Source organism: Strix aluco, chromosome 1 (assembly GCF_031877795.1).
Source record: "Strix aluco isolate bStrAlu1 chromosome 1, bStrAlu1.hap1, whole genome shotgun sequence".
Lineage (NCBI taxonomy): Eukaryota > Metazoa > Chordata > Aves > Strigiformes > Strigidae > Strix > Strix aluco.
The window spans coordinates 41,101,567-41,173,655 of NC_133931.1; the positions used below are offsets into that span (position 1 = coordinate 41,101,567).

The following is a 72,089-nucleotide window of genomic DNA, read 5'->3' on the forward strand; positions in this document are numbered from 1 at the left end:
GAAGGAATCAGGAGCCACAAGCATGTATTTGAAGTGTACCCTTGGCTAATGGTTTGGGATCATTCCTGAACTCAGCATCCTGTAAATATTCAACACTTCTGAAAGTCTGTATTCATCATTTTAGGCAGCCAACATATAGATTCTTGTCCTCGGTTTAAGGATGTGTGTTTTGTTCAAGGTCACATCAGCAGTTGGTTGTAGAAAGTAGCAGAAGTCAAAAAAACAGTGAACTTGACTTTATAGATTTTAATATGGGCTGTATAGATTTTTTATTTTTTTGTGTTCTCTCTCTGAAGATGCTTGTATAAATCTCCACAGAGGTTTATGCAGATTAAATATTCTCTGTGTATAATATTTTTGATGGATCCACTCCTCCACCTAGTTCAGTTTGACTTTAGTTATAACTCTTCTCTATTGTGTGGTTCACCTGATTTGAAAACCAATTAATTTTTAAAAAATGAATATCAAACCTCACTAGAAGAGAATGTCACTCCCCCCAAAAATTGGTCTCCACTACTGACAAAAGTCTTTGGAAAATAAGATGTTCTGAGTCCTCTTAGTTTGACAATAATCATATAGTAACCACCTTCAACCAAAGCTTAAAGAATAAATAGAAAGGTCAATCATTCCAAACCTTTCTTTTTGATCTCGTTTTAAATGATTATAGTGATAGGACAAGGGGCAATGGTTATAAAGTACAACAGGGTAGATTCAGACTAGATATAAGGAAGAAATTTTTTACAATGAAGTTAGTGAAACCCTGGAACAGATTGCCCGGAGAGGTGGTAGATGCCCCCATCCCTGGAAACATTTAAGGTCAGGTTGGACAGGGCTCTGAGCAACCTGATCTAGCTGAAGATGTCCCTCCTCGTTGCAGGGGGTGGTTGGACTAGATGACCTTTAAAGGCCCCTTCCAACCCAAAGTATTCTATGATCCTATTATTTTTACTCATGAAGAATTTAACCTGTAGTTTAAATGCACTGTGAAATAACTAAGCCACCCATAGTCCATGACACACATATTGCTTGTGAGCTTTCTTGGTAATGCTTTATACTTTCTGAGAAATATGTAAATAAAAATTTGGGCTGTTGCAAACAACTGAGAACATAAAATTATTGCAGAAAACAATCTCTCTTAGCTGCAATTAAATGCCATGCTGCCAACACCCAACACCTCAGATTTTTAACTGCAAGACAATGCTTTGTAATGGTCAAAATATTAGGCTAAGAAGCAGGAATCATTGACTTTTCTGGATAGATTTGAAGCTGTCTCTTTCCTTTAGGAAAGCACTTAGCCCCTTGATAACATTTTCCTCATATCTGATACTGATTTCACATTGATTTCCCAGCAGTATAATTCCATTCACTTCAGTGGAAGACTTCATGATTTACACTAACATAAATGAAAATACAATCAGGTTCTTCATTTTAAAGATGGAAATCATAGTTATCATTCTCCCTTTAGGTAATGTAAGGATTAATTAGTACTAGTCTATGCTCATGAAGTGTTTTAAAAACGTATAGTGCCAACTATGATAACTATTATTCCTTTTGTGCTGAAAGATCATGCTGACTTGCAAAAATGTTTCTAAGTTAGGTCAATGTAGCAGTAATTTGAGAAGGTGAAGGTCTTGATAATGGAGATTTACAACCTTGTGAGATTTTCCAACCTTGAAATAATATTAATTATAATAATTCATTCTTTACATCATACACTTTCATTTTTCCTCTTTAAGGAGTTAATAATAAATCTATTTTAAACATTTGAAATACATCTGACTAAGAAATAACCATATACTTTAAGGTAACCTCCTCTTCCTGAATTCAAAGGCAGTTTTTATTCCATTCTGGCAAAGTAGAGAGGCCTAAAATTATGAATTATTAATGCCTGCATCCATTTGAAAGTCTCTTTAGAAAAGATATAAAAGAGGCCTTGTTGTAAATGACAATTAGACCTACCATCTACGTAAGATCATAACATTATCAATTCGCAGTAATCTTATAGAGAAAAAGAAAATAATTAACAATTTTGAAAATAAATAGTTAAAATAGACACAGATGTTATCAATGAATTTGCTAAGTTCTTTTACAGAAAAAATTGTCTGTGAGCATAAATTTGAAACTGAGGTTAGTTGAGAACATGAAAACCTATCGGGATGGCACATAAATACTGAAAGTAAGGGCTTTTACTGTGAGGGGTCTTTGTAAAGGTTTTAAACCTGACTATCTCAAATTAACACAAATCTTCCATACTGCAAGTAAATATTAGAAGTCATGAAGGCCAAGACACAACGCACTTGGTGGTCACACAAGATTGTAAACAAGTCATAAACACCTGCAGGATTACCTGCTCAGAATAAAACTCAGCCCAGTACACGTCATTCATCTGCCCACTTTAATTTTTTCCTAAGTTAAGCCAATCAAGGAAGCAATATGCAACTGTGCATGAAGAACATGCTAGAAACAATGAATATTTTAGTGTGAAGCCTTGTAGAAGTCAGATAAACAGAAATGACAGTTTTGTGTAAAGACTTTGGAAACTATAGAACGTGCTTGTAAAAAATCCTGTTCTGATATGCTCCTGCTTGTCATTTTGTGCCCTGTTATGTCCCATATGTTTCTGAAAGCCACCCCTTTCTTGCATAACCAAAATACACATCTGAAAGAAATAAACTAAACTTTGATATTGTTTGGACCAATACAGGAAGTTTGTATTCAGTTGTCTGGCTTTTGTTCAGCAAAGTGTCAACTGATGATCCGATAGGTGCTATTTTTTCAAGTCTGCCTTTATGAAATGGGAACCTCACATACCACCATGGCTTTATATTAGTAAGGATTTTGCATATGTCTCATGAAGCTTTGCACAAATGGATCTCAAGCCAGGAGCTGTGCTCTGAGCTACACCCTACAAAGTTCCCAAGTTATGAGCCATTCATTGCATGTCAGTGAAGAGCTATAAAGGCAAATGCTGAATCCTTTTCTACTTTTTGTGTTGCTGAAAGAAGCGGGAGCACACCTGTATAGTCTCGCTTATTTCTCAGCTGAATGAAGCTAGAGACCCGGACCTGGACTTTACAGCATTTAAACTGATTTACGTATCAATCATCTCACTCATGTTAATATTTTGCAACATTTTTTAGCTTAAAAGGCCCTGCAAATTTTTTATATGCTTCATTTTCTAAGGTATGTTTTAGACAAACTTATTTTAAATTTTGCAGATGTGCCTACAAAAATGTAATATTGATGCATAAACACACTTCATATATAAATGAAATTGGTTGTCTCAAACAATACGTATACGTCTATCACAAGTGGGATTAAAGTTGGATTGGGATAGATTTCTTTCATGTACACTGATAAGCTTGGCACTAATGCAGTCTGAACATTTAATAGAGTACACAGAAAATGAAAAGATGTGCAAAACCAGTTACTGTGTGATGTTTGAACCTTGATCCAGTTCACCCAAGAAACTCCTCCTCTGTTTGCATTCTGCCAATAAGAAACAAATAAATAACTCCACTAATATGGTACAGCATCATGAGGAAATCAAACATCATTCCCCACACTGTGGGAACAGATGTATAGAAGACAGACTCATGAAAGAAAGAATAAAAATTCTACCAACACTTAGAAAAGTGAATGCGGTTGATGACCCCACTGAGGATAGGCACAGGCTTTCCATGTTTTATTCTAATTTCATGGAATATTTCTGTTACACAACTGATTTTTTCCCCTCCAAATTTAAAAACAAATATATATGACAAAAATAAAACACTGATATGTCTACATTTTGTTATCTACACTTTTTTTCCCAGGAAATGTTTAGCTAAAAAAATATTTTAATTACAAAATATTATCATAGAGGTTCATGGGGAAGGTAATTCACAAGTTGAACACTTTCATTTTCTTCCATGGCCAAGTTCATCAGCTGGACTATATCTCCTGCAAGCCACTTTTTAAGGTTGTGAATAGAATAGTGTAGGCATCAGAACTTGTAACCTGCAGCCACTAAAATCAAACACCTGAGATGGTCGGTAGAGAGAAATCTTAAATCCTAGTGTCTCAGACATACAACTGTATGTCAGCAAGGAGTTTTTACTGTTAGAATCTAGGTCTGTATACCTGTAATAACGAACTTTTGTTTTGTACTCTACTGTTGCCAGGGCTCTGCTTGTTGCTGGGAAGGCACCTCTGTGATTAGGTAACTGCACATTCTTCTTTCAGGGTTGTCACATACAGATTTCATCATATAAGAGAGCAAATTGACCACCAACTATGGCTGATAAGACAGGTAAGACAGAAGACAAGCGAGAGAGAATGGCATATCTATGAAATAAGAAAACTTTATAGAATATTATGTTAAATCATAAAAAAAGATATATGTATCTTTAAGAACTGGCCATAAACCTCTTCTGAGTTGCTAAATACAATTATTCATTATTGTTGTTATTATTACCATCACTTACCCTGTTCTTAAGATGATAAAATTTTATCAAATGGTAGTTCAATCTTTATTAATAGATATTTAATTAAGTGAATAGATTTATTGCACACATTTTTATTAATTGACCTGTGTCAGGTAGCTATAAGGAAAAGGCAGATCTAACATACAACTCTTTGGTTTTTAAATGTCAGAAATAGAATGATACAGTATTACAACACTTAACAATTTTCTTATTAACTTCTATACTGAACTCTACCCTACCCCATAAATAAAATAGGATTTACCCCTAATACGTAAGACAGTTGAGTCAAACAGTATTATCAAAATGAGTAAGGATAAAAGCTAAGAATAAGGAAAGAAAAAGAAGAAAAAGCAAACAAATTAAAATAACATGATACACTGATTTATATGACATGTTAATCATCTATTATTTATCCTAAGTGCTTTTTGAGTTCTCATCTAATTTCACTATAACATCACAGATAGACTGTAGTCACCTTTTCCTGAATGTTAATAATTGATAAGCAATATTTAGTTTGCAAATAGGAAGCTGATGTATATTCTTTGGAAAGTCATGCATTGCAATGGCTTCTCCCCTTGGGTGAAATCTGCTCCATCTGTGTAAAATCATTCTGTAAAGCACTGAGGGCTTTGGGAAACAGAATCCACCCCTTCCAACCAATAGCTACAGTCCTCACAGCTGATCCCTACATTTTGTTCCTGGCTTACCTTATTCGCAGCTTTTGACACCCACTTACAGAAGAAGTCTTTTTTCTGTGCGTATTGCTGTTTTGGCTCATCCTTTTTGCTTCCAAGGCCCTAGACAGACATTGAGCACCACAAAGGAGAGTGTGCTGGATGTTTACACTAGGATAAATTTCACTACAAGTGCCTGTAAAAAAGGATGCCCATAGCTCTGCCTATTATTCTGGGAGTCACACTGGAAATTTCTGATGAGGATTCTGGAGTATCTAATGAGGCGATCTTGGAGTCAGCAAAGAGCTTTGCAGATTCACATCAGCTGAGAGTGCACCTGGGGAGATTAGGCAATGCACACTGTGTAGATGTGAGCACTATATTTTGTGCTTGCATTTGCCTTTACAAACTCACAGTTCCTTGATTGAACAACAAGGATGCAGTACATTATAACTTCTATGTTTCTCATGAGACAAATTTTCACACTTTTGACAAACTGGGTTTCATTAATTTTCACCTTTCCACTCAGAGGTGTTTTTGTTTTCTTTGCTATCATATTCTGGGTATCAAGGAGAGTATACTTGCAAAAGTCTTTATAATAATTTATCATGGTTACCTGCTGCTAAAGTTCTAGATAATTATATGACTTGTTCTGTCCTGGCTATATTTTAACAACTATATGGACAAAAATCACCACCAGGAATAAAATTTGTAACACACTAAAACTTTCTGACTTCCCAGCTGAGCTATAACGATTTATGCTACAGAATCCCATTTGTGGTACATATATACTAGTAAATTTTTTTTCTTGAATTCCATTTGCCATATATGACAATGACAACTTAGCTTTATATTTTTTCTCTCTTCTTCTAAGTCTTTTAATTCATCTGACTTGTTGGCAAAAATGTATACAGATTTTGTTTATATCTCTCAGTGAAGAACAAACTCTTGATTATAAATCTTTTTTTTTAATCTGTGTGTGGATTTGCTTTTAGAGTTTCCATGTTGCCTGAGTTTTACTTGAATCATAAATTTGTTGACATTTACTGACATACTGGCAATACATAGATTAACTGGCAAACATATTAAGACTGTATATTTTTTGCAAAGAGGGGAAATGGCTCCCTAGTTCTAAAGCAGTTGCCTCAATTTGGCAAGCTTATTTTGATATTTTACTGACACCATTAGAATGCCTATCAATTAGTCTTTCATCACAGTTGTTCTTACTAAATAGTCAGTTAGCATATTTAGTAATCATGTGTCCAAACCATTTGATTCAAAATGTTCATTGTTGCCTCCAAATATGAAAATAATGTAATTTCCCAACACTTGAACTACTATCATAATGGACCAAAACCAGCTTAATTTAGTTGTATAAGTATTCCCATTCAAATAATTTTATCAGTAACAGCTGCAAATGAACCATGAAATTTAACTGTTTTCTAGTCAAGTATAATCTAGTGAAATATCTCAAGTAGCTTTAGATCTTGAAATAGAATTTTCTGATCCAGTTTGTTAAGCTGATTCAGAATGTACATTCTAACATGACAAAAGGATCTGGAATTGATTCCTAATAATACAGATTAAAATTAGGACAGGAAATGTCACCCAGCTCTGTGGAGACTGTGAATGGTTGCCAGAGGACTTAAATGCTTTCTTTTTTTCCATACAGACTCTTAGAAAGTTTATTTGAGGTTTATAAAATAATTAATTTAGAAAATTGAAAGGCAATGGTGAGAAATAGTATTTTAGGCCACGTAAAAATTCTAATGACTATTTCTGAGCAAACAGTTAGTAAATGTGGTTCGTTCTTCCTTAAAATTTTGGGGAGTTCAGTAAGGATGTGATTCATTGATCTGTATTTTTGATCTCATTTATATATCAAAATACAGTATCTGCTGTTTGCAAGTTTATATATGTCAGCAATTACTACACCTAATAACAACCAAAATGCCATAATATGTACAATTTGATTATACAAATTTGATGAATTCTCATAAACTGATGGATAGTAGAGCAGGGGAAGCTAGAATTAGTCACTGTTAAAATGATAATACAGCCTGAATCAATTTCTTCAAGAGGTACTAATTTCAATTGCAATATTAAAAGAAGTTATTTTAACATTATTTTTATGGTCTACCATGGGATACTTTTTTATTAGTGTCATTATGGATTATTAATAGACCAACTCTGCATATGGAAAACCAGCCCTCTTCTTGCCATTTATACATTTCTGATATTTTACACAAAACCTATGTCAAAACAATTTTACCAAGGTTTTAAGTCATGCCTCTTTACATTAGGAAATGCCACAATCACAGTGGCCTGGGCAGCCTTAGTTCAGTTCCCGCATTATTAGTTGTCTTCAGTAACACATTCCATATATTGTTCCATACCAACCACTGTATGATCTTTCCATGAGATCCTTGCCTCCTTCTGTACATAGGCTGGACAGTGCTCATTTAATGAGTAGGCATTCAATATTTGTTTATTTATCTGTTTGTTTCTCACTTTTCACTGTATGGCCCTAGGCTATGTATATACTGAAAAAAACAAGCACTAAGAAATAATTATCCATTCCCTTGGGAGCATTACTATAGTGATCCTTCCTGTACAGTGAAATAGCTCACAAATATGAATCCATTTATTTGCACAAAAGACCTGTTCAGAAGAGAGGGGTCGTGCAACAAGCAGTTTACAGATGGGAATTTGAGGCACACAAGGTTAAAGTCAACAGTTTGACTTAAATTTGGACTAATTCTTAAATGACCTGTTTTTCATAACGCATAACAACATGTAGAATGTTACACAGCTGGTCACAGCTTCTGTTGACTTCATTCATGAGTGTGAGTATAACATAGATCTTGAAGCAAATATTTGCATTGCAGAGGTCAGATTTCTAGCATCCACATGCAGCTCCTGAGAAAGACAGGTCTGAAAAGGAGGTTCATACAGGAGGCAGATGATTCTTGCTTCTTGGGAGGGTGGCTGAGCAAAAGAAAGAGGCATAACTCTAGTGGAAGGTCTCCAAATGTCAGGGAGAGCTCAGCTCACCAAGAGAGTGATCAATATGAAAATTGCTATGACAGGGTGAAGAACAGGGTAACAGCAATGAAACCCAGAAATGGAACAGAGGCAAACTGACAACAAATGGCTCAGCACACATATCCCTAAAAACCAGACAAAAAGCATGAGATGTGTGAGAAACAGAATCACAGTTCCAATGTTGTAGCTATTCAAGATGAAAAAGGAATAAAGGTGCGTGTGTGTGTGTATGAGGGCTTTCCAGCAAGGAGGAGAGAGGATACCATGTGACTTGAGGTGATCCAGACTCTCAAGACAGAAGTTTCAGAAGAGTGTCAGGCAATTATGTTATTTAAATTTAATTTAAGCATTTTATATTGCAACAGATGGGTAGAGCTGTCTCATCTATCTATTTATATTATATTGTGTTTAAAAGGTCATGCAGGAGATCAGGAAAGTGTTATGTTTACCTTGTCTTAGCTACTACACTTTCTGAAATATTCTTTTCTCCTGGAAAGCAGGAGAAAGAGGAAGATTACTCCCACAGTATCCCAAATAAGCATGATTGGTCATCCCAAATAAGCATGATTGGTTCTGGAAAACTTTCTGGAGTGTAGATTGGAGCAGGCAGTGGCAGAGAAAAAATGGGAGACTCCAAAAAAGTGTCCTGTCCAATAAAGGAAGTGGTCCCAAATTAGGTCTTAGGTGTGTCAGGTAAAAGACTTTACTGAAAAGTCATAAGAAAAGGCTGTAGTGAGAGACTGGAGTTTTCCTTGAACTAAAAAGATGCTGAAGGTTAGACTTGCAACACAGTATGGAAAAAAGGTATAACACTGCAAAGACACAGTGTTTAGAAAGTTGATTTGTTTCCAAACATCTTGTTTAATCTGTCTCACGCAGTGCTTCTGAGACTTTCCCTATTTGGTGAGTTATCTTACTGTAGTTTTGTTGGTTTTGTTGTTCTTTAAATTAGCTTTAGAGATTGGATGTCATTACTGTTTTTTGGCATGCTCACATCAAAAATGAGAAGAGGGAAATGGGTTTCACTTGGCCAAAGATGGTTTCCTGGAGCCAGCTGCAATGTGATCTTCCCCAGCCTAATATGAGCAACAGCAGGCTAGAAAACTCCGCTGAAGTGCACAATGGAGCTGTGGCAAATGCACCTTTCAAACAGAAAAGCCACAAGATAAGATATAGTTCAGTTTACCCTTCATGGTAACTGACACCCCGGAGGTCTGGTCATGGCTGCAGAGCAGTGCATATTGGGAATATATTTTTTGTTGAATGTCATTTTCTAGTGGAGTATTCTAACAGAGTTTAATATCATATAAGGAGATAGGCTAAGGAAAGTAAAAGAGTTTATCTTTTAGTTATACAAAACAGTCATTAAACCAACTACAACACCAATATGACACAAAGAAGTGTTGATATAATTTCAGAGCCCAATGCCAGGTTTCTAGAAAGCAAGTTTTCTTCAAGCAGTGGCTCTATTTCGAGAACTGTGTGAGAAAATATTCTTATTTTCTTCCAAAAGCCCTTCTCAGAAATTACCTCAAACCATTTCAAACCAACCCTCAAAGCCCTGAACAATGCAGCATTTCCTCAAAGACAATATGCCATTCACAGACACAATAAAGAGTTAGGTGACTATGTATAATGATGCTGTCCAGTAATGCTTGCTTTAAAAACATATTTCCAGCAGAGACACAACTCCTTAAAGAAGAGACAATTTAATCACATATCTCAGACTGAATATACAATTTTTTTCTTACACACTGTTTTTTATTTCAAGCTTTATTTTGAAGGTAGCAAATTGATCTAATCTGAAAGAGATTAATTAATATCTTGCAGAATTTCACAAATCTTGAGAATTGGAAGAGGTTCTCTGGTGTTTTAATAGATTATTACCTCACTGAAAACTCCAGTCTCCTTACCAACAAACCTCTGAAAGAGTTCCATTCTTTCTGTGTTTCTAGGATTTTAGTACCTGGGTTTGGATATGGAACACTTGATTATCTGGATTGCCAGGCTCTTGTTATTCCTGCCCCATGTCAGCATTACCTGATTTGACTAACATAATCTTTATCTTGGAATCTCAACACTATTGTCAGGTCTCAGAAGAGCTCAGATTTGGTCCTTTGGACTATGTGATGAGGCTTTTTTATTACGCTCAGAAATCTAATTGAACAAGTTTTGAACAAAGAGCATCACATTGTCCAATTCTACACCTTCTATTGTAGCAAGAGTACAATGGCTTCTGTTTTCTAATTTTCCTGCTTTGTTCAACATAAAAAATCAACATTCTGTCTCAGTTCATAGATCTCTCTGTTTCAGCTTCCCTTTCTTCGGTGTTGCTTATTCCTTCCTCTGTTGCATGCACACGTTTGGTTAATTTATCCAATTTAGTAACCATTGCATCTCCCTTTCATTTAAGACTCTCCCATGCTGTGAAGAATGACTGTCCAGGTCCATTTTATTTCTCTAAATATTGCTGCAATATCTACAGGAGCTTCTTTTTCCCTAAAGGGCACTAAGACAGATGCTGTGTTTTCCATAATGTCTGTGAATTCTCTTGAACGGCCTTCATTGAGCTTCTGTAGACTACATGACAGTCCTAAACGGTTGTTACTCTTAAGGATCTGTTGTTCTACAGTGATCTTTTGCTCATCTTTCTCCAATGCTGGCAAAAAATTAAGACCCAGAAAGAAAGGACTAAAAATTTGAATATTTGACCAGTTTGGAATTGGCCTAAAGCAATGGGGGACAGGCTTATGAAAGTATTTTGGTATCTACCTCCAATGCAACTCACAACCAAGCCTACAGGGGTAGCATACTGAGTTTGGTGAGTACCTGGCCCTTGAGAGGGCATTAAAAATGGGACACAGTTTTCAGAGGCAAGGTGAATCAGCTATTTTTTTGTTAAGTCTTATTGAGCAGAAAGCATCATCCTGCTCATTCCTTTTGCCAGACAGTCAAGCACTGTATGCCGTATATACAGCTGACAGGATGAGAGGGCAAGGGGATTGTTCCTGAATTCATTTGGAGAGGCAGGCTAAGACAGTGGCAAAGTCCAGATCAAGTTTGCATGTCTGGTTTGAAATCTGCCATTTTAGTAGCCTACCTTTAAAGCACACTTAGTGTGTCCCTGTACCTAATATAGATACTGACAGAACAGATAACAATAGGTTCTTTTATTTTACTTTAGGTTGTTAAAGCCCAAATGAGAAAGAGTTGAGAAATTTCATGATCAGGAATTTTTTCAATCAGCAGCTTAAATTAAAAATACTTTAAAAATATTTATCCCAGGCAATGGTAGTGGTTGAATATTTTTGTCACTTTGAGAAGTTTCTGCTCCAATTCCCAGTGGGTCGGTTTTTACTTCAAATGTGATGCCTTTCCTGTAATTGCAGAAGAAAGTCAGAAGATGGTTAAATATGCAGAGCTGCAGATAGTAATGGTCAAGGTTGGGTCTGCAAAAGAGAGGACAATGTGAAATAGCAATACATGTTCTCAATCTGGTTTTATTACTGATAATTTTGGATTTTAGGGCATTTATCTACCACCTTTCAAGTACCACATTGTCTTCAGGAAACATATTTCATTTACTTTCTGTACTAATTATTCTTAAGATATTCCATTGTTTATTTCTTGGACTTCAGCCTTGACCTTGAACTGAGACTTCAGCAAATAACTAAGTTATTATCTGGATTAAAAACCAAGTGCTACACTATGCTGACCATACACATTTCAGGATGCCCACTCTAAGAGTTCTGAAAGGGGCTTTGATTATACTAAATATTTATCCTGTGAAATGAGGTTAATTTTTAGTGTTTTTCAAAAATCGAGACATGCAAAATCATTGGACAATGCTATAAATTCAGGCCATATCTGCATGTGTGTATTTATCTACATCTATGAGTATGTTTACTGTAAAAGATTTCATTTTCTGTAACTTCCCTAAATAATTGGCTGGAAAGTCTTCCCTTGTAACATATAGAAAAATATACTTACCCAGTAATTAAATGTTGGGTGACATATTTAGTTATACAAAATATTGTATATCCACTGAGTTTCAATCAATGTTACTATATGCCTAGGTATCTAATTAAATAGGTGATAAATTTCATTAGATTCTTGAAACAATTTGTTTTTTCTAAAACCTGGTCACTTTTAACACTTTTAAATTAAATCCTTATTTCAGTGACTATATTTAAAGTGTGACTTGAATTCCCTGTAGTTCACCTCTGAGGTTTTTATTTTTACTCCTGGCTAATAAACTAAGAGGCATACCAGTCATACCAGTAAAACCCCAAGCAAGCTGCCCTGTATCATACTTCACACTTCATCAAGATTCTTCCCTGTGTAGTAATACTATTCATAGGGTTTTATATTTGTTTGTTTTGTTTCTATGGTTATTTTTCCACTTACCTTAGGAAGTGTGATTGGTTTTTCTCAGCTTCCAATCTCCACTAGAACATTTTGAGTCGTCCAGAAAATCACTTAAAGCTCTTACTGGTCAAATAGAGCTGAGTGAACAGACACGTGATTTATCTACATCTGCCTGAATGAGGTGAAAACAGTCTTTCAGACACAGGGAGAAAAATACAGAAATGTTTCACCTCCTAAAACTTTTTTTTTTTTTTTAATGGCTTGGTTATTTCCTTTATAAATAGCATACATCTAGCATTGTAGGCAGCACAACTGTCCTTAAAAATACATTATCTTGCATCATTTTCTAGAAAATAACTACATAGAAAATCTCAGATATAAGAAGTAACTTATTCTTTCTCACCCATCTCATGGCCCAATTCAAGCTATACTTTGTTAGGAAAAACCTACAAAGCCAGAGGGGTCTCACAGCACTGTAGGTCTCTGACAAATAAGCAGCAAATTGAGTTCCAAAAGCATGAACTCTGCACGATAGTTGAGAAAATGTCTTTACAGCTGTGTCCCTTTCATAGCTTCACAGAGAGACTGGAAACTTGAATTATTCCAATCACCATAGCATAATCTCTGTCACACAAGGATCATGACAATTACTCAAGTAACAAGGATGCATTAAGGATGTGAAGGACAAAACAACTGGATCTTGCCTCTTAGAATTTAAAGAGGAATTCATGTGCCTCGCAGACAAGCTGAGAGTTTCCTCTTCAGTGTACCACTAAATAAGCCCTATATCCATAGGTAAAGCATGATGAAGGCTGTTCAGTCACAGTGAAGCAGTGGACGCTGTTTCAACCACCATCTCAGTTTTCCCAAGTGTTTAATCATTAGCATACATCCTGGCATGCTTTTGGACTGTGCCAACTCCTACCAACTCCTACCAACCCTTGCCAAGAGGGTGTTTTGTGCAATGCCACAGGTCTGTGCTCTGCCTTGGTGGCTGTGCAGTCTCTTTGGATGATGCTGCCCTGTTTGGGAAGGAAGACAACTAAGCGTGAGGAAGCATGCGGTGCCACACCACATGGCTGCAGAGCAAGGGAGCAGTCATTGCCTATACTACTGAGCAACATCTATGAAGTCATGTGTACCAAGGTTTTCCCTTGTTTTTTCCAAGAGTCACTTTTCTCAGTGGGTTATTTTGTCCACTCTTGAACTGTTAGGGAATCAAATCCTTGTTAAAAAATTAATTAAAATCTTCCTGCCAAGTAGAGATGAAATATACTTTGAGACTGCCACCAGATGGACAATCAGAAAGATACAGAGAAGTTAACAAGCTCCTCAGAAAGTAAAGAGGATACAGGTAGACAAGTTTCTTCAAATCATGGGAGATAGATGTCCTCTGATTTAACTCCCTAACAGCTCATCAAGTCCATTTTAGGCATGAGTAAAATATGTTTCTGATAGCTCACCTAAATCCAAGTCCTTCACCCTTTTCACTCAGGGTGAAAATAAATCTAGCTGTAGCCCCCAGAAGATCTGAGGAAATGGTGATAGAGGTGGTTACATTCAACACCATGGATCCTAGAGTTGGAGTCATCTCTCTGTCTCCTCTAGTGGCCTCCTCTATATCCTGAACATGTAAACAACAGCTGCAGGATGTTAAGAGTCACTAAAAGCTCAGTACTGTGTTAAAGGCATTAAATTACTCAAGCCCATGGAGACTTATTTTTATTCTGATTTTAGACATGTTCACTAAGTAAATCTCATGTTGACAAGAATGAGACCAAATTGAAAGCTAATTTGTTGCTGCCTGATGTCAGGAACAATATAACTTGCCGACTGATGCCACACAAAGAACATTATTCCTAAATAAAGCACTTCAGTAAAAAGACATCTTCCTCACATAATTAGGAAATACAAAGGGCAAAGCGAGAATTTGAGTTTTAATAGTGAAATATAATAAATCCTGTTTACAACCCTTCTGACAAAAAGCTTACTATAACACAAAAGAGATGGAGAATTCAGTTGCAGAAGTATTCTGAAAGCATGTCATCTCAGAGCCATAAATAATTGTTTCTCTATGTTAAGGAAGTAAAAAAATGACAACATAGTTTGGCAATTTCAAACAATGTACAAGACTTTATCCTTCACTAAAAATACATAATTAATAATACCACAAAACATGATCTACTACCAGAACATTCAAGACTGGTGTCTTTAAAGAAAAGAATTTTATTTCTTGGGTTAAAATCTATTAACAGGTGATAGGCTGTCCTTGGCCTCAGCACAGGAAAGCACTTATACTTTTATCCATCTGTAAGTGTGAAAGTCACCCTTTTTGTGTAGAGCTGGATAACAGTTGGCACTGTGGCCTATATGCAATATCTTAAAGGGATATTAGAACAGGTATGAGATCAGGTATTAATTGTGGAAAATTTCAATTACCCAAATATTGATTGGATCAATGTCTCATTAGGATGAGATGTAGAGAAAACATTTTTGAATGTAGTAAGTGGCTACTCCCAAGAAATGTAAGTCTTAGAATACAAGAAAAGATACTGTTCTGAATTTGGTCATCAGTAGTGCACACAACATAGCTCAACAAGTACTAATGGGATAGCTTTTCTGCAATACCAACCACAATACAATTAGTGTTAGTATTGTAGAGTAGAGAGTAGGCTAAACAAATCCAGCATGTGACTATGCAATTTCAAGAACGAAGATTATGTAAAAAAAAGAGAAAAAGAATAAAAAAAAGAGAGAAAGAATAAAAAAAGAAAAACACACCAAACAAAAAAAACTCATTCCAAAGAGCAAGATGCTTAAAACAGCCTGAAATCTGTAAAAAAGAATATAGTGGAAAAAAGATAAAATGCATGCCACCACTCAAAAAGAAAGAAAAGTAACCCAAAAATCTGCCTTGGGATCAATGGGGAAGCTTAGAAGGCTATCACAGGGAAAAGCTTAGCATTTAGAAAATGGAAAGCTTGCCAAAATGAGGGGAACACCATAAAAAAAAAATGATAGGTTGTACATAAGCAGGAAATTGAGAGGTCTAAAAATAATTTGAGGTACATAGAATCATAGAATCATTCAGGTTGGAAAAGACCCTTGGGATCATCGAGTCCAACCATCAGCCCTACTCTACAAAGTTCTCCCCTACACCATATCCCCCAGCATCTCATCTAAACGACCCTTAAACACATCCAGGAATGGTGACTCCACCATCTCCCTGGGGAGCCTATTCCACTGTCTAACCACTCTTTCTGTGAAAAATTTTTTCCTAATGTCCAGTCTAAACCTTCCCTGTTGCAGTTTAAAGCCATTGCCTCTTGTTCTATCACTAATTACCTGTGAGAAGAGACCAGCACCAACCTCTCTACAATGTCCTTTCAGGTAGCTGTGGAGAGTGATGAGGTCTCCCCTCAGCCTTCTCTTCCTCAAACTGAACAGTCCCAGCTCCCTCAATCTCTCCTCATGGGATTTATTCTCCAGGCCCTTTACCAGCTTCGTTGCCCTCCTCTGCACTCGCTCCAGCACCTCAATATCCCTCTCGTATTGAGGTGCCCAAAACTGGACACAATACCGAAGGTGTGGCCTCACCAGTGCAGAGTACAGGGGGACTATCACCTCCCTACTTCTGCTGGTCACACTATTTCTGATACAAGCCAGGATGCCATTGGCTTCCTTGGCCACCTGGGCACACTGCCGGCTCATGTTCAGTTGCTTGTCAATTAGAACCCCCAGATCCTTCTCTTCCAGACAGCTCTCCAGCCACACCTCCCCAAGCCTGTAGCGATGCACGGGGTTGTTGTGGCCCAAGTGCAGGACCTGGCACTTGGCCTTGTTGAAGCTCATCCCGTTAACGTTGGCCCACCGTTTCTATCTATCCAAGTCCCTCTGTAGTGCCTCCCTATCTTCATGCAGATTGACATTCCCGCTAAACTTGGTGTTATCTGTGAATTTACTGATAATGCACTCTATGTCCTTATCAAGATCATCAATAAAGATGTCGAACAGAAATGGTCCCAACACCGAGCGCTGAGGAACACCACTTGTGACCGGCCACCAGCTGGATTTATCTTCATTGACCACCACTCTCTGGGACCGTCCATACAGCCAGTGCTTGACCCAGCAGACCGTTTGGGGCAGCCAGTTTTTCTATGAGAATCCTATGGGGAACAGTGTGAAATGCTTTTCGAAAATCCAGGGAGATAATATCGACAGCTTTTCCCTTGTCCAATAGTCGGGTCATCTTGTCATAGAAGGAGATCAGGTTTGTCAGGCAGGACCTCCTTTCACAAACCCATGCTGACTAGGCCTGATCCCCTGGTTGTCCATTATATGACTTTTAATGGCACTCAAGATGACCTGCTCCATGACCTTCCCTGGCACCGAGGTCAGACTGACAGGTCTATAGTTTCCTGGATCGTCCTTTCTGCCTTTCTTGTAGATGGGTGTCACATTTGCCACCCTCCAGTCCAATGGGACCTCTCCAGTTAGCCATGATTTCAGGTAAATCATGGAAAGTGGTTTGGTGAGCACATCTGCCAACTCTTTCAGCACCCTTGGGTGTAACCCATCCGGTCCCACAGACTTGTGTGCATCCAAGTGGTGTAGCAGGTCTCTGACCATCTCCTCTTCAACTGTGCTGACCTCAATCTGCTTCCCCTCCCCATCTCCCAGCTCATGAGGCTGAGTGTCCAGGGAACAGCCAGTTCCACTGCTAAAGACTGAGGCAAAGTAGGCATTGAGCACCTCAGCCTTTTCCTCATCCTTAGTTACCATGTTTCCCTCTGCATCTAGTAAAGGAGGGAGATTTTCCCTAATCCTCCTTTTGCTGTTAATGAATTTATAGAAACATCTTTTATGATCCTTAACAGCTGTAGCCAAGTTGAGCTCTAGCTGTGCTTTGGCTCTCCTAATGTTCTCCCTGCATAACTTCACTACATCTTCAGAGTCTTCATGAGAGACCTGGCCCCTCTTCCAAAGGCAATAGATTCTCCTTTTGTTCTTGAGATCCAGCCAAAGGCCCCTGTTTAGCCAGGCCAGTCTCCTTCCCCACCTGCTTGTTTTTCGGCACACGGAAACAGCCTTCTCCTGTGCCTTTAAGACTTCTCTCTTGAAGTATGTCCAGCCTTCCTGGACTACCATATCCTTCAAGGCAGCCTCCCAAGGGATTTTGTTAATCAGTCTTTTGAACAGGTCAAATTTATCTCGCAAAAGTTTTATATCTTGCAAAGGCTTTTCAAATTGGTAACAAAAAGTTCTTTAAATACTTCAGACACTGTGGGTGTCATGGGAATATTGATGACAAGTGTGCAAAAGCAGCACTCAAGGCTGACAAAGACCACAGCAGAGAAGCTCAGTGAATTTCTTGATGAAGGCAACTCCACATTGGAAATACTCTTTGCAGTAGATAAGTCAGAGAAGGTAGATCCACTTGAAATAGATATAACTCAAGTACAAGACCAAATGGATAATCTGAAAGTCAGTAAGTCACCCAGTCCAGGTAGCATTCATTCAAGGTTGACCTCCACGTGAAACTGAAGAAGTACCATCCCAGGCATGTGACCACAGGATTACAAATAGCCCCCGTGCCAGGTCGATTGCCAGCATAAATTCCTTGTAGAATGAAGGCCCAAGAGGGGATCTTGGAAACTACAGACTGCAGTGGTATACACAGTAGGGAAGATGGTGATGTATATATTAAAGAATGGGATTGATGGAGTCTATATTACAGAACAGAATCACTGAGCAGGCCAGACATGGTCAGCTGGGCAAGAATCAGTGTGGCTTCTGTGAAGTGAAATCCTGTCTGCCTGACGTGCTGAAGATCCTTAAAGATGTCAGCAAATACATGGATAAAGGATACCCAGAGGAAGTAACGTGCCTGGAGTTTCAAAAACCATTAAAAATAGTCTCGAAAGGTAATTTAAGAAACAGCATTGCAAGAGACAACAAAAAAACTTGAGACTGAAGGACAGGAAGCAAAAGGTAGGATTTACCGTCACTTTCCAGGATATAGAAGGGGCAAGTGGGGTCCCTTAAGGATATGTGCCACCACAGTTTTTATCTTTCATCATTTTCCCCAAGGCACCTAAATGACAGGGTGTGTGAATAAGAAATCTCTAAGTTTCCAGATGAGCTTAAGCTCTTCTGGGAAGTCAGGTGTTGTGACAATGCCAAGAAATTCCAGAAGGACTTCATAAAACCAAGTGAATGAGCAAAACCATGGCAGATGAACTTCAATATAGATAAAAAATCCTAAGGAAGGCAATCCAAACCATTCCTTCCACAATACAGTACTCACAACTCTAAATTGGGAAAGAGGTCTCATAGTCATCACTGCCAGGTCCCTGAAATCATTGGCTTAATGGGCAGGAGTGGCCAAAAGAGACAACCAAGTGTTTAGCATCACCCAGAAGGATCTTGAGAAGAGAGAATGTAATTTTGCTACTGTATAAAAATTTGATGAGTTCATATCTTGAGTTCAATTTGCATTTCTGGTTCTTGCTTCTCAGGAAGGAAGGAAGCAGACTTTAAGAATCACAGAATCACAGAATCACAGAATCACAGATTCTGTGATTCTGTAAACTAGCAGAAGATCTATTTAAAGCAATTTATAAAAGAGCTTCCTTACACAGGAGGTGTGGAATTTACTACTAGAGAATGTTGTGGAAACAGAAAATGTCAGCAGGACCAAAAGGGGATTAGGAAAAGTAATAGACTACAGCTTCAGGACTTGGAGTATGCTGTGGCATGAGGACAGGGAGGAGGACGCAACACTGTGCACATATATTTCATTTCAATATGAAATCAAAATACTGTCAAGGTCCACAATAACGTGCATATACGCATACCTGGGAACAAGAAAATGCTCCCAGCTTCCCTTCTCTACAGGGAGCTTAAGTAACTTTCTCTTAGATGTTAAAGAGCCTTTCAGCAGATTTAATAAAAAAATCTCCGGTATGTGAACATATGAAGGCTTGCTTAAATCAGTTATCCACCACGGACTTTTAAGCTTGGGCCATGCCTACATTTTCTCTGTCTTGAGAAAGGAATAAAGTTCATTCTGAAAGAAACTCTTTACCACAGTCGTTTCTATACAAATGACAGGCAGTATAATATTAAGTATAAATATTATTGCATAGAGTACATTTCCATTACTCTTGAGCAGTACTTTTACTGATCATTATTCATTCATTGACTAATAGCATTTCCAACATGCCAGCCATTGCATCAAGAGGACATTTTTAATAAACTTTCCATTCTTTCCCTATAAACAAATTTTAAAAGTTGTAATAAACCAAGAATTATGGCTACTTTGGTGTTTATAATGTGAAGCTCAGAATTTCCATAGATCTTTGATGGTGCCCAAAATAAAACCAAATTATAATGCCCACAGGGGAGTCAGAGATCAAACAGTCTGTGACTCTGACAACTCTATGCCATGTACCTATTTTATGTATCAAATTCCTTTCAAGTTCCTCTAACACTAGACTTTTATGAAACCATCCCTAACTGCCTTATTGCTAGCTTCATACAAAATGGGAAAGAAATTGCCTCTACGCCCAGTACTGTTTTCAAGACTTTTTCAGCCAAAAAGCAGGTGTTTTGCTAGAGGTAAAATAAAATAGAAAATAAAGCACCACAGAGAGGACCTGTGAGGCTGATGTTCACTTTGAGCTTGCAGTCATGTTTGTTCTCCCATCAGATGCTACCCACACAATTAGCACTGTTGACTCTTTCCAGCAGAAGACTTTGGAATGAAGGGACAGAGCATGAACTTTGGAGAAAGATATTTATATATTCAAACTCATCAAAAGCCTCCTTGTTGCACAGTTGTTGGGCTGGGGTTTTTTTTGCTTGGAGCGTTTATGCTCTTAGTTAGAATGATGACTTTCATACACTCTTTATGGTGATCGATGATAATGATGATGATTATTGTCTAACAAACCTAGAGAGGACTGAGGGCTCCAGTGTGCTCAGTGATGTGCAAACAAACACTGTATAGTCCATGACTTAAAGAATTACGTCATGTAGAACATGGATAAAATAATTTATGCTACACAAAATTACTAGAACAAAAAAAGAAAATGGATAAGAACATGCTGTAATATTCAGTGTTTCTTACATATAATTACAGAACAGAACTGGTTAGTAGAGGCTCCAGAATTTCCTTGATAGCAAGTTCACATTCATTGGTTTGTCAGCAGACATTCATGGGTATGCCAGAGAAGCTCACCTTGAAGTTCCTGTATTGGAGAACTATGATAGAAGAAGTTACATCAAAGTAAGGCAATCTGCAATTGTCCTCTGCTTGCTGCTTACCCCAGGCTGCTACAGGTCTGTTGTAAATCATTCCAATTTCAACAGAGCATCTGTTAGTGTTATGATAATGCAAAGTAGCAAAGCAAGCCAGCTCCACTATGTCTCACCTTCCAGACAGCAGCATATTTGGTGGTGGGCATTTTCCATTTTGTTTGACTGATCTGGACTGAACAATGGCACATGTGTAAAGCAAGTTAAATGCTGAGAAAGACTATGAAGCAAAACCAAACTTTTTGCTATTCAGAGAGTGAATTTATGACAAGAAACTATGAAAAACACAGCAGAAGACCCTAGTACATCTACTTTTGCTTCATTCAGAGTGCAAAACTCAGAAAAGATTTTTAATGATTTTTTTGTTAAGCATAGCAACAAATTTAATGCCTACTCACAGGGCATTAACAGTGGGCAATGCTGAGAGTTAAGCTAGAGTGAAGCATTGTCATACCATAAGCATACTTCAGCAGGGATATCACACTGGCTGTAGACATGTAAGGTTTGTTAAGTTATGCCTCCCTGTCAACTTCCTTACATGTGTTTTAGTGAGACAGGGATAACCACAGCAAAATGTCTAGCCCCCAAAATTGCACTGCTGCTTCTTCATCTACGTGTTCACAAATGTATGCTGCTTGGGAGAAACCTCACTCTTTAAGGACTTCAAGGACTACCTTGAAGCAACATCTGTCAATAGACTGTAGTTGATGACACTGTTGTACTCTGTTGTTATATGTCTCCATTATAACTTCACTTTCTCTAATCTATTTAGAAACAGAACCCCACCCGAGAAAGAGGAATTTCCCTGTTGATTATGATCTTACACATCATATGTCAGACATGCTCTGAGCCAGAACACATGGCAGCTAGGTAAGCCTTGAAGCTTTGTACAGGTCAACTCTGCTTGTTCACTTGGGATGCTTTAATTCATATATGGTATCAACAGCCATATGTGGCCTTTTGCCAAAAGATGACAATATATTTGATGGCCAAAACTGTGCAAATACAGTGATGAGAATAAAACTGTTCTGGTTTGATGTAGTTTAAAGGCTAGATATTTTGCAGCATGCTATTTGCTTTAGAACTATGGACAACAACAACAAATGTAGAATATAACTAGCAATATAATTGACAATGTTCTAGAATAACTGATATTTCATAATTATGCTATATTTTTGTCTTCAGAAAAACTTTTTGTTCATATATGATTGTCTGCTGAAACATCAGAAGTGACAGCTAAGAAAAATACTTTCCTGAAACTAATTTGGTTTTGCATATACAGTAGTGCAAGCAGACTGAAAAGTGCTTTCCTTCCTGGTGAATATTCATATTATATTATATTATAGCCTTGGACAAACAGGGATAGTTTTTTACAACTTCATTTTTGGCACAATGTCCTCACTTAACCAAACTGCACTAGACTTGCAGGCTTATAAATCTTGACTACCTCTCTTAACTACACACAGGTTTATTGTACATGTATTTTAGAGACTGTGCCTAGTGCACTCCAAGAAGCTCATAATTAGAGTCATTTTCTGAGATATTTTCTTCTATTATATCTGATAAATGAAAGACTAGATATTTTGCACATTCCTGGGGAACAAACTTTTTACTTTGAACTTAAAATCTTTAGAAAGTTGAGGAACAATGAAGAAAAAATAATAACGGCTAACCAAGATGAGGGAAAATAATTGAAATGCTAAACATCTGGTTTTGTCAGAAAATAGATATGTTACCACTAGAAACAACTTCAGATATCTTACGATAATTACTATAAAAATCTGAACAGAAAAAGTCAGTGGAGTCAACTTTTCTGGGAACTTCAAACACACTTTGAAGAAAGTCTGTTTTCAGACTTGATCTGAGCCAGAGAAAAATCTAGTAATTGAGTTTAAGATTAGAAATGAGCATTACATTTTAAAATGTTTGGATGTGCAAATTGTCTCTGGGTGATGAAACTTGTTTGGTAATATAAAATGAGGGTTTTTTTTTTCTTTTAATATAATATCTTCGTTCAACCTAGTCCATAATTATTACTGCTCAGTGTGGCCACACGGAATTGTTATATCATCATTCATGGTTTAACAAAAATAAAAATCAGGTTAAAACAATGCCAGAATTTTTCCTTTTTTTTTTTTTTTTTTTAATTGAAAAGCAAGCAATAACATTTGTAGCTGATCAGAGGTCCTTCTCTCCCCCAGTTCTGTTTCTCTTCTTTTTTCAGCATGAAGTACATACACTGTAGCCATATTAACCACTTCAAGCAGTATCTTGCCAACTCACACAGAGGGGCTTCTATAGCATAAACTATTTTTTTTTCTTGAGAACTGCAGATGTAAAATCTTCTTTTTTGCTGACATATGAAATTCCAGAATACGGAACTAACTTGTTGATATAAAACTGCTGATAAAGTTTTTATCTAAACCTAGAATGAATTCTCCATCTTACCAAATCTATATACATCCTGGCAAGGCCAACTGGCAAGTACATCAGCAACATGTGGAAGCAAATAGAGTTAATGTAGGTAGCAAACCATTAACAATATGAAGAAAAAAGAAAGGCAGAAACAAAACCAGAGAGAGATAAACTGAGAAGAAACATCCAACAAGATCCCACATCCCTACTGAACAGGAGAGCACCTGGGCAGTGATTTATTTGATTTGGGAGCATCACCAGAAGATTCAGATGTGTGAGATGGCTTCATCACCCAGGGACATGTAACTGAAAATGTATTTACTTAGCAGGACAAGTATAGTAGAGGGATGGCAATTTTTATTCTACAACACATACTACATGCCCACATAAACCAGGGCTTCAGCACCTCTGCCCAGTTTAGACCAGCATAGCGGGGACCCACAGGAGCAGAACCCTCTCCCCAACTGGTTGACAAGCCAGGTCCATGGCCTACTGTTTGGCTCTTATATGTGCCAGTGTCTCCTTGTCTCTAGTTTCCATATGGTCTTGGATATCTGTGTATGGCATTCCCCCAACAAGGGACATTCTTTTGCTGTGCTTTTTCCTTCTAAATTAGATTGTTGTCATAGGCCACCAATGGCCTTGCTTATCATGTAGTTTTGCACCAATCTCTTCGACTTTCTCCATACCTGAGGCCAAGAAGCAGTTGCTACTGTCTTTTCTCTCAGCCTCTGCTCTCCTACCCCAAAAGTGATGCAAAACCTGTGAACTCAGCAATAGTTGCCAAGTCAAATTTTGTCTACTGTTACTATATTTCCAACTCATCTAAAACTACTCCAGTCTCCTGGAACTGGGCAGGAGTAGTCAAGGTTGTGTATCCAGGGGTACCATTTTCAGGGCACGCTTCACCCCATGACAGAGTGATTCCATGAGGAGGTGTAGTAGTGTAAGGTCCTAAACCACGCAAGGCTGCCTGTGCTTGCTATATCTTTGTACTACATATGCATTTAGAAAAGACTCTCAGTGTCCTTGCCTCCAACATCTGTAGTAATCTTGAGCTCTCATAATAAAAGTATTTCTATTGCAACTGTAATTAGCTTTACAGTGTGGGAGAACCTCTTGTACTGGAGGGAAACTCTTCTTAAGGTGGTTTGGATCTATGGGAATAGCATGTTGGCCATTTATTTGCTCAGTCCTTCAAAATGTTACTTATAACATACAGAGGGAAATGACATGGAAGGAAGTAACAACAACTACTTATCAGTTCAAAGGGGTTTTTTTAGTATATTGCATCGAATTAACATCTTTCTGCCAATGTTAGCATACTTTCTAATTCAGTCAGATACCTTCTGCGTAGCAGTATCTTAATCCTAAAAAAGGAGAAGGATAAGGCCATAGCAAGGTGCAAATTTATCAAATTACAGACACTCTTTTCCTATCTACCTGCAAGATAGAAAATGAGTGGAATTTAGAAAGCCTGAAGACTTCTCAAAAATTAGTAGAGAATGAAGGAGACTAAGGGAATCTCTAGTTTTAGTACTACTAATCTGTTATGTTTCTTTCTCCTTTCCTCTCCTTTCTTCTCTTTGGATTGCCAATACGGCAGATTTTTAGAAAAAATCCTTTCTGACTAGTTATGTGTATTACAAATATTTCTATATACTTTTATGTACACAAATACTTCTGTGTCCACTCTCTCCTCATATATCCTGACTCATTCCCTCAAAGAATTTTCTTGCTTCATATCTCATTAATTTTGATGTAGTAAGAAAAGTAAAAGGAGCAGTGTTTCTGTGGTCTATAAAACTAGTGGGTTGTTGATCAGAAGATGGTCTAAATACACATGGGACTGGCCAGATCAGGTCAAAAGTCCATTTCGTCCCACATCCTGTTTCCAGTTTAGGAAAGAGAGTAAGAGATTAAGAGTGGTGTAGGCAGCTATGATTCACTAACACACTTCAACCTTCTTAAACTTAGGGCTTTTAGAGCTCAATGATATTTATAACATATATTTAATAACCCTAAATTCATCCATTCTCTTATTGAAGCTATGTAAGCTTTTAAATCAAATCAATTGAGACAATATTTTTTAAAATGTGCTCAGACTTCCATGCATAAAGAGAAGCAAGCAACCAAGTGGGAAAAATAACACTATAAATGAATATTTGAAGTTTTATTTATGAAATGAAAATAACTTTCAACAATACACAAGACAAATCATAACATTTTTTATAAAATTAGTTTACAAAATATTGATTAACTGCACCAGTGAACTTCTTTATGTCTTATACAATATTTTTCTAGTTCCGGTTCTTCCAAAGAAACTGTTCCGTAATCTGGAATTAGCACCAAATGATACTTAGAAGTAACAAACAAAACCCAAAACATCCTTTCTGCTAGCACTTTCAGATTTATGTCTTAGAAAAATGTACATATCTAGTATATAGCATTAAAGTATTATAATAGGCAGCTTTACTTTAGAAATAATTGCAGACAGGACCCTCCCAGAGCTGATGCTACATGGAGCTGGCACTATGAGAAGCAAGGTAAGTGCCAGTGCCTGCTCTACACAAGTAGGATGTTAAGGATTAAACGATGCTATACATAACATGAGAAAACATTTGATAATAAGGGTGCCAATGAACAACTTCTGCTAAAACCTTAAAGGGTCTATTCATAGATAAACTGAAAATCTCAGCTCCTTACTTGTTTCTCTCCAGTTTATAAAACTTCTGAACTTAAATGTCTCACAGCTGTCACAGTCATTTGGTTTGATTAATGAATTCTGCTTTGGGACAGCATATAAAACTTTGCAAACACACCACAGTGTTCAGGAACACAAGGAGCTCTTCACACAGACAAAATTTACTGTATCTTCTTATAATCTTCATGAAGTAGCAGAAATCATCTCTTATTGCCCATGCTGTTGTACACAATATACTATTAGTTAGAAACTAATTTTATGTACTTATATGCTAGTACGAATGACAGATTTTGTTGGTTTTGCAAATTACTGAGTCCTGGTACCACTGTGACTCAAACTTTTCCACATGACTTTATAAATCACAATAAAGGCCCCACTACTTTATGCTGGAGACTTTCCACAAGATCTCAAAGCAAGTACCATTAACCCTTCAGTTTAAAAACAAACCCCCCCCCCCCAATGGATAAAAATACTGCATGAGTGAGTTGACTAGAAATCCCAGTAGTAGCCAAAAATATCTGAATGTGATGTTAAGAAACAGAGAACTCCATTTAGCACCTGCTAGTCATCAAGTCACTGGCAATAATAAACCACAGGTCCCATAAACTGGAGATGTACTGTAAGAAATACAGTAAAAATATCAGTTTAAATGTCTTTTGGCTCTTTAAAGAATTGTTATTGGTATGAAAAAAGGTAAAAATATTTGCCAGAGTTCAATAAATTTCATCTCAGTACAGGTGACTAGTCCATAACTCAGTTAAATGCAGGCAGTGCTGTCAGGCTCTTTTCTTGCACTGGTTTTCAAAGGACTGAAGAACCTCCACAAAAGCACCTTCCAAATGTGACCTCTGTGTGTCCCCTGTCCCTCATTGTTCCTTGGTGCTCCAGCCACCTTTGTCCTACATTTAGGAAAGCAAGCCCCTTTCCTAAGGAGCTCCATTTTGTTTTTTTTTTCAAGGTAGAACTGACCAGTTTGGCCATTGTTTTCTGTCAGCCCACATCACACTCATCTATACAGGAGGAAACGAGATAGTCAAAGAAGTGAAGTGTGTTTTCTAGGCATTCAGCTTCACATTCCTCTTCTGGTCCATGCTAGCTGTCTGTTTCAGGCAAGTTTTAAAGTGCTTCCCATGTGCAAAACCTATTCAAGATGCAATTGCAGCACAGTCTGATCTTTTGATCTGTATTATTCCTTAATCTCAGCTCCTGTATTATCTCCAACTTCAGAGGAGTGTAAATCTTCTGTTGACATTTTTGTATAATTTTTAGAGGTTTTTAGAATCCATATGTTCATTGCCTGTACGCAAAAATGAAAATGTTGGCCTTGCAAATGAAGAAAATGGCAAAAACACAAACTATTTGTAAATTTGTTAGGGTTTTCGGGTCAGCATGGTGTGTCTTGGTTGAATAGCATTCTGTAAACCTTGCGCTCAGAAGATGAAAGATGAGGCATTTACAGAGTAGACTTGAGGTTTTTATAATTATAAAAAATGCAGGATTTTTAATGCTTGGTTGGGTGCTATTTTCAAAGGCTTAATTCTATTGAAAATAAATGAAATCTCCCTCTTGTGCAAATTTTCATGCATAGTTATTATAGATTGTTATAGGGTGCTGAATATATTAGGACACTACGGAAGACAGTATTGGATTTATTTACGTTGTGTGGGCTAAGCAAACATTAGAAAAATGTAGTAAAGTTGTTACGTGAAATTTTCATAGAATCATACAATGGTTTGTATTGGAGGGGACCTTAAAGATCATCTAGATCCAACCCCCCTGCCATGGGCAGGGACACCTTCCACTAGACCAGGTTGCTCAAAGCCCCATCCAGCCTGGCCTTGAACACTTCCAGGGATGGGACAGCTACAGCATCTCTGGGCAACCTGTGCCAGCCTCTCACCACCCTCATAGTAAAGAATATCTTCCTTGTACCTAATCTAAATCCACCCTCTTTCAGTTTAAAACCGTTCCTCCTCGTCCTATCACTATACTCCCTGATCAAGAGTCCCTCCCCAGCTTTCCTGTGGGCCCCTTTTAAGTACTGGAAAGCCACTATAAGGTCTCCCTGGAGCCTTCTCTTCTCTAGGCTGAACAACCCCCAACTCTCTCAGCCTGTCCTCATAGGGAAGGTGGTTGAGCCCCCTCATCATCTTCGTGGCCCTCCTCTGGGCCTGCTTGAGCAGGCCCATGTATTTCTTATGTTGGGAACCCCAGAGCTGAACACTGTACTCCAGCTGGGGTCTCAAGATAGTAGAGATGGAGAATCACCTCTCTCAACCTGCTGGTCACAATTCCTTTGATACAGCTCAGGGTATGGTTGACTTTCTGGGTTGTGAGTGGACATGATTGGCTCATAGTCAGTTTTCCATCCACCAATACCTCCAAGCCCTTCTCCTCATGGCTGCTCTCAATCCACTCATTGCTCAGCCTGTATTTTTGCTTGGGATTGTCTCGACCCATGTGCAGGACCTTGCATTTGAACAGGCCCGCCTCTCAAGCCTGTCAAGGTCCCTCTGGATGGCGTCCCTTCCCTCCAGTGTGTTGGCTGCACCACGCAGCTTGATGTCATTGGAAAACTTGCTGAGGGTGCACTCAATCCCACTGTCCATGTCGTCAACAAAGATATTAAACAGCGCCGGTCCCAATACTGACCCCTGAGGAACACCACTGCTCTCCACCTGGACATTGAGCCATTGACCGCAACTCTTTGAGTGCGACCATCCAGCCTATTTCTTATCCGCCGAGTGGTCCATCCAACAGATCCGTGTCTCTCCAATTTAGAGACAAGGATGTCATGTGGGACAGCATCAAAATCTTTGTACAAGTCCAGGTAGATAATGTCAGTTGCTCTTCCCTTATCCACCAGCACTGTAACTGAGTTGTAGAAGGCCACCAAATTCATCAGGTACGATTTGCCCTTGATGAAGCCATGTTGGCTGTCACCAATTACCTCCTTGTTTTCCATGTGTCCAAGCATATTTTCAGGAGGATCCTCTCCATGATCTTGCTGGGCACAGAGGTGAGACTGACTGGCCTATAGTTCCCCAGATCCCCTTTTTTCCCTTTTTAAAAATGGGGGCTAATATTTCCCCCTTTCCAGTCAGTGGAAACTTCACTGGACTGCTGCACCTTCTCAAGTATGACGGATAGTGGTTTAGTTTTCTACTTCATTTACCAGTTCCATCAGGACCCATGCATGCATCTCATCAGATCCCATGGACTTGTGCACCTTCAGATTCCTTAGATGGTTTCAAACCTGACCTCCTACAGTGGCTAGTTCTTCATTCTCCCAGTCCCTGCCTTTGCCTTCTGCATCCTGGGAGGTGTGGCTGGAGCACTTGCTGGTGAAGACTGAAACAAAAAAGTCAGTGAGTACCTCAGCCTTCTCCATATCCCAGGTAACCAGGTCTCCTGTTTCCTTATGGAGAGGGCTAGTCTTCCCTTCATCAATGCCATACCTATAGAAGCTTTTCTTCTTGCCCTTGACAACCCTGGCCAGATTTAATTCTATCATGGCTTTAGCTTTCCTGACATGATCGCTGCCTGCTCGGACAACATCTCTGCATTCCTCCCAGGTTACCTGTCCTTTCTTCTACCCTCTGTAGGATTCCTTTTTATGTTTGAGCTTGTCCAGGAGCTCCTTGTTCATCCATGCAGACCTCCTGGCAATCTTACCTGACTTCCTCTTTATCAAGATTCATCACTCCTGAGCTTGGAGGAAGTGATCCTTGAATACCAACCAGCTTTCTTGAGCCCCTCTTCTCTCCAGGGCTTTATCCCATGTTACTCTACCAAGCAGATCCCTGAAGAGGCCGAAGTCTGCTCTTCTAAAGTCCAGGGTAGCAAGCTTGCTGTGCGCCCTTGCCACCTTAAGGTTCTTGAACTCCACCATATCATATTCACTGCAGCCAAGGCTGCCCTTGAGCTTCACACTCCCGAGAAGCCTCTCCTTGTTAGTGAGAACAAGGACCAGCATAGCACCTCTCCTTGTTGTGTCCTCTATCACTTGGAGAAGGAAGTTATCATCAACGCATTCCAGGAACCTCCTGGATTGCTTATGCCCTGCAGTGTTGTCCCTCCAACAGATATTGGGGTGGTTGAAGTCCCCCATGAGGACCAGGGCTTGTGAAAGTGAGGCTGCTCCTATCTGTCTATAGAGGGCCTCACCCACTCAGTCTTCCTGGTTCGTGGCCTGCAGCAGACCCCCACTATAATGTCTCCTGTGCCTGCCCTCGCGTTAATGCTGACCCCATGGGAACAGCCCATTTTGTGGTGAAATTGCCTCATGTACAAATATATTAAAGGTATCTTAAATGGAAATTTGTTACAAATCATTTATGGTCAAAAATAAAAGCAGTAAATAAGATAATAAATATGTCATATTATGAAAAATTAAGTAAAAACAAATTCAGTTTCTATCTTTTGGCTCAGTACTTCACCATATGTTGTCTGAAACCTGTTGAGATTTGAGATTTGAGTGCTACGAGTCATATGAAGAGAACATGAATTCACCAGAGACACTGAAGTTTTGCCCTGCATTGCTGATCTACAGTATCTGTCCCTCCCAAACTCCCCCTGAAACTATGGGTTCTCCAAAATATTACCTTAGGAAACAGTGAACTCACCGACTTCAGTGAATTCATCTTTTTCTACTGAAAACAAGCATAAAATACTTGTGTTAAATGTATGCTACCTATTAGAAAATCCTGCCTTTATTCATTGTGAACACAAGAAATGGTTTTACTACAGGCATGCATCAACATTTTATGCTGTCTGATTGTTCAAGATTCAAGGCATTGAGCATAACATCTCATCTAGCTTTTTCATTTACTAACCTCAAGATGTAATACACTTCTATTTTTAATGAATTCATAAAGCTAGGCTAGTATACAAGATTTGAAGTCCAGTGTACAGAAACAATAAACTGTAACACAAAACCTATAATGTTCATAAATGTTTGAAGGAACCAAGAGGTCCAAAATATATGGACTGGCTTAAGCCTGTCCTCTTAGCTTTAACCAGTCATTATTTCTTGGTAGCAATTACTCAACATTCTATACTGAATGAATTCCAATCAATTACAAGTGATTGCACATCACTCTGCATCAATCAGAGGATAATTTTTGATTCGATGAGATGCAATGGGTGATGTCAATTACACTTTATTGATGCTCTTTGATTACATATTCTTTTCAAACCCTATAGCACCTGAATTGTACCACATTGACTAACCTGGTTATTCTACATTTCACAGGTTATGTCTAAAGTCATGAACATGAACAGAAATGGTAAAACATAGCCTGTACAGTGCATATACATCTATTAGCAATATCAGTGCATAGTATGACATATTGCATTGTGACATAGAGGGATGAAAGGATCCACTGGAATACAGCCTGGGGAAAAAGGAAGGAGATATTGTCTCTGCTTTTTTCTTTTTTTTTCTCTTTTTCCTTTTTCTTTTTCTTTTTCTTTTTCTTTTTCTTTTTCTTTTTCTTTTTCTTTTTCTTTTTCTTTTTCTTTTTCTTTTTCTTTTCTTTTTCTTTTTCTTTTTCTTTTTTCTTTTTCTTTTTTCCTTTTATCTTTTTCTTTTTCTTTTTCTTTTTCTTTTTCTTTTTCTTTTTCTTTTTCTTTTTCTTTTTCTTTTTCTTTTTCTTTTTCTTTTTCTTTTTCTTTTTCTTTTTCCTTTTTTCCTTTTTTCTTTTTCTTTTTCTTTTTCTTTTTCTTTTTCTTTTTCTTTTTCTTTTTCTTTTTCTTTTTCTTTTTCTTTTTCTTTTTCTTTTTCTTTTTCTTTTTCTTTCTTTTTCTCTTTCTTTTTTCTTTTTCTTTTTCTTTTTCTTTTTCTTTTTCTTTTTCTTTTTCTTTTTCTTTTTCTTTTTCTTTTTCTTTTTCTTTTTCTTTTTCTTTTTCTTTTTCTTTTTCTTTTTCTTTTTCTTTTTCTTTTTCTTTTTCTTTTTCTTTTAACTTGAGCTATAAGCCAGCTTCTTGGCTTCTTTTTTGGTGTCACCTGGTTGTACAGGCATGTGCAGGCATTAAGTTTGTACAAGTCTAGCCGAAAGGGGTGTGTGTGTCTTTAATTTAAGCCTCACATGTACACTTCATATATACATCTAATACACTTAATGCTGTGACGTTCATCAGATGGTCTTACGTCTGTGGAGTGTAGGCTCAAGCTATGCCAGTCTTATGGGAACAGCCAAGCATAGTACCCACAGTTCCTGACAAGGCAAGCCCTAAGTGAAGGAGGTTCTGCAGTCATCTCTCACTCAGCAACAGACTGAAGGGTGCTTGAGCTAAGCAAAGGCTACTTATCAGGCCAAGGAGTAGTACTACAATGTAGTACGTGCACAGATGTTTTTTCTTTATTTATTTTCTTCTCTGAATTCTGTGTATTTTGGCAACATGGAACAAGCTTAACCTAGAGAATTTATTTGGGCTTGCTCTAAGTAGCTTCCTTTGCCTAGATGAAAAGGAACCACAAACATTGCACTGTTACTGGGGTTACTGGTTTAATATGACTCTTGAGCAACAGAACTGCAATCCAGAAGCACAGTCAAAAAGAAGATCGATTATGTACATTCATCCATAGAGAAGTGAAGATAATCTATGTGCTTGAATAGAAGTCATAGCAGCCTAAATTACTACTGTCTTTCTAATCATAACTGAAGGGTAGAAGCAATGCATGCATAGAACCCAGTGAGTTCTACTTCAATGCTTATTCAAAGCAAAACAGACATGAATTGGTGTTGTACACTGAGAGATTGTTCTTATAACCAAACTGTAGGGTTACCACCAAGTAATGCTCAAATGAATATAACTTCCTGCTCATACCAAGATTTATTCAGAAATTATTCTTTTTAGTGGGTTAATTTTATATTTTTCCCCATTTGAGAAAAAATAGTTACACAGAGAAAAGCCAAATCAAGTAGATTTTAAACTGAGGGAAAGGGAGAGGCATACAGAAAAGACTGACATGTCAAATTCTGGCATAAAATCTGTGCCTTTATATAGATTAAACATTCTGTAAAGAGACAGTAAATTATAAAATGAAATGGGAGATGAGGATGATCAGCAGATGCAAAAGGCTTAAGTCCAGGGTGTTCCTAGAAACACAAAACTGACACCTTCTTGCCAGCACAGTTCGTACAGTTTGTACTTCTGTCATTCTGGGACAGGGGAACATCACCATAGGCCTTTCCAGATAACTGAAACACAAACAAATTATATAACATAATGATGTAATATTAACATGGCATAAAAGTTAATGCAAGTAAAGAGAAGACCTCTTCAGACAACTCTGGTTTCCAAAATATAATCCCTTGCTGAATAATGAGAGACAACTCTAGCAGCCACACTGATGTTCTTACTCTTGTTTTCATTGCGAAGGGAATCCAATGAAGCTGAAGAGAAAATTTGAGATGGGTCCCAAAGAACCTATGAGCACAAAATATTCCCACCTATCAGGAGACCCCCAGTATTTCAGTCTCTAACCAATACCCTCTATGATGCACAAAAAGTAGGAAATCAAAATAGTGAAAACATACTGAAATTTCTGAGACAAGAAGCTCTGAGCCAGCTTCTACAACTACGCCTAATTGACCTTGAAATCCTGGAATAAGCCAGACTGGGAGACCTGCTGCAGTACAGCCGAGTGTTGAGTGAGTTAAGTGAAAGCAAACCAGGCCTCTTCTTAACTATATTTTTGGAACTGCCACTTTTGGCATCTACAAATGTTAATTTATTTCTGCCAGAAATCATCCGTTCAATAGACTAAAATCTCTTTGCGGGAACAGAGTCAGAATTGAGTGAGGAAAAGTTTTTGAGGGTCAGTGTGGTATCTGTTGAACCAGCAATAATCTGCAATGTCTGAGTGATCTTAACTAAATGGCTTGTCACTCTCTCAATCTATTGCTCTTTCCACTGCTGAATTATACAACAACAAAAACTAAGAGGAAAAACTGAGACCTGCAAACAGCAAAAGAAGTCTTTTGTGCCTGTGGACAACCAACCTCAAGCTTTTGTTCTGATCAGGCAGGTCTTGTCCTGTATGTCTCATAAGTTACATGATAGCTTGGTGCAGCTTAGTCTCCCTTCATTTCACATTTTGGAAAATGTCTTCATTTTTTTTCCTCATTTTAAGGCTTATGATAGATCCTTGACCAGGAAACATCTATAAAAGATGATTTTCCAACCTTCTAAATATAACCATGTATCCTATTTGGCCATGGAGTATGTCTGTAGATTATGCTGATTATGGCCTCTGCAAGAGGTCTAAGGAGTACGAGTTGGGGAAAATGCAATTAGTCCTTCTGTGCTCTAGCACAGTTCTTATCAGATCTGAATCACTTGCTGTTTTGGCATTGCACGGATGAAGACTCCCTAGATAGAAGTGAAAGTTATTGTTATAAAATGGATTAGAATAATCTAGCAACTACTAGGTTCATCTCCATATTATTAAGAGACTAAAACAGCAGGAAAGTTTTCCTCGTTTGTCAGTAGACAAACTGTGGCCAATTTGGATTCTCTTCTTCTCTGATGGAATCTCTGCAGCCGCATTTCAGGCTTAAAAATCACTTAATTTTTGTTTTGTAAATGCTTATTTATGCCTTAAATGTGCTAAATGGAATATTTTAAAACTGAAGAGAAGATTTACAAGCCTTAGAGATGATCACAATGGCTGGTGCCTTGCCCAGGAGAGCTAGTAATTTAAATGAGTTATTTGAAACATCAGTTATTGGACATGACCAAAGAGAGCACGGCAGACGGAGTGGCTCCAAATCCTGTTGCATAATGGAAAATTTTGTACAGCCAGTTCCAACTGTGAAAAGGGTAAAAGAAAAAGTCATACTAGGCTCACAAGCATGTTAAAACCAACCTGCTTACTTTGAGTTTTGTGTTTCAGAAATGAAACACTGACTTGTTGACTATAATAACAACTAGAGGATAAAAATCACCATGTTCCTTTGAAAATAGCTCAGACTTTTTTATGTGTATTTGATCCAGGGTGAAACTCCTCTATGCTTGTATAAAGACATGAGTACTGTTTTCTCTGGAAAACAGAGAGCAAGTTTAAAATAGATTTTCTCCAGAAGAAGATGTCTCACATTTGAAAGCCAAAGTAGGATTTCCGACTTGTGATGCCTGTCATTCATATAAAAACTAACTAAAAATCATTAACAAAACATGTCAAATTTTGCATTTTCAAGGCAATATGATTTTCTACAGATCTCTTAGCAGTATATTAAATGTATCATTTGTCCCTATGAGCCTCATATGCTAGAAGATGTAGTAACTGGTTCAAGCATCTTGAACATTTTGCATTTAGAGTACGAGCAGCATATAATTAAACAAGTGCCTATGTCAGCAGGGAAATCTCCATTGAAGTGAGGATCTGATCACACTAGCAGTTAATTTTGCAACTGTTTTCATGAATAGAAATGCTTCTGGTTATGCAAGCCTCAAAGCTGCTTCTATTCAAGTCACTGGGACTATTGGAATCATTGAGACTTCAGCAGAAATAGAATCTAAGTCATTATTATTTGAGCCGCCAGCAATTCTTGAAATGCTAGTGCCTTTTTCCTTTCTGTAAAATGAAATTTTTGGAAGAGTGGAAAGTGAGTCATTTGGACACACAAATTGGACAAAGTCTTGTAATACAAGGAGCTGTCCTAATGGGATTTCATGCCCTTGCTGACCCACAGAGATATAGCTGCCAGTATATTTATTTGTTCAAAAAGAACGTTGATTTTAAGAAGGCAGTACATGATTTTACCAAACATGCACATTAGATTTTCTCTTTACTTTATAAGGATCAGTTGGCCTGAGATTGTACTGCAAAACTGTAAATGTTGATCTCAAATGGAAAACGACAATACTTTAAAATGGCTGAGGTAGCTATTTTTTGATGGGGCACCAATGAGTTGAAAAAGCAGACTAATAATGCTCCCCCCCTCATTTCATCCTAGGCAAGTGAGCTAAATTTAGCCAATAAACTGGATACAAGGTTCTCCATGCTTGTCAAAATATGATGGCAATTAAACTGGCATCTATTCTGTACCTCATTTTTTTAAGGAATATATTTTTCAAGGCTTTGACAGTTAAAAACTATTTAGATTATTTATGACATTTCCAATGAGTTACTAACATTTTTTTTATTGCATTGCATTTTGCATAATATAATTTGTCACTACTTCTTTATTAAGCTTGTTTTATATTCATAGTTGTCCCACAACACCATATTTTCCTCTTTGTCAGCTCAGAACTTCATTATGAAGGATGAGGTTTTATCGTTTCCTAGTGATGCAAATGTCTACAGTGAATAAGTGTCATTATGCAGGAACAAGAATTTAGTTTTCCTCCATTAAGCAGCCAGGCTAATGACTCAACAAGTTTATAGCCCACCACAAAATTTGATAGCTTGGTGTGAGCTAAACAAATGATGGTTACATATTTATATGAAAATGAAAGTGGCTTTTTGGGGCTGGATGTTGTACTTCTCTCATTTAAAGCCTAGACTTCCATTTTTAATTTAAAGAAGGAACATTCTCAGTTATACCTTAAGATGAGCATGCCATTTATTTCTATATGCCTGACATGACTCCTGTATGACAACACCATTGTAGGGAAACAAAAAAAATATATGTTTCATGGCCAACTTTCAAGTCCCATTGACACCCATGGAAATATCCTCATTTAATGGCTTTCAATTCTCACTATTTTTCATTATATGCAGAAAAAAGGCTATTCATAACAAACATTAGATCCAGCTGAAGATCATATATGCCATGTTCTCAGCAATGGAATATTTCCATCTGGGTACAATACCCACTCAACACTGTTTCAGGGACAGTGTACAACTATATAGGCAAAACCATTGCCAAGCTCTTTCTTTCTCTATACAGTCACTTTTAAGTAATTAAAAGAATGCATGAAAAAGACCTATTTGACTGCCTAATTCATCTCTCCTCCAGTACAAATTCGTCCCCATGGTATATTTTTTCAAATACTTTGCCTAATCTAATTCCAAATATGTCCAGGTTTAGAGCTTTCAGCACTTCCCTTAGGAGACTGTTTCTCAATTTAAGGAATCATGCTGTCAGGATTCTTGTTCAGATATTTAGCTAAAGTTTAATTTTTTCCCTTAATTTCAGTATATTTCTCCTGGGGACAGGTTTCTGGCTGTCATAAACTGTCAGAGCTTCCTTAATTTCCTTTGGGTTTGGACAGTGTACATCAGCTGAGAATCTGGTCAGAGTTTTCCCTTCCTACTATGCTAACAATTCTTCTCTCCTCTGATACATGATACTATTAATCATCATGCTCACACTTAGTCATTGCATTCTGTATTTAATAATGCTTTCAAATCCCGCTTTCTAATACCATATTGCTTGCTGTGTCAATCATTCCATCCCGTAATTCACTTACTAATCTGTACTTCATGCAGAGATTAAAATCAGCTCCTGAACTAGATGAAACTTCTCCATAGTGATGGTAGAGCAGCTGCCATGATCATAAAAGAGGATTGTACTGAGGGCTATGAAGTAAGATCCTACTTTTGATAAAATTTGTATTTGGTATTTCTATTTTCAGATAAAAGCAAACAAAACCAATCATATGATATGTTCTTGTTGAGAATTGTCTTTAAAAAGGACAAAACCTCCTCTGCTTTACATCTCAGGATTTGTAAAGGAAAGCTGGTTGTTTCAGAACAACTCCATACTTCCAGTGGTGCCTCCTACCTATAATCTGCTGTGTGCCCCCAACACAGGCTCATATTACTTGTTGATATAAAATTGTCCCCTCTGCACTAGCTTGTAAATTCACTAGTTTATAACAGATGGATTTTTTTAAAATAGCATGGGAATACATTGGCACAAACAGGTTTCATAACTGAATTGTCCCTAGCTCATCACTCACATTTTCTTCTTTTGTAGGTACTTTTGTTAATTTCTGAACTAGCCTATCACTGCAGCAAGCTCCAGAAAACTGAAACAGAACAAAACAAAACAAAACAAAGCAATCTTTTTCTATTGGCAGAGTTCCTTGGTAATGAGGTTATGTTTAAGAGATATTTTAAAGGTAGCCACTGTTTCCTACTTCAAATGAAACCCCAGCTCTCCTGTGCCTTTAGACATGATAAATTGAGCTCCCTGATACCAACTGTTCTTGGGATTTCCAAATCCAAATCAAAACATTAACTAGACATTAATCAGATAAATTTTGCTCCACCAGTTCTCAGCTCATTTGGACCAGCAAATAAATGTTTTTTTCTTTTCTTTCCAACATTCCTTAGAAAGTGACAAAGCAAGAAAGCTTTTGAGTATTGTTGAGCGCATATTTACTTTTGGCAGTTTCTTGTTCAAGTCACTTAACGTTCTGCCATGGCCCAGGCCTGCTTGATCTATTATTGCTCATGAAATCTATCATGTTTTATAGCGGGGACTTAAGAAGATGACACCTATTTATGTAGGAGAGTCTATGAGGCTGTCTTACTGAAGACCTCCTACTGTGTTGCTAAGTGCTCACTGTCAAATTGTGACTCATACAAGAGTCTTGAGCCCTGCACTTAGCCACTAGTAATCTGCTGAAGCCTGGCAAAGTGGGATCACTGTTGTGATGTGACCAACCTCTTTTGAAAGTCAGAGATAGATTCACTTTTTGAACAAAACACTGGTACATCATAGAACAACCTGTGATGAACTTTTTTGTATGTGGTAAGTAAGATTACCACTAGCAGGAGTTTGGTGGCTACATTACTTATTAGAAATACTGCAAAAGCAATGTCTGTAAATGGTAACAGTGTACATACAATTCAACGGTACTTGGATGTCTTGACCTTGCTTCTCTCTAACCTAATATTTACAGAGGTTCATCTGTAACAGGAGTTAATGTGAGAGTATCAGGGCAGTACACATTTTTGAGCAATGTTCACGGTGACAGCACACATAAGTTTCTCTTTGGTTCTGTGAACTTCATCCACGTACCATTAGCACTGGGATCCCAGACAGTATTTCAAGGGCTCGAGCAATGTGCCCTTAATGTATACCCATGGCATTCAGAAGTACATTAGATAAAATTTCAAACTATTGCTTCACTAGCTTCTTGTGAGCAGTAGATCATCTGATCATGTTCCAGACTGTAGGCTTAGATTGGTAGGATTCTTTTAGCTAAAGTAGAAATAAATGTCCCTGGTAGAATGCATAATGTTAGTTTTTATAGAAAGAGAAAAAAAGCATGAACTAGTTCACAAGTTGACTTTCAGTTAGTTCTACATATTAGCAGTCACAAAAAAGAGGTTTGTGGCCTCAGGCACTGAATTCAATCACTTCATCTTTCCAAGTAGCAACCCTATTTTTGCTTCCCTCCAGGCACACACTCACAGAGCAATCATATTGAATTCTCAATTCAAGTATGAACAGTTAGCTAAGCTTTTCTCTGAACAAACCACATTATAGAAAATTTAGGGAAAATCAGGCAGTTATAGAAAATCATAAAAGCTAGATTTTGGTAACATGATACCTCTAGACTTTGAAATGAGAAAATCAAACATCTAATCCATAATACAGAAGTAATGCTTGATGTCACCTTCTAATAGATGTTACAGACCCTGTGTGAAGTGAGACAATGGTCCCAGCTTTATAGCTAAAGGTCAGGGGTCTAAAAACAAAGCTGCAAAGACAATTGGACTTTTTTTTTTAGGTTTTAGCAGATAGATGATGGACATGCTAGAATTGATGATCTGGAGAAGGTACCTCCAATTCAGGTTGAAATATTAGTGAAACATTCCCACTGATGATACTGTCCTGGACTAGCAAAGATTTCAGTATCTTATTTTCAGAAAGCTGGTTTTGTTTTTCATGAGAATAAAGGCCACAGATATATTATTTTGTATCACAGAGAGTTATCACCTACTGTTGATGCAAAATAGAAAATAAACAATACTGTCATGTTATGTGTGAAACAGGTAGGTAGGGACAGCATGTTCTGAGCCCCCTAAAAAACTCCAGCAAGGACCAAAATAATATCCTCAATGGCTTTGGGCCTAGGCCAGATTCACTTGAATAGTAACATAATTTTTTTTATTTTCTAGTATTTCATTTAACCATAGTATATTGTGAGGTAAGAATAACTGTAAAACAAATCCTTGGTGTAATAATGTGGCAACAAAATATAACCTTAATAACACATTCTGTATGTGTTATTACTTAATTTCAGTGATTTTTTTGTGTTGCAGAATTATTGTTTCCATTTTATTGATTAGGAAATCAAGGCCCAGAAAGACTATATGATATTTTTCAGAGATGCAGAGCTTTCCCGTCTGAATGAATTGTTGTCGGTCCTGTTCCCATAGGTCAAGTGTTCAGCTCATTAAAATGTTCCACCATCACAATTCAATGACCTTGTGGGCAATCTTTGCAGAGGCTAATGACTTATTTAACATTGGCATTGATCTGCCAGGTATGATCTCTTTGAGTTAGAAGATCTATAAATACAGCTTAATCATTCAAAGGGCTTAATTAGCTACTGCATTACTGCAGTTTTATGTTGATGTATTATTATTGGGCTTATATGAGAATACTGAAGAATCACACTGTGATTTAATATTTACTAGCTAGTCTTTCAAGGACCTCAAACCCTATTTTCAGAAGTGCTGCTACCTAGTGCCCATGGGTTGCATGAACGTTAGCTTGGGCTGGTGGCTAGTCAGAATTTCTGTATCTTGGCACGCTCTTGTGAAGCCTACATGCACGACAGGTCTAGACCAGCATATATATACATAGATATTAATGTGCAAAAATAAATCCACACACAAAATTTAGTATTTGCACACATACATACTCACTTCTCTGCAAAACTGACCTACAAAGATTGCTTTTCTTTCCAAAATCTTTAGTCAACGGTAAGTACATTAGAGAGATTGCTGTTCTTTTTCTTAAAGACTGCTGTCTCCTATGTGAATAGCCAGAAAAACATTCTCCCATTTACCTTTGGCAAAACTAAAAATATGTGATTGTGTTCATAATCCTTATACTTCAATTATATTTCATGGTAATATTTGCTACTTAAATATTATGCAAGCTGTTCCGAGTTTAATGACTGTTTGCTTCTGTTCACAAAATTTCAAGGTTAGTGCAAGGTCAAACGGCACTTTGCTGAAGAAGCCAGCTATAAATTTCACTAACGTATTTCATCATGTGATGTTTTTCTGGTCATAGTGATGATTGTTCTGGAGCAGCAAAAGGTTAGCTGAGCACACATGATACATTGATTACTCCTGGTTTCACTATCTTCATCGATAAAATATAGATAATGTTACTCCTGCATCTCTCTTTCCTATTGCTATCTTTGAACTAAGAACTGAGTTCTTGCTTAAACATAATACAATTGCTTTAGCCTGATGGCAATTAAATAAAATTGGTTTCTTTGTAAGAATTTTAGTTGCTTCTGGTAGCTTCTAGGGAAATCTGCGGTGAACAGCTTCTCTTAGCTGTTTGTTAGTTGATGGGTCCTTGATTATTATCTGTTTCCTGATAGTCTGCTTCTTGATTAAGAAGGATCCACACCTTAGTCTCTAGCTGCCTGCCAAGTAGAGGGTAGCTGAGTGGGGGATGTTTGTTTACTTAGTAAGTGGGCATAGAGCAAACTGAGGCTTTGGGAGCTTATGTGGAGAGGGGCAGAAATGGGTCCAAATAGTGTGGGAACAGCACTGGTGGGTATGGGCCAGCAGGTTCAGTCCCCAGCCTTGACTGGAGAAATCAGCTCTGGAAAAACAGAAACCATGACCCAGATGGAGCTCTGGAGAGAGGCTGTTGCTGCACAGGTCTCAGGGAGCAACAGGGTCAAGTATCTTTAGATCTTTGAAATGAAAACTGAAGAAACTGAACACATGATTCTCCCTTTCCATTTCATAGAGTAGAGGGTATCCAAGAAAAAAACCAGTCCCTAAAATGAGCAAAGAGTGAGCAGGCAAAGATGAATCTGTTAACTCTATCTTCATATCCAGAGCAGCTCTTGTAGACCTTGCATTTTTTTGTCTGAAATGTCACTCTTCCCCGTGGATGTGCCAAGCGAAACAAAGCACATCATTGCAAAGTACAGCATGCTGTCATGCCTGCATCTTGCGAAGCTAATTCTGAACTAATGGTTGCTCATACCCTCACCTGGACATGATGAGGACAAAATAGAGAGAGGTAGCCAAGATAAGTGTCCCTGAGGCAGACATTCTGTGAGTGACAGAGCATGGACAGACTGACTTTTCTGCTAGATTCTCCATCTGTACTAGATTTCAGGGACCCCAGCCCCTAAGAGAAGCAGGAAACATTAATTCCCTGAGTAGCCCTTTGGATTTCCAGTTTTCCATCTCTGATTGTTATTCAATGGTTCAGGAATAAATTAATTATTTTTGACAAATGGTTATTTTATATGCATGGCAAAATATTTCAAAACATTCTGCAGGCATTTTTGGATGCTAACTGTCATGCATTTTCCCACTAGTAATGTTGATTCAACTGACCATAGTGATAATAAAGAGACAAAATAGTTGATTGAGTTAATAATACACAGGTTGAATTATTTCTAAGTAGCATTCACAAAATAATCAATGCCACATGATGACCTCTCTGGTCAATTGCCCATGAATTATGAAGAATTAAAATAAGCCTTGACAGGGTAGGCTGTACACACCAACACAAGCAACAATGTGGCAATTGGTTTTATGATATCCATAACACAATAAATGAGTCATTTGTGAATAGAAGTGTCTAAAGTTTTTCATTATATTCCTGTCTTTTAAATATTTACCTGAAATGCCATCCTTTTCACAAAAGGGTTTGCAGGATCTTTGCCTTTATATTTTGTATTAGATATTCCAGCAGTAGGAAGAAAAAGTTGACTGAACTTGTTTAGGAGGAAGAAAGGAGCATGTAAAGTTTAAAAAAGTGGCAGTGCCTTCCAGGAAGACACATGCTAGAAGCAGCCAGGTATGAGGTCAGATCAGAGATCCCCCAGAAGAGATGCTGAAATAGCAGCATATGCCTACATAGTCACTGCCCCAGCTCTATGCAGCAGGTGCCTATTTATATAATAAAAGTTCTAACCCCAATGTTCATTGAAAGAGCTCTTTGAATTTTTTCCCCAGTCACATGCAATGTACACTCATGATCAAATGGTGTACAGTTGGCCTTGTGCCTGTGAGTGCCTGTGAACCAGTGGAGTCAAGTTGTGAGAAGGTCCCCTTAGAACATTTCACTGACAAGGGCTTGCACTGCCTCAAGCAGAAAATCGCTTGCCTAAATACTGTCTTTCTGTCATCTTTGCTAAGCAAACCCTGAGAGAGCATTTTAGGTTTGTGTTTAAGGAAAAAAGATGTTAGCCTTGATGTGAAATGTTGGGCTGTTTTCTCTAAAACAGAGAGTAATCTTGATCCCCTGGAAAAAAAAAAAAATCTCAAGGTCATAAAATCCAATAGATTACAATTAGATATTGTAATCTAAATAACTTCATCTGGAAATCACTATACATAAGAGAAGAAGTAGCTGAAGTATTGCTTATAGGCAGGTTGTAACCTATTCTTCTCAGATTCATAGCACCTTCATCTCTGAAAGAATATTAATCATCATTAATGGGTCAGATTCTAGGCTTCTGCCATCACTGCACTTCTGATTATTGAGGACTCATAGAGATAAGATATATGTGCTGTGAATAATGAACCTAACTAGCCTTCAGCCGAAGTTGCAAAGATCTGAAGTTGCAGACTTGGGTGGTCTGCACAAGTCTCAGTTATCTGAGATGTGAATGTATTATTTAAATTTTTGATACCTTTAACTTAACTGACAAAAGAAATCACTACAACATAAAAACTATAAAAAATGTATGTATGTTATGGTGTATAGATATATGTATATATTTATTAACTAGTTGCTAAGGCTTCAGTGTGGTTTCTTATTTTGCAGTCCAAGGCTTTCTGCAACCGGACAGCTAGAAGTACAGAACAACATAAATTGTATTTCTCTGTACATGAAGATAACTTTAGCTAAATAAATAGTTATTTGTACTGAGATTTTGTTTAACCAATTCCATGGAGGATTCAGTTGTGAAATTTAGATTAGGCTTCAAAGCAAACTTTAACTCATCTCCAGGCAGAGTAATTTCCTCTAGTGCTCTAGGCTATATCTATATGCAGTTAGAAGTATCCAGTAAGTATTGCGTTTCTTATCCATGCAAACATAGTCTTTTTTTTAAATAGAAAACAAGAGAAGATGATGGGCATTGACTGTTCATATTTTCTTTCCTATTACCTGAGAACTGCAAGTCTTTAGTGACTTTTAAAACTAGATTGCTAAATTTTTCATCTAAAATAAATAAGAACTTACTCTCTGCAGTATATGCATTTTAAAGAATTAATGAGCATTTAATAAATAAATTGCATGTGTCATTCACATCACAATGTACTATATATTAAACACAGCTATGTTAAAAAACACTTTTTCAAAGTAAAATAGTTAAAGCTGTAAGTTAGCTGAATACAAAACTTTCAGCTCTCTTGTGTGTATGACATAGCATTTAAAGATCACCTGTGATATTTTGCACAGAATAAATGATGCTGTCTGACTAAGGAGCTGTTCAGACCTGTTTTCCTTTTTTTTGGTGTCCGCTCTATTTCCATGCCCAGCAACGTCCCAAGATCTCAGTTGCCAGAGAAAACCTTGACAGCAGTGAAAAGCAACGTCTTTTCCCCAGTCACAGCTTCAGAAATGGAGCAGTTGCTTTTGCTATGTTTTAAGAAAAACACGTCAGTGGCTCATACCTGTCATGAAGAATATTAACCAGAATGCATAAAAGTTGGCAAATAAATAAGCAACAAGGTCTTATGACTGTATCCAATACTATAACAACAAACAGGACTATGAGTCCCAACTGCACTCTGTTCTCTGTACACAATTTTTTGGCTCAGAACTAGAAGGGCTTGCAGTGAGGATGTGGTTTTCTAACTTCAGAGCAGGAAGCCAGGTCACGGCTGAGATAATGAAGGAAGCTCCTGAGTGAGGTAGTCGGCCAAGTTAAAGGACAGGGGTCTTTGCCTTACTCTAATACAAGTATCCTTTCTGGTAGAGAAACAGACCAAACCCTAAATTCAGCCACAGAGTATGCACTGGTCAATATTTAAATGGGATCTAGAGCATTAAGCAGCCTGCTCCTTTGAAAGCCAGTTGGAAACTGCAGCTGCCTTTGCACTATGAGAGGAACACCACCTACTAGGGGAATCTTCTCTGTTTGCCTTCAAGGGTATTGCTACTCAAGTGGAATGAAAAGTGTGCAAAGCAAAATGCTTGGCAAATTAAGGACTTTACTGTTGTAGTTCAGTCAATCAGAAATGCTGTTTCCTGGAGAAAAGATGGTTTTCCTTTTGATAAAGCATTCTTACAAAGGAACTAGAGGCAATGTCAATATCATAAAGACTGGGAAGCTATAAATAGAACTCTTGTGACAAAGATGCATCTACATATAAGAAAGACAGAAATAAAAAGGTTTTTTTGCCTCACAAATACAGCACAAATGGGCAAGTTGCTGTGTTCTGTTTGAACAACTGGGACCTGGATCTTAGCTGACATTTGTCATCATGGCAATATCATCTTCACATGGAGGAACATATGAACTATGTATTTCTCAATAAAAAAGCAAGAAGATTTTATTTCTTTAGGGTTTTGGGGAAAAAAAAGAAAAACAGAAATGGGAAAAATAATCAGGCAATCACTGAGTTATAGACAGAATCAAGATGGAAGTTAGTCCAGTGCTGCTGAGTATTACCAGCAAATCAGTCAGTCAGCCACTTGGCTTTTTTAAATGATAAGTGAGGGTCATGAGCCGTAGGAACAGCAATTTGCAAGCGCTTCATGAGGAGCATGTCTGATGCCTCCCAGCCCTGGCTTCAGGGTGCACACACAGATGCAGTGTTTGTACTCTGTGCACGTGCAGGTAGGCCAAGACACATTCAAGTGTTCCACAGATGGAAGGAGGCTCAGGTCAGATGAAACATCCCAACAGACCTGAACCTCATCCAGAGGCCAAAATATCCAAAGTAGGAAGTTAAAAGGTAAAATTCTTGGAAAAACATGAGGGGGGTGGCCAAGAAATAGTGGAACAGGGAAGCAAAAAGTACTTATAATCCTAATTTAAAGAATAAAAAAACAAGTAGAGGTTAAACCTTATTTTGATTTATATTTCTAAGCACTTTTCCATGGTGGCAGAGCAACTCATGTATTTTCACTGTTGTATATGCACAGAATACTCCCTTTCCCTTCCTTGTCTACATTCTGGCTCCCCACTAACAAAAACTACTAAAACATATTTATTTCCTGCACCATTCCTCCCTTTTTCTCTTTTCTTTCTGACAATCTTTTGTAGATTTTACAAGCTGTGGCTATATTTGTCTATGTTTGTCATTTGTCTCAAAGCTTCAACTTTACAGACCCTAAGTTCACCTCATAATATTAGATTCAGTCAAACTGCTTTTCAGCAAGAGAGAACTCTAATGATCCCATATGCCTTTGTGCTCTACAATCATCATCACTGAGAGCTTTTTTGGTCTCCGTGGCTGTCTGTGCAAAGGAAATATCCAGGCCTTATATTAGGTCTTTTTCTTTACTCTTTATATCAGTCTTGACAAAAAATGTTTTATTAGACAGCATTAGAATAATGCAATCTATCCTGAGATAACTTGAAAGTGTAAGAGTTTGTCATGATCTTGAATTTGCTGAGTGATTGTTCAGGTGATGCAGCTGTGGCTGTCAATATATGAGAAAGTATTTATATCTGTATAAACTATTATTGAAAATCTCACACAGTTAAAGTACATGCAAGGACATAAGAGAATGCCCTCCAAAACTGGCTTTGTTTGTCTTCAGGTGAAGAATTTCTTCAGTCAGCTCAAACATAGATGAATTGTTCTGGAGATGTAGAATTCCAGCACAGGCCTTGAATGGGTATTCTTGAAAACCCCAAAATATTTCCACAAAATGTTGAAAAGTTGGCTGACAGTCTAGGACTGAAATAAACTGTTAATCCTGTGATTCCACTGTCAGCTATAGTGTTAATCTGAAATTTATTTTCTCTTTTTTTCTGGTACTAGCAACATGTTGAGCTTTGCTCAGAATAACTCCCACAAAACTGTTGCATATGATTTCCAGTTCACATATCAAGTTTTGCAGACTTTCCACTTCTGCATCACCAGTTTTTCTTGAATTATTCAGTCCCTTCAGTTAATGGCTACCAGTGTGCTGTACATGCAAGAGAGTATGTGTTATAACTACATTTACTTCATGCCATGTCTTAGTCATTTTAAAATTTAGATTTTTCTAAATGTTTTTCTAAATTTGTGTTGATGCCTGGTAAACAAGCTGTGAAGAATCAGTCACCATTAACACAATCTGTCTATCCTGCACTAGAGACCCCTTGAAGGGAATTTCCAGCATGACGCTGCAGGGTGTCTTGGCTTTTTGGAATGCTACAAAGCAAATTGTAAACAGTCTTCACTATGCCAGCACAAGGAACAGCTTTGGTACCACTTTCTGATGAATCTGCTTGACAAAGATTCAGTGAATGACAGTTTAGGAATAGTATGCACTGTTTACCTTCTTGTTTTCACCCATTGTAGTTTTCCCCAAAACCTATATACCATATTAGCTGTATTAATCACATTATTCTGGTTTTCAGCCTTACGATAAGAATCATTCCAAAATTCATCAAGTCTGTTTTAACTCTTCTCTTTCCATTCTATCTTCAACAGTTCGGAGAATGCTCCTAAGCAGTATACCTTTTCTAGGTACAAATGATTCATCACCACCCTCAAAGGCAGCAAGCGTTATGTATGATCTGCTTTCATACAAATATGGTATACCATATTTCTGGTGAATTCTGTCTTGGCACACTTTCTGTTCAGGAGCTGGCACTGATGACGCAACCTCACAGTCACTTCTTGGCTTCACAGATAATAATCTTAACCACTTTCAAGGAAACTGTGTGAACATCTGCATATCTGCTTTTGTATTGTTCTCCATCACATCATCATGTGGTATGTCTCTGTTGTAATGATTCTCAAGGATCAGGTGAGTCATGTTTCTGAAGACAGATTTTTCTCTAGTCGTTTTCATCAGCCTAAGGACTGGTGGGAAGTTCTTAACTAAAAATGCCATAGTCATAAGAGGGCCATACGCCCCAAGGAAGAGGATTGTCATCTTGACTTACATTTTGTATTGGACAACATGGGACTGTGACCATCCTATTCCTTCACTTCATCACCATTTGAACACAATGATTCAATAACTGAAATCTGCTCTTTTTCACGTGCCATGTTTGAACACATAATGTCTATGTCTCAGCTGCAGGACCCAGAAGTGTTCCCATATTTTGGGTTTGTGTGTATGTGAGCTGTAGCTCCACTCCTGCTCCATCTTGTGATGGAGACCTAGACATTCACCACCCTTTCCCTGAACTTTAATTTTGTGGGGAGGGAAGCTGGGTGTTCAGGCAGCAGAAGTGTCTTGATACAATCCAGTCAGCCTCTTAGTCTAGATGATTGAGATGTGGTAGGTGCATATACAGCCACCCATTTTCTGCACAACTTAAACAGAGGCCATCTACTTTCTTCTGTTAGAGTACTAGAATATGTCATAATTCAGATATTAAAGCTGAATTGGCCAGTATTATTCTGCAACATGAGCACTCTTACCTTTCACAGTATTTGTTTCCTGTTGAGCTACCAAAATGAGTTCAATACTTAACAAACAACCCCAGAATTCATTCTGTCCTTTTTTTTTTTTTTTCACTTTGATCTCTGTCTGGTATATTTGTCACCACAAATCAATGTCACTTACAGGTTGTAGTGAACTTTTGTGGATTTGGAGAAGATGAGGATATTTGGGGGATTTTTACATTAATAATTTAGTCTGATTTCATAATTGTCTTAATGAGAGAATGCCTTCTCTAAAAATGTGGTAATCTATTTTATAGTATATTATCACATAGATATTACAAATGTGTCAATCAATCTCTTAATACCATCATATTCAGGAACAATTAATTGCTCTTTACCTACAGACTCCTTCAGACTTTAGAGTTTCAGCTTCCACAGAGGGATGGTGGTTTGAAATTTGCAGCTGGTACCTAGTTTTCTAAAGAATCAGCTCAAACCCTTAATTCTAGCCACAGCTAATATGAACAAATCCAGAGATGATACACTGGGCCTTTGTTGGAGAGAAAGAGAATGTCTGAAACTACTGAACAGGGTTTCCCCAAACTGTGGCTCAGTGCCACAGTTTCAATTTCATTGAGAAAATTTTGATAAAGAATAAGAATAGGATACCAGCAACCCAGCCTGAGCCAAAGCAAAATTTTCATTCTTCATATTCTTCAAATGTTCAGAGTTGGAACCCAGTTTTACAGCTTTTTTTGATGCTGCAGACAGGGATAACAACTAAACACTATGGACTTTATAAACCGTTCTCCTCTCTTCACCTTGGCTCCTACCCCTTTCCCTCATCTGAGCTTCAGAACACAAAGCCTTTAACACAGCCCTGAAAATATTTTGTTGTCTGTTCTCAAATAGCCAGTAAAGAACACAGTATCATCTACACAGATTGTCAACGATCATCTTTCATCTAAAAAATTCAAAGCAATTAAGAAAATTTATTATATTAAATATACAGCAGGAATTAATTGTTGAGAATTATTTGCATCTTATTCATGGATAAATTGAGACACAGGTACTTTCAGTAAGCCAATGGCAAAGCTAGGCCTGGACCATTCTGCCCTCCATCCTCTGTTCTAACTGTGTAATATACATAAGCTATGACATTATGAAGTATGAGAAGCTTCAGATAATGAGGAGAATGATTTTAGGGAAGAGTGAACTTCTTTCATTCTAGTATCACAAGTCTGGCAAACAATAATTTTAACTATATGTCCTGGTTTAGCTAGGATAGGGTTAAGTTTCCCCAGCAGTGGGGGGAAGCTCTAGCGGGGTTATTCCACACCATGCTGACATCACCTCCTGGCGCCCAAGCGCAGCAGCGCGGGAGAGTTGGTGAACGCGTGTGTTATGTGATCTCTCTGCTCTCACGGCTGTATCGGTACATATCTTGCTCTGTTCATTGTTATTACTGCATTGTTATTGTTATTGTTGTTGTTTGTTTTGTCGCTGTTGCACTGTTGTATTAAACCTCTCCTTATCTCAGCCCCGGGGTTTGTATTTCACTCCTTTGTGGGGGAGGGGCAGTGGCTGCATGGTCTCAGACCCTGGCAGGGCCTAAACCACCACACTATAGAACAGTGAACAAGTAAACTTATGTTCACATTTTATTGCTTGCAGTGCAGTTGCATAGGTTTTACAGTACTATTATTCAACAGTTAGCCTAATATAAGTTACAAATGCATAGCTTACCTGTGATTTTGTTTTAAATTAAACATAGGCATTCAATATTTGTTTCTACCTTCTCATTTTTCATTAAATCCATGCAATTCTTTAAAATTTAATAATGTGAGCTTTTTGCAACCATTTGAGAACCTGGGTTATGTAGTTAAAACACTGTGCAAATAATTCATATGATCAGACTAATATAACTTCAGTGTTATAGTCGCTTTTGAAATTTTGAGATTGTAATTCAGCTACCAGGAATCCATAACCAATTGTCTTCACATGGTCCTGGGTGACTATTCCTTATATAATGAATGACTCCAGAAACCTCTTGTTCCCAGAATACATTATAGTCTATAAAATAAATTAAGTTGCAGTTTTACATAACAATTTTCTTACTACAATATCTGTTGGAATGTGGATTCTAGGTTATGTTTGTATTACTGCATGTGTTGTTTACAGTGCAGAGAGAGGCCTCAATAGCTCAGTTATGTATGAAATGTCTTCCTGAGACATATGAATACGTGAAATTTATCTCACTGATATAGGAGTTACCTCATCACTCATGAGCAGAGCTGCCCCCAATAGGTAATGGGACCATTGTTATCAGCTGAATATTTACCCTGAGGGCAATATCCTACCATTGATTTTCAGGCACTATTTTCATTCCAGAGGATATTTTGTGCAATATCTAATAGTCTTGTACAGTCCCGACTTTAAAGTACAATTGGAAACTTAGTGGTATTGTACAAATTAGTTTTCATGTGAAAAAAATAAGTACAGTCCAGTCAGAAAAGTTTTGGCTATTAACTTTCATAGGAAATTGTACCTTACACTGTCTATTTAAAATACTCTTACATTATTTTATGCATTAATACATTATAAACAGACAAGCACAGAAGGCACCCATGGGACAATCCTGCTTTTTGAGTACATACATACATAAATACATAGATACACATGCAGTTGTCACTACATGTGCTTTGATGACCTGCTCATCTTAATTGTGTAGGTAATACTAAGGAACAGAGAAGAACTAAGAAAAGAAGGGAAGAAAGAAGAGTGAGGTGAGGTGTGGGTGTGAAGAGGAAGGAAGCATCATGGTCTGGCCAGGTAACCCTCACTGCTTTCCCTGTGAGTGAGGACCTCTCTGAAGAGCCACTTGGAACAAGAAAGTCCTTTGATAAAATGCCAGCCACGTCACTGTGACACTGTGTGGTATTATGCAACCAAGGACAATAAGATCAGAACTCCTGTGACAAGACAATTGCCCAGAATTTCTGGTAATTAGTGAATATTGGATGGTTTAGGCTTTGAGGACAGATTTTAAGCCATATCCTTTAAAAAAAGTCCATTTCAGAGTGAGTGAACACCCAGATACAGTGATAATTGATGCTTTTGCTCACCCTTGAAAATCTTTGCTGTAACGTCTCTGCTTCATTTCCTTCTGGAAAACAGAGACAACAGTTATTTTATTGGGTTATTCTGAAGATTGTCTAATTCCTTGAAGGTGCTAAAACCCTTATAAATGAGAAGTAATCCCACTTGACTACCAGTGATTGATGACGTGCCCACATTTTTATCTGTAACTTACTATTTACAAGTCTGATGATCGTGGGATTTTCTGAAATGCTTACTGCTGTGGGTTAACCCCAGTATGCACCTAAACACCACACAGCTGCTCCCTCACTCCCTCTGCAGTGGTATGGAAGAGAGAATCGGAATGGCAAAAGTGAGAAAACTCATGGGTTGAGTTAAAGATATTTTAATAAGTAAAAGAGGAAAAGATAAAACAAAACATAACAAATAGAAACAAGCGATGCAAAAATCAGTTGCTCACCACCAACCCCCAGCCAGTCCCTGAGCAACAGCAACCCTGGCAAAACTTCCCCTCTTCATACGAGCTACTACGCAGAAAATTAACTCTACCCCAGCCAAAAGCAGTGCACTTATCCAAACAGAATTACAAAACACCTGCCTGTATAATAATCTGAGTACAAATCCATGCAGTATTTGCAAATAAAAATCATGCATTTTCAGTTAAAGTTGACCATATGGATTATTTTATTATTTATTTTGGTTTAAAAATTATTTACATATTATAGTGTAGAGTTCTGGGCATTAATTAGGTCTTTAAGGAAATCAGCCATTACATAGTTAGACAAATCTTGCTTTGATTAAAAGATGTAAACCCCAAATTTGGGATAAATATTCTATTTGGAACATTTTAAATATATTTCTGAGTGAACAGGGAAAAAGAAGGGGAAACAAAAAAAAGATGGGGTCATGGTCCCCAAATAAACACAGAAAACTTCAGAAAAATACATGAATGTTAGGGCAACAGGTATTAACTCGTGATAATTTTGAGAACTGAAAAATTATCCTTAGTGGAAAGGACTGTTTACCTTATTTGTACTCACTGATGGGTTCTAAAAATATTGTAAAAAAGATGGTGAAGCTTAATGACAATCTCTTACACAGGTTCTAAAAATATTGTAAAAAAAGATGGTGAAGCTTAATGACAATCTCTTACACCTGGAAAGGAATAACGGTCTAAGAAATGGGATGGAAAAAAGTCCTAGAAAATATTATAATGCCAATAGCAAATAGTGTCTGCTTACTTGTCTCACTGACTGAAATCTGGCCTGAAATATGACGTGTCAAGAACCTATGTTGAGTTTAATGGTACTAGTATCTTTCTCATTGCATTATGTTTCTAGAAGAAATAAAAAGTATTCAAAGACAGGTGATGAAAATGGTTACAGACTACAAGCAATTTCTAAGTGGCTGCTTAAATTTGGGCTGCTTAATTTTTTTTTTTTTTTTAAAGACAAATAGACACATCAGAGGGAATATATTTGATTCAGATAAAACAACAAAAGTTGCTGAGAAGGTCAGTAAGGAACTCATGTTTACACTCTAACAATACAAAAACCAAAAACTTCTGATAAAATAGAAAAGCAATATACTTTTACACAGTTTGTAATTAACCTGTGGAACTGGCTGTCATGAAATATCAGTGCGCTCAAGAGTTTAAGAGCCTTTGAAAAAGAGATGACATTTTATCTGAGTAATGAGAACATCCACGGTTAATTTAGTAAAAAAATAATATTTTGGACAGGATGCAAACTTTCATACTTTGGGATATTAACCAATTTATATTTAAAAGATTGAAAGAATTTTTGCCTGGAAAGATCTTTTAAAAATTCTCTGTGCATTTCACAGTTAATTTTGTAGTGCCCACAGCCAGGCAGAGACTGTGACCACAATTGTGCAGTGTTGCATAGTGACTAGATGGTCCACTGGCAGTGTCTTGGACTCATGGTATCCAGAGATACAAGATTACCACACTGTGTAAGACTGTACTCGTTATATTGCTATAAAGCGCACCAATTCCTTCTGGAAGACTTTCCAGGCTCTAAGTTACTATTGGTTTTACATTTCTATTATTTTCTGGATTTCAGAAATTAATTAGACTTTTAAATGTAGAATTAGTCTCCAAAAGCTGGAAGGCTCTGTTCTAGAGTCTTAATACATGCAAGATTTTGGTCTCAGTCTTGCTTGCTGCTTGCTACAAGGAAAATAATATTTCACTTTTTCTTCTCAATACAATTCACTATTTTACCTATTGTGTCTCTTACATTCCTTGACATGACTTTCTCCCGTGACTATTCTTAGTCTAAACTTTTTGTTACTGAATACAATGGAAGCCTTATTCAGTCCACTCTCTCTTTCCATGGTGTTTCATTGTCTGGTTGTTTTGTAAAGAATTGTAAATGTGAGAAACTGTTCATTAAAATAATCCTTTCAGTTCTTCCATCCTTCAGTTCTACAGATATACACACACACATACAGAGTCATGCATTGTACCTACAGTTATCAAGCTAAAAAATAAACTTTCAGAAGTCTGCTGTATCCCTACATAGAAATGTTAAGCTTTTTGCATTTTTTTTTTCTTAGTAAAAACTAAGGGTAGACAGGAGAAGTGAGGAAGGGAAAAAAAAGTTTTACTACAAAATTTCAATATTTTTTCTTGTTGAACAGAAGGGAAAGGGTTTCAAAAGTCATTTCAGAAGATGAAAGGCTTGAACAACCAGCCAAAATTACTGATGTCACACTGCTTTGCCTTGTTGAAGCCAAAGGCATGACCCTTAGCCTTTCATTTCCCAAGCAACTGACTTAACTCCAACCTATTGAACTGTTCTGGAAATGGTTGTCTAACAATTTAATCCAGCAAAATAATTTGAATAACTAACTAGGAACTGGGCACAGAATGGGACTGACCCTATAAGCAGGGTTAGGATACTTGCCTGTTGTTGCACAGTATGACTGGAGGCTTCTGGCTAAGACTACAACTTTGCCTTTTTCTCTGGTTTGTTGGTTATTTTGTTCATGGGAAAGAGATACTGAGATCTTCAAAGCACATGTGCTAAGCTGTCACTCTGACTTACCCTGTTAAAAAGTCCAACTCTAGTGACATTTTATGGAGAGCATACTCCTAAGATTAAATGACTATCTTTGTTGTTTCTTAACAACACATTTATTCTGAATGTAAATGAGAGTATCTGAGTATTTGATGAAATTATCATTGAAACGGCATGTTCTGTAACCCCATTAAATCTGCATTTTCAGAGAAAAATATTCTGTTGGAAAATTCCCAAATGACTTTTATAGTCAATACATCCTGTTTTCTTCTTTTTCTCTTAGAACACCTAAAACAACAACAAATTGTGCTCTGTATTTTCTAGACTCAAGAGCTCTATCCCAGTGTTCACAAGCCTTCATGTCCTTCTCCTGGTTGTAGTATATGTGTTTTGATTAATATTATATAGAATAACCTTCAAACATAGCATCCAGATAGAAAATACTGTGGTCAAATTCTGTAAGAAGTTTCAGTGCATTGATGGTCTTAATACAATTAAGATGCAATGAGATGGTTGAAAAAACTGAATATGTGTTGATGCAAGTGATTGCTGAGGACCCAAACTCTTAACATGTCCAAGCAAATACTATGCTAATGTGGAAGCTAGACACAAAGGATGTCTGTGGCATAACACCTCCCCTATATAGGATGTTCTCAATGTTCAGTTACACTTTGGACAGTAAGGGAGGTACATTAATATAGGGTGATGGCAGAAATACCTCTTTCAGCAAGAGCTAGTTTTCTATTTTGCAATCTTTCAGCTGTTATCTAACTATATGCAAAATTCCACTGGTTTGCAGGAGTTAGGTACTACTGAACATGAATAAAGTGGTAAGGTTTTGTCTGCTATGAATTTTGAAAAAGATGTTTTGTTCTGGGCTCTGCCCCTTCGTTTGCAATAAAATGGAGTCTTTATGATCATATGCAGAACTAAGACCATGTAATTGGTCAAAAGCATCCTTCTACAGCTTATCATCAAACCATCTATCATGTGAACCCAACTGGATATGGGGATATGGACAGAGATTCTCCCCATCCCTGCTGCTGCCTCTGTAGGGAGTCTATTTAGAACAAGCTTCCTGGGGATGCTCCATTACCTTAAAACATATTGTATAGCTCTCCATTTTTTGTTGCTGTTTTTGTTTTGTTTTCAAGCCAAAAATCTTCAAAAGCTTTTAGACAACAACGGAGCCAGGGAAGATGGTTGTCTGAATTTAAAAGGCAGAAAAGTCAGCAGAGAGTCTCCTGTACACATGATTTCTTTCGTTCCCTATTTCTTGCATTAAGCCAATTACTTAATGGACAGAAAGTTATTTTAAAATCCTTCAGAGTGTGAGACAGATTACAGAAAAATCTCCCTAAGCAATGGAAAACAATGTATAAATAATAAGAACCTAATCATTCCCTTTAATGAAAAACTGCTCACAAGGGAGGAAAGATATGCATGCATATGCACTAAAATTAAGTCATCCTACTTACATGCTCATGTCCCCGTGAAGCATGCTCTTCAAGCACCATTCTGAAGCTTAAATGCTGCTATGCTTCATGATCCAAGACATATGTAGGGAGAAGAGAGTGCTGTACTTGTGTCAGCTCATTTTTGGACCTCTGTACCATTTAAGGCAGGCACAAGCTCTGGCTACTCATCTCGGATAAGAAAAGTCCAGCTTTAAAGCCTTTTCATATCAGATGGAGTAGATTCAAATATTCAGCAGCTTTTCTCCATGCAGTATTAATAACCAGTTTCTGGCTGTATGTAGACAGGAACCAAGAGACAATACAGACTGTTTATATGCTTACCAAATAACACTCCTATCTATCTATCTATCTATCTATCTATCTATCTATCTATCTATCTATCTATCTATCTTCCTTCTAGCTTCTTCTAACCACAGTAATAGCTTCTACTGTTAAGAAAAATCATTTAATGAAAGAATATTCCAACACTGGCAACCAGAAAACAAAAACCTGGGATGGACCTGAGAAATGCTAGCTGCCTATCTTCTAGCTAGATAATCTGGTTGCCAGTTTCAAAAGTTGTATTGTAGCTTGAATTATTTGCTAGAAGAGTAAGAGGGAGCAAAAACTTACCTTTATGGAAAAACACTGATCTAAACCTTCACAAATATACAGAAAGTAATGACTGAACTCCTCTCCTCCTCATCCTCCAAAATTATCTTTCTTTTCCCACATACAATTTATACTGAATTTCAGAATATTTCAGTCAATTCTATTTCATGAACAGCTCTTGTTGTTCTGTTTATTCTTTCTTGGTGTCCAACAGCACCATCTGTTTTCTTGGCAGAGTCATAGGTTATTCCCTAACACCTCCTTGAGCTGCAGTTCCTTCCTGCATAGAATGGGCAGATACTTTCCAAAATAACTTCATGCAGATCAGTTAAGTTCTGTCCACGTCTTGGTTGATGAGGTGAATGCTTGACAGAAATGTCTTCTCAGTTACCATGTTTGGGATCATCCTTACCTCTTCCAGGACTTGCATCAGTAGGTGCACCTTAACAGTATTAAAAACATGACTAGTGAGCCACGGAGTGCAACTAGGGCAGAATGTTTTGGTTTTAACAGGTTAAAACTCATTACAGAAAATATTGGCTTAAACAGTTGGTCTTTTTACTACAAAAAAAGTAAGGATTGTAGGTGGGACAGAGGCAGCTGAGGAGGCAAAACTGTCATATCTAGGTGGAAAGTAATGTTCTTCAAAAGCATGTTGTCTATGAAGAAGTGGATGTGTATGGAAGCTAAAGTTCACACTTTAAAAATGTTAAGTGTCTGCATGTCTTGACTCCTTTCAAGCAAATAGGGGAGCTCCTGCTGTCATCAGTAAGTTTTTCCCTCTATCTTCCTTTTGTGTTTCTAAAATGCATAATTGTTTAGTGCTGAATATCTAAGGAAAGTAATATTTGACTCAAAACTGTTTTCATTAGGGTATTTTGGGGCTATAAAGTAAGTGTTTGGAGGGAAAAAAGAAGTTTCTGTTTCATACCATCATACCTACTTATGCAGTGAAATGATTTTTATGTTCAAAAGACCTGTTGAACACACCACTCCTGTATTTATTTTGCACAGAATGTCTGGAGGTGTTTTGTTTTTCTCTCACTTAATCTATTTGTGCTATATAAGTATATTGCATCCTCTACCACCCTCTTTTTAAGAATGTTAATACAGCACTTCATTATTAAGTTTTAAACTCTCTGAAGTTATTCTTTGTGGAAGAAAGGAGAAACTCTCCCAACTAATTAACTAATGTGTTATTTTGTTCCCCAAAATCTCCTTTAATAGTCAATGTTCATAGATGAAAAGGAGACAAACCTGCCATAAGGTTTAGTACATTTCACTTGTACATCCTCAATGAATTTATCACATGATAAAGAAAAGTTTTTCAGTCTGAACACAGTTGTTGCAATCCCCTCAGTTGTTATAGTTAGTTGTTAATAGTTGCCCAAAACACTATTTAGCCTAAGCTTTGCCTACAACTAGAGTGGTTACTTGTGATATTCTCCTGTTTGTTTTACTACCAGGCATCCCACTGTTGGGACCGTATTCCCCGTTTGCTCATTTGATCATGTATAGTGTGTATAACATACTGTATGTGGTTAAGGGAACTTTTTTGTTATTAGAAAAAGCACAGTTTCTTATATCATACTCTGCCAGATATATTGACTATACAGTAATTTAAACCTAAGTTTGTAATATATATAATGAACATTTATGGAGCCTAGATAAGCAAACTATCTTTTTTTTTGCTATTGCATCTATTTTACAAAATGATATTAAGCTAAACATTAGACAGCCCTGACACAATTCTAATTGTTATTTGAGTCTCTTGAAGCATTCTCATATAAGCTGAATTTAGACGATTTCTTCATAGCCCTTTTCAGATTGCTCTAAAAGACAGTTCAGCAGATGTTTCTACTGAAGAACAAAGGCAAATACAATATCACTCAGGAATTCATGTGCCCTGCAAAGAGGGGTTTTTCCTGAGCACTGAATTGAGTACAAGAACAGGGATGGAGAGACAGAGACATGCAGAGAAGAAACTTTTTTTCAAGGGTGTCATGGTTTAACCCCAGCTGGCAACTAAGCACTGCACAGCCCCTCACTCATTCCCCCCTGGTGGGATGGGGGAGACAATCAGAAGGGTAAAAGTGAGAAAACTTGTGGATTGAGATAAGACAGTTTAATAGGTAAAGCAAAATCCATACGTGCAAGCAAAGCAAAACAAGGAATTCATTCACCGCTTCTCATTGTCAGGCAGGTGTTCAGCCACCTCTAGGAAAGCAGGGCTCCACCACGCATAACGGTTACTTGGGAAGATGAACGTCATTGTTCTGAACATCCCCCCCTTCCTTCTTCTTCCCCCAGCTTTTTATTGCTGAGCCTGATGTCATACGGTATGAAATATCCCTTTGATCGGTTGGGGTCAGCTGTCCCAGCTGTGCCCCCTCCCAACTTCTTGTGCACCCCCAGCCTACCGGCTGGTGAGGCGGTGTGAGAAGCAGGAAAGGCCTTGACTCTGTGTGAGCACTGATCAGCAGTGACTAAAACATCCCTGTGTTATCAACACTGTTTCCAGCACAAATCCAAAACATAGCTCCATACTAGCTTTTGTGAAGAAAGCTAACTCTAACCCAGACAAAACCAGGACAAAGGGTCATTTCTATCAGCATCAACACCAGCTCAGCAGATCCCACTTCTCTCCCAACTTTCAGCTGCTCATTTCTGCCTGCACATGCCTCTTCAGTTGTGTCAGAACAACTATTTTGGGGGCTCTGCCGTGAACCAGATCATAGAACTGGTATTGGTTAAAAATAACAGGGTATTTTTAACCTGTTTCAGTTTCTTAATTGGCTCACCACATGTCCTCCCAGCTATGATCCTGTAACAGAGGGGGCAGTGTAGCGACAGAAGATGAGAGGCAGGGGGACAAAAGTGGGCAGAAAGAGCTTAAGCTGGTGCTGTTGCTGAAGTCTGTGGAAGCTTGGCCTGAGCCAGCCCCAATGAAGATGCTGTCATAACGCTGAACTTGCAACAAAAAGGGGGCATTGGCCAAAAGAGGCTTGGATCCTGAGTACAAAAACTGAAGCAGGATTTCTTTGGCAAAAGATTCCTATCTCTGATTATTTTAATAAAGGAGCAGACCTACATCAGAGATATTTCCCTCTGCTGTCAACTTCTGCTGATTTTAATAAGTGCAAAACCAGGTTGGTGAAAAATGGCTGAAAAACAGTTGAAATAAGTACAAAGCTGAGAAGCCTGAAACATCACTTTGTCCATTTTTCTGCTTTTCTTCATAAAATAGCATGGATTAGAAAATCAGCTCAGCAAATTATATAATTGCAAACAGTCCTCCCTACCCATCTTGTTTGGTAGGCCAGGCCACCATCACACTTGCTTATGGGAAATATTCCAGTAGATTCATTAAATTATACAGCATATTTGGCAGTTATATTGGCTAGTCTTTCCATATTAAATTGTCCGGTTGTCCAACCTATGTAATAGGTAACATTGATAATAACAAGAGTATGTTTACGCAACAAAGCTACATGCTTTGGTAGGTAGTTTCTGCTTTGATGATTTTAGATTTTCTTTCTTCCAAAATCAAAATCAAGAGTTTTATTTTAGGCATCAGTCAAAGATATTACTGCAGTTTAACACAGGGCTTTGCAGCAGCTGAGTGTTGGTAACTGTTGGATCAGTTTTAACAAAAAAGCAAATGTAAAGTGATGTAACATATCTTTGCACTATTTAATTACCTGCAAAATATGGTCAAATCATCTGACATTTTTTGTGCCCTACCAACAACCTGATCCTGACTTCAGTGGGAATATGTGACCTCTGTATTGATCTATTCATTACTCCTGCCTGGTAACACCTTCCTTTTCTGTCAAAATACTGCTTGATTGTTCTTCTTTTACACAGCTGTTACTTCTGTTATAAAACTTAAACAAAGGCGTGTTCTGGTTCTACAAACAGAGATGCACATGCTTAGCTTTAAGTTTCCAACTAGGCCATGGAAGTCAAAGTTGTTTCAGTTTAAGAACCCACATAACTATCCAAAGGATTGGGTCCATATCCATGTAAAGATAAATATCAGAAACACAAATGAAAATACTTGAGCATATGCACAGCTTACTGTGGCATTACTAAGTCATTAGGGGTGATTGCTTGTGCCAGCAACCTAATATAAACATTAGATGATTTTGCATCTCCCTGATTGATCATACATTTGTTAGAGATGATGAGATGAATTTCATATTTCCATACAGCCTGAAAAAAACTAATAAAATGGAATAGAACAGTATAAAACAGAGACCTTCTTCTGAATCCTGAAGGTCATTTCTTCATGAATACAGAAATACACCATCTCTTGGTAAAAAAGTACAAATATATTCTGTAACATAATGCTCTGTATTTATTTTTTAAACATTTTAATGAAATATTAAACAGATTCAGTTTGAGATCCTGTTATTAAGCTATAGGAAAGGTCATGACAGTAGAGAGACTGCAATAGCTACTCTGAACACAGTAGCTTATTATTCAGTAACACCATGAAGTTTTAACCTGGAGCTGATATGCAATAAATAAAAATAATAAAACTATAACTTTCTTGTTTCCTGTTTTCTGTAAGCAATCTTTTTCCCGGGTGGGGGGGGGGGTGGGGGTGGGGGTGGGGGGTGTCATTTCTTTAAAATGTGTGTTCTCAAACTCAACTCTTTCCTATCCTTTCCTTTGTTTTTCCTTTCTAGCTCCTGCTTTTTCCTCCTCATTCTCCCCTCCCCCCACTTCTCTTCAATCTGATCTCATCCATATGGTCGTAGACAAATTGGCTGCAAAAGATCTGGGTAAGGTGAGCAGATGTCCTGTGAAAAAAAGTCATCAGGGTGTCCATTTTTTCCCCATTTCTTCATATTACACTACTCAGTTGCACAGTAGGGGAAAAATAATAGGCAATTTACATAGAGAAATCCTTGGATAAACCTGTGCTAAAATACTGGAAAAGAAACTTTTGCAATAGTTTGTCAAAATTAAAAAAGAAAAACAAAAAACGTTGTTCATTCTTTGCAGTTATGCCAGCAGGTTGTCTAAAACATCTGCTCTGGTAATATGTCACAAGAAATAGCCTGTGCAGGTTAGGCCAGTACATAATGGAAGTAAATGTATTTTTAAATGCCAGGTTTTAAAAGAAGACAGATCTGCTTGGTATCTCATTAAAAGGGAAATGGCTTTTCATGTCACCCCATCAGTAGTTGTGCAGCTTTGGGGAAAGTTTCAAAGGTTACGATCTATACCTTTTAACTCTTAACTAGCTTACAATTCTTCCCATGAAAAAAACTCTAGATGGATGGTTTTAATTCTCAAATAATAAAACTGACTCTTTTTGTCTTTAAAAAATGAAAGAGAATTTGCCTTATATCTGCATATGGCAAATATCCTTCCTATTTCTGTACCTAAAAACCCCTTAGGAACATCATGTGAGATTCCTACTGTAGATCTTTGCTTCTCTGCACGTTCATGTGCATATACATACATGAATCACAAAAATCTTTTGGGTCTGATTCTGACTTAATGGCAGCATAACACTGAAGTAAAATCACTGATTTCGCTAGAAGTGCCTAGTCACATCAGTAAAGCATAAATTCGCTTTCAGAAAGCTTCAGCTTTCTCTGAAGACAACAGAGTAGACCTGTCCTAAGTCAAAAATCCTTACATAAATCCAAATTCAATAAGTCACTAAAATGTGTATTGAATTTAAGTGTGCTTGCCCGTTTCCAGATTTTAACCAAGAGATATTTAAGCATGCACTCAGGAAATTTACTAAATCATGGATTATCCAGCAAAGTACAAAAACCTCTTAGGTGATATGAGGTTCCTAACTTAATTCAACTTTTAAATATATTATTCCCTTAGAACTACTTATTATCATGCATTTGTGCAAGTACTTAAAGATTTTGGTGAATTAGACACATATAATTATGTATACACCACCAATAAGCATTAGTTTCCTTTTGTTTTCACTGGTTGTAAACACATAATAAAAATAAAATAAAAATTACACTGACCCAAGTGAGAAGGCAATATTTTTCTGGATGCACTATGATTATCTCTGAAGTCAAAGAGTTATTAATTCAAACAGTTGCTTATCAGAAAACACACAGATACATACCAGTTTTGACTAAATTTTCACTGTCAAAGTGAAAGTCAAGTATATATATTTCTGGTTAAAAGCTTAGAGAAAGCAGGCCCAGAATAGAAGTAACTGCACAATTTTTCATTTACTGTAGAAAAGTCTTTGCCCATTTTGGAGAAGAGTTTTTAAGATAGAGTGCACTCTTACTGACTCTTCTGGAGTGACTCGAACTCTAGTTTTTCAAAGGCAAAAAGCCTATATTGTGAAAGCTTTTGAGTCTATTCCCTTGTGGGTATGTACAAAATAGTAAACCTCAAAATATTATTTTAGAATAAGATGTCTGTTTCTTCCTTGCTTGAATTATCTCTTGATTGAAACTGAACAGAAAAAGCTTCCACATCTTTCCTTTGTATAGGCTAATCCCTTATATCTCTTTTTTTTTTTTTAAAAAAAAAAGTATTATTTCCTATGTTGAAAAGTTGAACATATTTTAAAACCACAATGAAGAAGTGTGAGAAATAAGGAAAATGAATGATGAAGTATAAAAATGTGTCAGAAAAAAAGGACCTGATTATCTGGGGAGGGTTCTGCTTTGCATTGATATTACATAATAGTACTCTGGTCTGAACTACTCTCAATTTCTTAACCAAATTACCCTTTAAATTACCAAGCAAGGGCCATATGCTTCCCTCATTTATGCTGCACATATCTCAGATTTTCACTTAATTTAAACAAGAGAGACATGATAAGTGTCTCTTTAGTTTAAAGGAAACCGATGTGCACTTCTTTTAGTGCAATATTCTGAAAGTTACCATGGTGAGAAACACTATTTCATGCAGTCCTGATCTCTGATTCAGTCTAGAAGTTGTTCCTTTTTAACTTCTTTACACCATCATCTTTCTGGTCAAGGACTAGTCAAGACTCTTCTTCTGTTTCATAATGGCTACTTTATTTTCCTAAGGACAGTTATGGTTGGATGGATAGCATCTGAGACAAGAAAAAGACTAAAATTTAGAAACAAACTTCAATTTGCTCCTAAATTTAAATTAATTCTTAACTCATCAAGACCACAAAGATTAATAATGTGCCTAAAATTATGCATAATGTTTAGGTATCTCACTAAATCTGGATCCATTTTCTTGGAAACAGAGTAACTGGACAGGTGTCAGAATGCACAGTTAAGACTGCCTATGTCCATATATCTATAATTTGATTAAATTATTTTTTTCTTGATGGACTTGTACGTGCATTGTGGTACTGAAGCATTTGCTACACTGTTTCATATGGTGCTGAGATTTTTTTTTCTAGTGGTGCTGTGTTGTGTGATAGAACCAAATGGTAACAGTAACAGGAACTGAGGTTAGACAGTTGCATAAATAATATTAAATTGTTGTGCAACGTTAGGCTTGTTATGCTCCGTTTCTTGCCTCCACAATATCATTTCCTACTTGCATTTCCTTAAAACTTTAATAGATGTAGTGCAAAAGGAGCATGAATAGGCTGAATTAGGATTTAGCCACAATGGTTTATGGACAGCCAGAGGCTGGTCACAACTAAGTAGACTTCTTGATGAAATAATTGCTGTGCATGTAGGAAGAAGGAAACAACAGTATCTACTTCTTGACTTCCAAAATTTCTCATAGCACAATATATGAAACATATTAAATCTTCAAAAATAATGACATGGAGTACACCTATTTCCATGCCTGTACCTCCCTTATGCTAGGTCAGAAAAAACAGAAGGCCTTTAAATCTTGATTAATTCCATCCAAATGTGAATGTGCGATGGTCATGTTGTAGGGTGAGACCAAATTCTCCAAATCTTTCTGTGAGGAGCTGACCTGAAACTCTCTTATCAGAAGGACTACATCAACACATACTAATTAATGCAGACTTCATAAGACACAAAGTGGCTACATCAAGAGCAAGTCCTCACATTTTCCCCTCTAGTATGCAGATTCATCATTCATTTATAGCACTATACCAGATTTCTCTCTTGCTCTATAACACCACATGCAACTGTGCCCTAGGGTCTGCCAATCAACTGGACTTAGTGTCTCAGTGTAACTGCTTCGCTGTTAGGAATATGCTTGCTGGTAGAAACTCACACTTCAAAGGCTTGCTGCCACCCAATCCTTCCCTACTGCTGCAGTCAAGCCTGGCAGCCTCCTCTATGGGCAGTGTTGACCTGACCATTTAGTAACGAGGGGATCTAACTCTTGGCTTCTCACACACTGGGAAGGACAATATTGCACTCAGGGACAGACAATGAGAAAGGTGCTTTTTAAGTTCAGTGGCTCTTTTTAATTTGAAGACTAGCCAAACAAAAAGGAAACTGTAAAATCAAGAGAGAGAGACACTGAGATTTAGAGGAGAAAGAGGCATTCATGTTAGTTGGCTTTGCAGGTTTCTTTTTTTCTGGATCAATGTAGTTTTTCAGTTAGCTAAAGCAGAAGGATACTTTTCGATGACACTTTTAAAGCTTTGGTGTCCCTGAGTTTTGGCTATCCTTGAGAAACAGAGTGTATCTATATGGGATTGCCAATAACCTTGATGTCATGAGTGATGCTTTTAGGCTTTTGTTTGGGAGGCCGGGCGGGGCGGAGGGGGCGGGGGGGGGGGAAAGATGGTTTTAGGCTCTGGTCTATTAGCACTGCTCTGTGAGCCTGAAGCAGATGGGTCCCCAATCTTATAACAGACTTCAGGGAGACAATCTGTGCTCATAAATGTATGGCAGAGGTCAAGGGGTACCAGTGTTGCATCCTACTGAGCAAAAGCCTAAGTAAACAACATACAGCATTTTGTTGATACCCAAACTCAATCCACATGGGGAAGGAGGTAAGGAACGGTACCATATCTGTGTGATGAACAACTTAACTTAAATTGTATTAAAGCTATGGCTAGTGAGACAAATCATCAGCAGAAGTCTGAATTTCAACAGATCCAACAACAGCTTTTTACACACAATTTTTCTCTGCCACTTTTGCAAATTACCTGTCATTTACTATTTTTCTGTTCATTCACAGTATACAGATGCAGGAATCAGTGCTTTGTGCCCACTGTGGAAATCTGGTGGCAAAAAGCCAGCTCAGAGAAACACCGTAAAAATACCAGCAACAATAATTTAGTATTTATCTTAATTTTTTTTTCTTGCTCTGGTATACCAATTCAGTTGCATCACTTTGGTAGATAGCAGAGATCTCCATGACAAATCTAAAGAGACAATTAGCTTGCCATTCTCATTTTCATCCTCAACAGACCTTCAACATTCCTCTATCATCTGTGTTCAGTGCATATATTAGGATAACATTGTTTGTGGCAGTGTTTGTGTAGTGATGTATGTGTTTATGCTCTTCATATGACATGTGTTAAACATGGCTGCCATAGTTATTTCAACATGATGCAAAAAAATTAGTTCAGTTGGAACTTTAAGTTTCATGAGCTGGTGGGGAAGAATGGCATTGGAAGGGTTCAAAAAGTGCAAAACAAAGTTAAAAAGGATTTGTATGCTTTTTTTAGTCTAATGTACTAGTCACAACACTTAGCAGGTTCATTCAGTGTGGATCTGTGGTACTGCTGCAGCACTTATGCAAATCACTTGGTCTGTCTTTGGTGCTTTTCACTTTCTTTTCTATAAGGACACAACAGTCTTCACCTAATGTACAACAGGCCCTAAGTTTTAGTTTTGCGTGTAGTCAAAAGGAGATAAATTCCTTTCACTCTTTGTGCAAATCAATATTATGGCAGGTAAGATGTCATTTTGTGGCTATTCTGTATTCTGTACAGTACCCTGTGTTCTGTACAGTATTTCTATAGTAATTCTTTTGCTGTCTTCTGACCGTTTCAGGTATAGAATGACATATATAAACCACAGGATGGGGATCTGTGAATCTCCATCACATGCATGTCACACATACACAGATGACAGGATTATCAACCTCTGATGACAGAATTAATTTTGTTAACCTTCTCTGTAGCGGAAGTGGAAAATATGCAGGTGGTGAATAAATAGTATGAAGAGATAATAGAATTACTCAGCCTCATTAAATGGCTACACATTGTGCTATTTAGTAATGCACTCAATAGCCAGGTGTCTTGAAGAGCAAGTACAATAGATTATTAACTGTAGGGGGACTGCACACATAAAGACATAACTGTTAAGGGGATTCAATGCATTCTGCTCAGCACCATATGCATAGAGACATAAAACAGTTATTATTACGACATTATCTCAGCTTGTCTAACACATCTATCCTTATCCTTTCACTCAGTCCTCTTTCTCTGCTTCCCCCCCCCCCTTTTTTTTTCAGACCCTAAATCTACAAAGGAACATAACAAAATCTTTCAAATTGAAATCTCACACCTCTCCGCCCTCCTTAAGAAAGGAACGCATGCTATCAACAATACACATTAATCAGTTATAAATGAAAGTAATAATAATCTGCCATGCTATTCTGCCTATTATCATAAGTAGCATGAAATGATAATTTAATAGTATGCAGTACTTCATCAATAAAAGTATCCAATCAGCAAAGCACAAACACTAACAAGTGTGCAGCACAGTCAATTCTCATCGCATCCCCAGGACCTGATTCATTTTTCATCAGCTGTAATGCCAGCTTGCCAAGTCACAGAAAGGAGGAATGAAAGCTGCTACTTCAGCCTCACTAATGTGTGAGAAGGAAGAGGGCTGCCACTCCCTTAGCACTGCCTGCCTGAAAAGCTGTAATGACCCTGTGGTGTTACCAGCAGGGACCCTACTGTCATCTTCTGCTGCTACTGTCGTGTTGTTTTCCAGTCCTATACAGCTGCTGAGAACAGCCGACTCTTCCTTTTCCATCATCTTATCTCACCTTGGAAATGAAGATTGTCTCACTTTTGGCTCTTAAAATGAAAAGTACCACAACTGCACAGAGGTGCCAGTGTACCATAGTCAGCAGCTGGCTGACCCACAAGCACTGCTTTGCTGGGACCCCATTTGCAGCTTGGCCGTCCCTTTGTCAGGTTATTACCATGGTTCCTACTCAGACAGGCCTTCGTCCTTACACGTATTGGTTCACCAGGTGAAAACTTTCATCCCAATGAAGCTGGTTGGAAATTCTCTATCAAAATGTTCTATGGAAAATGCAGTTTCCACAACATAAATGTTTACCATGGTAAAAGATCTATTTTGCTCAAAGTGAAAGAAAATGAAAGTGTTTTCTTACAAGGAAGTTGTGACTTGTATCTCATCCACCTGTCTCCTCAGGAAGACTGTCTTTTGAGGGTTATTGCTGTCTTTCTTCAGCTTTGTCTGACAGTGCCCTTATTGGAGGTACAGCCCAGCTCAGAGGTAAAGGCAGTGCTTGGCATTCAGCTTCTGTGCAGCATCCTGGAAGCTGCATTAACACGGCATCATGTGAAAATGTAAATGTTTCTACATTCCAAAATTGACTTTTTTTTTTTTTTAAAGCCAACAGCCCTGCAAAAGATTTTTCAGTGCATTTTCATTTTTTAGGTTTGTCAATACGCTTGAAATTTTAGTATAGGAAGACAAAAAACTTCATGCCAGAGTCCTGTTGTTTTTTTAACTTTGACGAATGCCAACATGTTTGCTCCTGTAGCAGTTTACAAGTATGCCTATACGACACATACATTTCCTACACATACAGTATCATTGTGGTAATCAGCTCAGAAGAACAGTACTGATGTTTATGTAAGTGTTGGGATTTTGACTGTGTATAACCTCTTCAAATAAGGCTACACACACATGAGAGTGAGTTCATATCTCCCCTGCCATTTACATGTGTCTGTAATTGAGCCATCTAGGAAATTCCAGGCAGAGAACTTTCTTGTAGTCCTACAAAAGAACTGAATGCTGAAGCAATAATAAAAGTAAGAAAAGTCAGGAAGACACCCTCATAACCCAACAAGTTACAGGAAAGTGGATGAAAAAATTAAAGGAAATTTCCTTCAGAAGGTTCATCCTTCTCACAGGACTGTAACAGGACCATATTAGCTGTCAATCTTATTGTTAATTAAAATTTATGTTGCAGTGGTTAGAAGATGCGTTTTCCTCACCAGCTTTTAGCAACCAAAGAATGGAAAAATTAATACAATTTAAAAAACTAGAAGCTCTAAAAGCTAAATTTTGTACATTTTTAATTTTCAGTAAAAAGGCTTTTTTCAATAAAAAGTTTCGCATTGGATAAAGTTGTTAGTCCAGATCTGGTAAGACTGGAAAATAATATTATCCTCTAGGCAAGTACTAACAACATTATATGTTCTCAAGTTACATTAAAAGTCAGACAAGCTACAGCTGCTTATACATTCAGTTAGAAGTTGTCATGTAGACAATTAGACACAGTCTATGCTATGTTCGCATCATGGCTGTGACATGATTTCTAATTACGTTCTGTTGTTCCATGATTGGTTTTTGGTTCTGATGCTCAGTGCAGATTTGCAAGATGTAGAGCTCAATCACACTTTTTTCAAAAACTCCGTTGTCCTCTTCCTGTATCAGTACTAATAGCTGCAAAGTGTCAAATCGTCACACTACCTAGTCATTCAGTCAGTAAGTAGAGCTTACTTTATATTTGCTGCTCGAAATTATATTCCCAGAGGATTTTAGTCTGTTAAAGGCTGGGCAACAGTGTTCAAAAATATAAGAACTGCCTTAATATGCTTGGAAAAGGGCAGATGTGACTATATTACTCCATTACACATGGAGGAAAAGTAAGGCATAAAGATATAAAATTACTTCATAAACTTAGAAATGAGTACTGTGAACATTTCACTTTTTGTTTATCACTCCAACCACCTGGTAATCCCAGCAGCTAACCCAAACTTTGGCTAGATGAGGAAAAAGTATTTCTTCTGGAAAGCCCTCCTTGCATTACATGCTCAATATGTAACCAAGTGGTTGTGTCAAGTGGAAAATAACAATTTTATGACAACTTGTTCTGTACTATTCTATCATAGTACTCCAAACTTTATGATATGTAATGCCATATTATTGAAACATCAAACTGCTTTCAGTAGTCACTACAATTGTTTTTTTACTGCCCATCTCCATCATATGACTATGATTTTAAAATGAGAATTTATAACAGAAACTTCCTTTTTTCACGACATCAGTTTAACATGTCCTGCCTTGGTGACTTCAACACAAAGCAATCTTAGCTAATTCTATTACCATAATCATAGCTAATACTTAATGTTTTTTCATATTATTTTTAGGTTTCTTTAAAAAGAAATTGGTTCAAACTGAAATAGTTACTAGTTGCCAGATTCCACTGGGAAGAACGTCTCAGCATTTAGTGATGATTTTAATGCTTAGGTACTGGAGGAAACCCATCTGTGGTTTACTGAAGAAGTACCTTGCCAATATTGCTGTTATCAGAGTATTATGGGAAATTGCACACCAATGTATCAACTCTACTTGAAGCTGTTCTGTGACACAGTTAGAATCATAGAATCATTTAGGTTGGAAAAGACCGATCATTACTACAAATAATCCATCTAAAGCTATCTCTTGTCCTGTTAATAACTCAGTTATTAGCCTTAGCCATTCATCTAAAGGAAATATTCTGCCCAATTCTTTTTCAAACAGATTTCAGTGGAGAAATCTACCACTGTGTTATTGAACCCAATATATAACACTGAGAATTTTCTGTGTTGTATGCATACATCCCAAAGGGTGGTGGTCAATGGATTTAAATCCAGCTGGCAGCCAGTCACAAGTGGTGTTCCTCAGGGCTCGGTGTTGGGACCATTTCTGTTTAACATCTTTATTGATGATCTTGATAGAGTGTATCATCAGTAAGTTCACAGATGACACCAAGTTAAGTGGAAGTGTCGATCTGCATGAAGATAGGGAGGCACTACAGAGGGACTTGGATAGATAGAAACGGTGGGCCAACATTAACGGGATGAGCTTCAACAAGGCCAAGTGCCAGGTCCTGCACTTGGGCCACAACAACCCCGTGCATCGCTACAGGCTTGGGGAGGTGTGGCTGGAGAGCTGTCTGGAAGAGAAGGATCTGGGGGTTCTAATTGACAAGCAACTGAACATGAGCCGGCAGTGTGCCCAGGTGGCCAAGGAAGCCAATGGCATCCTGGCTTGTATCAGAAATAGTGTGACCAGCAGAAGTAAGGAGGTGATAATCCCCCTGTACTCTGCACTGGTGAGGCCACACCTTCGGTACTGTGTCCAGTTTTGGGCACCTCAATACGAGAGGGATATTGAGGTGCTGGAGCGAGTGCAGAGGAGGGCAACGAAGCTGGTGAAGGGCCTGGAGAATAAATCCCATGAGGAGTGATTGAAGGAGCTGGGACTGTTTAGTTTGAGGAGGAGAAGGCTGAGAGGAGACCTCATCACTCTCTACACCTACCTGAAAGGACATTGTAGAGAGGTTGGTGCTTGTCTCTTCTCACAGGTAATTAGCGATAGAACAAGAGGCAATGGCTTTAAACTCCAACAGGGGAGGTTTAGACTGGACATTAGGAAAAAATTTTTCACAGAAAGAGTGGTTAGACAGTGGAATAGGCTGCCCAGGGAGGTGGTGGAGTCACCATCCCTGGATGTGTTTAAGGGTTGTTTGGATGTGATGTTGGGGGATATGGTGTAGGGGAGAACTTTGTAGAGTAGGGCTGATGGTTGGACTCAATGATCCCAAGGGTCTTTTCCAACCTGAATGATTCTGTGATTCTGTGACATAGCTAACTTGTGGAGATTTTGACACCAACTGAGGAAGAGGCACAGAAACATAAGTCTGAAATAGCACATCCATGGCATACAGAAGAGAAAAGTAAATCTAATGATGTGTTAGTATTCAGCTGGGATCCACCCATTTCATGTGGAATATGCTGAAGATGTAAATGTAGCCCCTTAACATCTCTTTCCCTCTCCAGTGTGTAAAAAGAAAGCAAAAAAAATATATGTTGCAAAAGTTGCTAAGGAAATCTGAGGAAGTTGAATTGTAGCAGAGGTACTGTTATGTTTATCCTGTCTCCTGCCTTTATGATCATTGCAATGGGTCTGTGTGTGTTTATATTGGTCTGTTCACAGCATAGACAAAGAAAAGTTGCCAGGTACTCTGACAAAAGGAAAAACTACAGCACACCTCCTTTACTTTCTCC

At 37.7% G+C, this 72,089-nt stretch overlaps 1 long non-coding RNA gene across 1 annotated transcript; it reads right to left on the minus strand.

The window, feature by feature from the left end:
* Positions 1-26,504: 26,504 nt before the first annotated feature.
* LOC141933054 (uncharacterized) lies at positions 26,505-56,540 on the minus strand. The gene is made up of 3 exons (XR_012625985.1): positions 56,303-56,540; positions 33,116-33,196; positions 26,505-27,288 (listed from the first exon to the last, which is right to left on the minus strand). It is a non-coding gene; the product is annotated as an uncharacterized LOC141933054 (long non-coding RNA).
* Positions 56,541-72,089: the final 15,549 nt, after the last annotated feature.